Genomic DNA, 60,948 nt, shown 5'->3' on the forward strand with positions numbered 1-60,948 from the left:
ACGCAGGCAGAGGAACAGCAAAAAACAGGCTCCGTGCCACCTGGCTGCTGGACCTTTGCTGGGTTTCTTATGCAGATATTCCATATATTTCTTAAAAAGCACAGGAGAGGTAATCTTTTCTTAGCAAATAGTTTAAAAAGTCATAACATGGTTGTTCACAGTCTTCTTTTGTATGATATCCTGATGTAAAATTTTTAAATTATGGATTACAGCTTTTGAAGAAGGACTTTAGAAAATTTAGAAGGATTTGCTGAACTGCAGGGAACAATCTTAATAATGTCATGTTTATTTGTTTACGTTTTTTTTTTTTTTTTTTCTGCATTCACATAAGTTTAACACTGATTAAAAGCTTTATTGCAATAAAGTAAAATACACAACTTAAACACAGTAAAGGTAAAATACAATGTTTTACTGAGTGAGCAACAGCTCACTTCCTTTGGAACAAATGACCAAGAAGTATCTGTAATTTGCATCTGGAAATTTCTTTATACTCGTTAGAAAGAAACTAATTATTTTTTATAACAACAACAGCAACTGAATGCCTTTGTGGAGAGGCTGGAACAGGGAGCTGAACTGTTGAGTTGAACTTTTTTCTTCTTAGATATTTAGATATGCAGCAAATAATAACAGCTAATTTTCATTTTCCTGATGAAAGACTGCAATCAAAGACAATTAGGTCTGCTCAGACTAGACTGGAATGAAGAAGGGTCAGAGAAGCATGACAAGGATCTTCAAAGATGTTGAACAACTTTCCTATGGGAAACAACGAAGCAGACAAAACCTTTCAGAGTGGACATGGCCGAGGGCTGATATGGAAGTGGACTACAAACACTTAAGAAGGCTGGATAAGGTGAATAGGGAATTACTGTTTGCTGCTTTTTTGCAGACCAGAACCATGAGGCCTCAAATGAGGGATATAGGCTAACATCAAACAAGGAGGTCATTCTTTGCACCGCTCATAGTTGAACCGTGCAACCCGGTGCCACAAGATGTTGATGATAGAAGTCTACAGTACTTTGAGGGAAAGTGAACAAATGAAATACATCTCAATTGAGACAAATTATGAATGAAAGTACCTTTTGCAAGAGATTTTCCTGAGCCACAAACTGCTGGAAGCCAGGGAAATATTCTGCAGAGTTATATGCCACTGCTGGAGGTAGACTCCTGGGTGACATGAGTCCATAGTCTGGCTTGGCACAGTTCCTACATTTTTGTGGATGAAAATTGTTATTGGCAATAAGAACAGAATCTAGGTCTCCTCTACTGCCCTATGAATATCTAGTATGCTAAATGTGGAGCCTTGGTCACTATTCTGGCTCTTGAGTACTGAATTATGGCAATAGATGAATAACTTTCTTAAAGAATGTAGTTTGACTTACTGAAAAAAGACAGATTTTTAAATATCTTGCTCATGGGAGAACTTCAAGCATCTTACTAAGAAGACTTTAAGATAAATGCAACATTTCTTGACAACATCATTCCTAAATTGGAAAGAACTTTCAGTGATGGTGAATTAATAATATACGCTGCCAGAAAGGCACTCTAAGTACAAATTTGATAGAATAAATAGATTTCTTATGGCTTAATGCTCCAAAGTCACCACGTGATGAAATGTGTTTTTGTAAGAGCTGTATTAGAGCTGAAAATGTAGTTCTCATAAGATCATTTTATGTAGTTGCCTCATGAATATTAACTATTTTTTCAGCTACAAAAAGTAGTCTGGTCTCACTGGAGAAAACAGACATTGTAGTTTTATTTATCTTCAGAATGACTGAAAACATTCTTCCACTGATTTTGGTATCTTGACTAAGCTGATCATTTTAAAAATTAACCTCTTTTTCATAATGCTTTCAATACAATTATGGAATGCTTTTTTTATCAAGAAATCTATTGTGATGAGAAAGGCAATGTTCTGCTTTCACAGCAGATAAAAGCAAAACTTACGAAGGCATAAAACTTTCTGCTTTCAGCATTCTTAATCCATTGACAGCAAGAAGTATTCCGGGTTTCAGAAGCCTGGTCTAATGGTTGGTGACCCTGCACATAGCAGGGGAGTTAAAACGAGATGATCATTACGGTCCTTTTCAACCCAGGCCATTCTGTGATTCTATGATTCTGTGATTCCAGGACATCAAAAAGAAAAAAAAAAAAATAGGACAAAAATAGTATAGGATTACAGGAAGTACATAGATTCAGAAGGAGGACCATTAGATTAAATCAACTTTCTGAAGTTTGTGACTGAGGAAAGACATACAAAGGGAGGACTTTGGAGCTGAAAAAATGGTATAACTCCACAATGACTTCAAGTTTACTGACAGCAAGGCAAAATCAAGATGCAAACTAGGAACAGACCTCTCATTTGGAGATAAAACACAAGCAGAACTTTCTGCACAGGTGAAGACACCAGTCTCTGAAACACTGAAAACCAAGATGTTATGGCCTAGCAAAATGGAGTGCCAAATTACCCCCACCTTGCAGATTGAGTTGGGCTCCATCTAAACCAAAATGATACATTAAGTGCAGGGGAGTAATGCTCCACTCTGCTGCAGCACCTAAATGCAGAAAAGGCAGTGCAAAAGGCTGAATAGCAGTGTAGAGATGAGGACCAAAGGAGATGAAGTTGTAATGGTGGAGTCCATGTTATGTCAGAGCTAAGAATTGAGATCTTAAGAGTACACAAAATATATTAGTCTTTGATATCATGAGGGTAAACTACTGACATTTTCTCCCACTCTCTGCAGGATTTGAATTCATTTTTTCTGGTTTCTGATTTAGAAATTTCTTTCCTTCACAGCTGCCTTCAATATTTACTCTTCTTCTCTGCCACCTGATAGGTTTAATCTTTTCAAGATTTCTATGGTTATTCTAAAAGAATTCTATTTTTGTTCTATTTTCCAACCTATTTCTGCTGGAACAGTTTGTGTTTGTACATCTTCCAGCAGTTTTTACAGGCTGATCTTTCATATCCATAAATGAATCCAAAGAAATGCTCCACAGCATGAAAAAGGATGGTTGTTTGAAGTACCCAGTACTGAGCTGCTTTATCTTCCAATCTAGAAATATCATTCCATTTCCTCAGCAGTACTGTAATGGTCTTATATACCTTTATCATTTCAGAAATATCTGTCCTTTCCTATACACTTGTAAAAATATAAATTTCTATACACATTTTTTTCTGCATTTTTTGGTTTCAGAAACCAAGAACCTCTGCACTATAAATTTCATGAGCTCAGATGAAAATACAGCCTTTTAGAGACAGATCCTAGAACTGGAATTCAGGCATAAGAGGACATGCTCCTATATCAGCATCTTTGTAGTTCTCAGGTTCTCAGACTGCTGAATCCCTACTCTTTTTCTTGATGATGCTAGGATGCTAGGACTTCTCTATGTATTGCCCTGATAAGTTTTCCAGCAGGCTGAAATCAAAGCCAAAGCCCCACTTCAGCTTACTCAAAAAGTAAGACCGTTTATCAGCTACCTCCTGCAGTGCTGGTGGGAAGGCAGTGTCAGAAGAACTTCTGTTGAAGCATGTCCTTGATTTAGGGTTAGCCCAGGCTCAAAGTGTGCTGGGGCTCTGGCAGATTGCCTTGAAAGTCTGGTTTAGCTGACTGGCGGCACTGGAAGCCCCCTGATTTACTTAAGAATAATTGTTCCACAAATAATGGAGCATCATAATCATTCTTAAAAAAATCAGGAGGGTTTCGTGATAGTAAAAATTCTTAATATGCCATTTTTATCCTCTCATTGTAAGTTTACTTGGGAATATAGCTTACTAACCTTTAACCCACGCCTACTCCCTTCACATAATAATGGGTTCACATTAAGTAAATGCCAAAGAAAACTGACTTCTTGCATCGTTCTGATCAGATGATGATTTTTTTTTTATTCCTAAATTTACTTCCTAAGTTTTCTTTTACATTACTGTGTCTCTCTTTAATCTTCTCTCATGATAAAATAGTCTGTTCCCATCATTGCAGCTAAGCAAATCATCACGCCAATGACCTGTCCTTATTCTGCTAGTTCCTATCCCCTTGTTTTTTTCCCACACCAATCATAATAAGATAATAAATTTTGTCAGTAATAAAATAATCCCTGAGTGAAATACATAAGCAGTCTTTGTAGCAGGTGTGCTCTCATCCAGGTGAATCTCTTACCACTAAACTGGTACTGCTGCACTGGCACAGCTGCCCAGAGAAGCTGCAGATGTCTCATCCCTGTAGGCACTCAAGGCCAGGATGGTTGATGGGGCCCAGTGCAGTCTGATCCAGTGGGTGGCAGCCCTGCTCATAACAAGGAGTTGGAGCAAGACGGTCTTTATGGTCCCTCCCAACACAAGCCAGCCTATGATTCTGTGATTTGATGAACTGGAGAATTGTGCTCACTCATGCTGTCATCTATCACTACAATGTATAGCAAATCTTTATTAACTGGTTTACAAAAATGCATAGAGGATAAAACCTCTTAGAATAACTAGGAAATGGAATACCTGAGATTGAATGTTGTCAGTTTGAGGAGAACAAACGTTCCAGATCATTTGTTTGTTTGTCTTCCACAATTTCATTTTTAAAGGAAGGAATGGTAGATCCATCAGTTTACAAGAAACCCTGTAGGCAACTGTCAGCAGAAGTTAGACAGACAACAAATTCCAGCCTGGCATGTGTCACTTTACAGTCCCAAATCAGGTAACAAAATACCAAAGGACATGCATCTTTGATGCAACTCTAGTTTCTGCCTTTCATGGTTCTCACCTTGAGATGCTCATCTCTCCTAAGGTGTTGCATGATGTTGTCCAAGGGCTTGCTCAGGGGCACAGGTTCCTTGCCAAGAGCTACATGTCTTGGTGTTAGAGATTCCTAGGTAGGCATCGCATTGACCATATTTGGCTGTGAAAACAGGGCTTAACTTTTTACATTTTTATTAGTTTAATAAAATAGGTGCTTCTTACACTAAGATACTTCAGAATGACTGTAAGAACAGTCATTTTGCACATGTTGTACAGTGCAGCACTGCTCACTCTCTGTATTACTTCAAATTATTCAAAAATGGCAAATAGTATCAATTTATTCTCAAATTAATTCTAAACTATCCATGACATAAAAAACTCCTGGCATTAAAAAACTAATTTGTCAAGCACTAATCAAGCCTATTCTTTTTCCTCTGAACAGCATGTATTAAGATATGGAGCTTGTTGTATGATCCACTTTTGAACAAGGGACTTGCACAGAAGGCAGCTGTTTTTCCTCTCCTCTCCTCTCCTCTCCTCTCTTCTCCTCTCCTCTCCTCTCCTCTCCTCTCCTCTCCTCTCCTCTCCTCTCCTCTCCTCTCCTCTCCTCTCCTCTCCTCTCCTCTCCTCTCCTCTCCTCTCCTCTCCTCTCCTCTCCTCTCCTCTCCTCTCCTCTCCTCTCCTCTCCTCTCCTCTCCTCTCCTTTCTTTCTTTCTTTCTTTCTTCTTTTCTTATTTTTTCCTAGTGACTACTGATATTTTGACTCTCAATTTTGCTCTTCAATATCACCTCCTGGGGCAAACATAGAAGCTGTGGTCTGGGCTTTTCCTAATGCTAAATGGATGGAAGTTTCATGTTGATTTTACATCCCATCTTTCCTTCAGTGTGAAGAAACCAGGTTTACTATTGCTTCCAAAATAACAGGAAGAAACATGGATGTCAAAGAATTAAATGCTGGGGTTTTGGGGATATTTAGGAGGGCTACCAAAGGTCAAAGTAATGCTTGGGAACCTGCGTCAGTTAAGTCCCAGTCTCAGCCTTCTCTGCAGACTGTCCTTTCTGCTGCTCTCAGGAGAATGGGGCAGGTTTCAAAGAAGACTACATCAGGGCAATCTGATACCCCGCTGCGGGCTGTGTTATAACCTGGTGTCAGCCTTGCAGTGCCTCAGCCACCTGAAATGATTCCTTTCTGGATATTTCAGAAAATCCTTTTGAATGAAAGGTGCGATAGCCCCCCGAAATAAGATACCAGCATTATCGCTGATTGAAATGAAAATCATTGTGCTGTCAAGGTGTGTAGTTACCTGCATTATTACCTGAAGTTTTGGCTTTCCCATTTCATTTGTATGAATATCTTTGATCTCAGTTAATACCTTAATTTGGAGATCTAGACAGCTGTAGTACGTACAAGGGATACATACAAGGGACAGCATTGTTTCATTATGATGGGGGATTTCTCACCTGCTATTTCATCCTAGTTCAGTTAAATTAGGTGTTTGTATTTCATGAAACAGACAAAGCCCCAGCTTGGATCAAAAGAGCAAGGATGGGATAATTTCACCTACAGAATACTGCATTTAGCTCCAATTGCTCCAGTCAGTTGTTTTTGTTCCATTACCTCTTGGAATTAAATACTCATCCAAATAGATGCTGCAGGTGGCCACAAAATTAGTGAAAAATGGAAAAACATAAATTTCAGAGTTTTAGTTTGAATTTGTGCCCAAACCAGCAGCAAATGAAAGGCACCCTCTTATGACTACGTATTTCTGCATCCGAGATGATGACCGTATACATTCAAATTAAGCAGTGAACTGAGGGTCATATCACAGCAGTCAGCTCTGACTTGTTGCGAATAATGCAATACTTTTGCTGATGTCAGTGATGAAACCAGACTATCTCTGAGGAATAGTCAGTCCCTTAATGGTTGTTCAATCAAAATAAATTACTCCACTGAGGCTACTTATGAAAAGAGGCCATATTTGCAGGAGAGTTGTTGTATCCAGTTGCTCTAGGATCTGTTTTTATTTGTTAAAGCGGGGGAACTATCACATAATGGTCCTGTGCAGAAGAAGCTGGAGAGAAATGTTAAGGTCAGATGGTCAAATGCACAATTAGAAAATACCACTAAATGCAATTATGACTCTTTGTTAGGAAATAACTTTAATAATACTGTTATATCCACTGTTTCCACAGATCTGCATCTCACTCAGGGGACAGAGCAGCCATAAATACCAGGCAGACAGCTACAGAAAATGCTCTTTGGTACTCAGCATTCAGTGCACTGCTGTAGGCTCCATGCAGGAGTTTAAACTCCTCTCTGAAGAGGTTTATTGATTTCCTCATGGAAGTTTACTTCCACTTCTCACAAACTATAAATAATTTTTCACAACAAAACTTCAGAAAGTGAGAGAATCATTTATCTTCAGCTGGGGGAGCAGAAATTAAAGGAAAATATCTCACTGACTTAAGCCTGAGCTGATGCTTACAGTTCAATTTTCACCATAAAGAAGGTGACATTGCTTTCAACTGCAATTCACTTTGCAGATGAGGTTCCACAGTTTCATGAGAGCTTCTGTCAAAAGGGAGGATACCTTTGTAAAAAGCCTTTGGGAGAAAGCCTTGACAAGTACTACACAGCAAGTCTGTGCTGGAGGCAAGGACATCATCTAATTCCACAACACTCAACTGCTGCAGTTCCACATTTTACAATTCTGTATTCAGCTGCCTAAAACAAAAGACCATTTTTTCTTTCTCTATAGACTGCTCCACCATAAGTAGAGATCACAAGACAAAGACTCTTTCACTGCACATTTCTTAGTCTTCCTCAGAACTCGATCCATTCCTCACATTTTCCTGTGGGAAAAATAATTAATAAAGGGCTGTATAATAACAGAGACACTGAAGATTGAATTAAGGTTGTGCAGGGAATCTGAGCTTCAGTATGTTTCCACTTGCAAACATAATATTCTTTTAATGTGCTTTCTAGGCAGTAATTTCCTAAGCTTTCAAGAAAAGTCACTTAAACCCAAAACACTCTTTAATGTGGAATCACAAATTATGTCTACAGATCAGCTCCTTGCAGGAAGGATAAGAGCAGGCTCAGGGCTGGGAAAGCCCCGCCTGGGCTGCCCACATCACTGGCTGTTCTTCTGTAGCTCAGCTGAGGACACCAACACTGCTCAGAAAAGCCACCCTCAGGGCATCCGGGAGTGGATGGTCCCACCGTGTTCTTGGCTCACAGCACTTCTAATCCATCCACACTGGGTGAAAGGGGTTGGCTCCACTCTAAAACACATGGAACATCCAACTTCCCTTTTAGGGGCTCTCTGCAACCAGCTTTGTGTTGTGCTTCTGGGCAGAAACAGTTCTGAACTACCAGCAATGCCTCTGCTTTAAAAAAAGTATTCACTATTTTGTCTAGAATTTCTTGACATTCTTCCCAGGTTTTTTCCCTTGAAAGTTGTCCATTATTGCATAAATTATATCATATCTAAGGCCCCTAACGTCACTTTTTAACGTATCTTGACAATCCCAATACTACAATATACCACAACAATCCAGCAAACTCTACTAAACTATACAATCTATTGTGGAAGCAAGCAGATACAGAATTTACATCCACAAATGGAGTTGCACAGTGTGCTAACTGTGAGCACTGCAAAGCAGTATATTTCTTTTAGAGTTCGTTAATAGAGATTTTTATTCATATTTAACTGTTTTTAATGGTAAATAAACCATGAAAATGTAATAACTGCAGCAAACTGCCCACATTCTAGCTCCTATTACCCACTGCAATGCAAATTGTTCTACTCAGTGGAAAAACAATCTGCATGCAGCTAAAATAAGTAGCTCCACATAAATGTGGGGATCCAGTGCAGAGATTTTGCCATGAAGGAGCCAACAGAGAGCCCTGGAAAAGTCTTTCTACCTCTGGGGTCCAGGGAGCAAGAAATGGGCAGAGAGGATTTCAGAAGCATACATGCTTGTGTGCATGTGTGTGTGCAGTCTCTTCTGGAATCTGATTCATATAAACTGTGTCAATCTGATGTTCTAGAAATAAAGAATGCATCTCAAATTATATTATAGTAAGCATACTTCAGTGTACTTGTTAGAACATGGAACATTAGCAATGTGACACTTAGTATTTTCCTAGTTTCTCCTCCATACTCTTCTCTGGAAAGCAGCAATTCTTCTGGCTGAACACCTTGCTTCAGCGTGCTTCATGCCTACATGGGCCTCCCCACAGCCCTTTCCACATGCATACTTTTGATGAATTTGTCTGGCTCTGATTTTACCTCAGCATTCCGCAACAGCCACAAGATGGTCTTACATCAAGAACCTCAGCACAATAGCTGTTTTATTCTTTACTCTCTCATTAAAAATATGACAGTCTGGAAATCTCCTCTTTAATGCCTAGAAGCAATGTAAAGTCTAGAATCAAATTTCTTGTGATGTTTCTACCTCAGATGACAATTATGCTGATAATAAATTGAGCTGTGGATTGTTGTTTCACCTGCACAATTTGTCTGCCTGAAAACAAGAATGTTAGAAGGCACAGCAAACTGCTCATATCTTCCAATGGAGAACTTAAAAGGGACCACTAAATAGCAGTGGTTCAGAAGGCAGCTGAAGCCCTGACAGTAGAAATGCTAATCTGTTCTTTTCATGAATCCTTTCTCAGGATTATAACGCTGGAAGAAAATTGTATTAAAATGTAAAGATTGTATTTCACAAAGGAAAAATATTTGATATATCTTTAATATCCTTTCCTGCTGTTAGCTTAAGAGGCCACAGCATAAAACACAGTCAGCCCACACGGTAAGAGATTTACCTTTCACATCTGCATTGCTTTAATATATGGAGCAGGACAAAGAAACTTTCAAGGATGAAAAGTTTTCCCACTCACATGCATAGCACATTACCTGTGTGCTCAGCTAAGCCCTAAAAGCACTCAACAAACCTGTCCTTTGAAGATGACAAGTCACTTTACAATTCCTGAACACAATCAGCATCCAAAAGGCCCTGAGAGAAAAAGCAAGTTTCACCTGTAGGCCAGCTGCTTTGCTAGAACTAATCAGAAGATCACAGAATCAGCCTTCTGTGATCTTATTTTTCTTGTTTGTTAAGGTTTTTGTAGTATAAATTTGGGTAGGACAAGCTCTGGGTGCTGCCAGGTCTCTTCTTTCTTTGTCCAACACCCGCCACTGAGCCAAGATTGGAGACATCTCAAGGGTTGATGGGCTGAGCTTGGTAAGGAAATGAGGCAGTAGCTTTCTGAACCTCTGCCCTGCAGTACTGCTTTACGCAGCTCTTACCATACCAAAGACATGAGAAATGGATGCCAAGGAAGCAGAATAGCTGTCCACAGGCAGGGTAGGCATAGGTGGATGCTGAAGGAGAGTGGCAAGTTCTCTGTCTGGAAGAGTTAGTATTAAAAGGCTATATTTTTCACTTACTAGGATGTATGTTATTTGTTGCCTCCTAAAGGGAAGACACTTCTCAGTGTGTAAGAGAGAGGAAATGTTGAAGCTAAAACAAAGAACTCAGAATTAAATAAAAGAGTGTAAAATACCGTGCATTGTGTAGGGAGGAGAAGAGGGAGAAGGCTGTGATTAATTCCTTTTCCCCTATTTATTGGTTAAAAGTACTAAAAAGCAGCTATGGAAAACAATTTTTGTTACTTTCGAAAACAAGTGGCATGAAGTACAAACTTAGTGCCCATTTGAAACTAGGAATAAAATAATGATACTGAGGCTTTACTTATAGTGAGATAGACCAAAATCATGTTTTTTCTCCATTAGATTTTCTTCTATTTTAAACTACTCCTTTCATCACCATGGTCTCTGACAGCCCACACCCCTCTGTGCTATATATACCCTGTATTATCTCAACTGGCTCTTGTCAGTCAAGCTGACAAGGATCTGACCTGAAGTGTTTGAAGCCAACCACCACAGTGTCTCTAAGCACATTTCAGATGTGCATGGCAACTCACCCTGCCGTGACACTGCTGCAAAACTCTGATCTCATCATTTCTGGAGTAGGGACAAATACCCCCATAAATTGCAAGGCAATATCAGATCAAGTCCATTAGCATTTACTTTCCACAATACCCAGTGTTTCCAGCAGTTATCCCATCTTTTCAAGTCCTGTTAAGTACTGTTGATTCCATTACTCTTACCCCAGCTTATGACACAATTGCTGTTTCAGAAGCTGGCTTTCTTCTCTCAAGCAAAGACAATAGTGGGTCAGTACAAGCCAGATGCTAATCTGGCATATGTATGTAGAGAAATACTGAGTTAAATATGTCTATGCCAATTTACCTAAGCAAGATGTAATTCTCTAATTATCTTACTGACATTCTCTTTTCACATTCACTTTCCAGTACCACTCTGTTACAAGAGCTGCTTCCTTCTTAGGCCATCTCTCTCCTGGAATTCCTGCCTTTCCCAACATATCTCTGCAAAGGATCAATCTTGTCAATAGTTCCTTCTGACAGTGCAGTCACACCAGCCTCCCAAATCATCTTCTCATCACCATTCTCTTAGATCAGTCATAGAAAGCATGCACCCCAAATGTTTATTCTCCACTCACTCAGGTAATAGAGGACCTGAATTTGTATTGCCTGACCCACCACGAGATGTACTCACTCAGCCTGGGTGTAGCAACCTGAGTAAACAAGAGGTGCAGAACTCTCTGTTGTTGTGAGAGATTTTGATTTGAAATTAAATTGAAATGAAATTCCTTGGGAAAAGCAGATAGCTGAGAGCTAATTTTCAGTGACGTTCTAGAATATATTCTGGGAGAATAAGAAACTAATGGTCTACTTGAGGCATTGCTAAAGTACCTGAGTGTGTGCTTCTGTGAAAATGTTGTGAAACAGAAATCTACTCTTTGTTTTGGAAACACTGGTAGGAGATAAGCAGTGTCTGTATCAGGAGTCCTGCCAGGGCTAACAGCCCATGCAAGGTAGTAAATTCTACCCTGTTGTTTTCCAGTATTTTTTGGAATAACTCAGCTCAGCGATTTGGCAGCCATTTAGTGAACAAGCATTATTTGCAAGGTGTAAAAAAAGTTGCTTTTCAGAGAAAGCTATTGGAAATTCTGTGGTCTGTTGGCACCAGGTGCCATTGATGTTTTATGAGGGAGATAATGCTGTCAGGCACCATGCCACTGGAGGCCTCTCCACCCCAGCCAATGGCAGGGCAGTTGGAAGCACCGGGGTAGTCCCAGAACTGGACACTTCCTGGGAGAGAGCTGAGGCTGGGCTGGTCAAAAGGCCTGACAGTGAGACTGACTGAGCAGGACCCATGGCTGGGCAGGGCAGGGCTGTGGGGAGCTGGAACCCTGCTGCGGCCTGGCTGGGCTGGGCTGGCTGTAGAGGCTGACATGTTCTTACTCCTAGCACAAGATCCCCTTGTCTCTTTTCTGAAACACCTTTATCTCAGGAAAGCCATCATACTTTTTAGCTGCCCTCATGGAATGGCTGTCAGCCAGGCTAGGTATGCCAAGAAAGACGCTAGACAAAATGAAGAGAAATGCCTGACTTTACAAAGCATCAGATGAACTCTGGCAGGTTAGAGTGGAGGCAGGCTTCGTCTTCTTCATCATTTTTGCCTGCATGATGGAAGTGGTGCTTGCATCACCCCAATGGGATGCTGGTGGCGAGTCAGAGGTTGGTTTGTTGGCTGGTCTGTATCACAAGCACACAGTCCATGACTCTGCGTTGCTGCTGTTAAGTGATGGTTATTTCCTCCTTGGCTATGGCAATTTCAGCATATTATATCAGATCTTTAGATATAAATTTAGAATTAAAAAGCTGCACTCTTAACTGATACATTTAACCCCTAACTTACAGACCAAATATTTGATGACTGAGTGCTTAGCTTGATTTTCTATGAGATGTTGCCTCTTGAGTATTGGCTTTTCAGCAGTAGTTGTGTTATTATCAACACTCTCAAATTTCCTGCTTAGCATATGCACATCCTTGAGGAGTCTGAGTTCCCACCTTATCTCAGTTCTGCTGCTGTGTACGTAGAAAATGAACTAAATATCTCCTCATTTTCTCATCCCAAAACTTTTCTGGAGGAGGATTCACATGGACAGTCTTTCTGATATCTTACTGCTAGGACCTAAAGTACTAAGAGTGGGCCTATAGCTGTGCCAGTTGCATGTGGTACAATGATCTGGTGAATACAGCACATGGATTCCAAGTCTTTTCCATCTGGATCAGAACTTGACCTTTTGTCTCCCAAATTCAAATTTCAAGCAATTGTTTCTTACTTTTTGTACAAATGTCAAACTTGGTCATTCCCTTCATGTTCATGTAACTTGCATTGGCTGCAGTAGTGGTTCAGAGATTATGATATAATCTGGATTCAGTTTTCCACTTTGCACTAGGCAGAGTACAGACCCAAACCAAGATCATTCACATCCAAAGAGCATTTTAAAATATCGTAACACATCTTTCCCTCTTCAACATATTTCTCATGCCTTTCACTCAACTTCAGATTACTGGCAACTACAATGCACATTTTATGCAGCTATTTCATGATAGAGTAGATATTTAAGCTATATAATTATATAAACGTAAACTATATATTGTTAAAGAGGTGAAAAATGAGAGATCTGTCACAGGCATATACATTACAGGATAGAAGTAGTGGGTGCTTGAGTAATTATGATTTACTTGGAAAGAACTGACTTGGCTTTTAAGTTTTTAATTGCAGGAATGCTCTAAAAGATAGAATCTTTTTGTTTGCTTTCTTCAATCAATCATTTCTAAAGCTTATTAAAAACCTCACTATCCTAGCAGGTAAAAGCACTGGTGTAAAAGCTGAAAACACATTTCAACTGCTGTAATACAAGATTCTGACTTCCACCAAGAGGAATGAAGAAAATTCTGCTTGATGCTGTGAACAGGATTTCATCGATTCTGCTTCTTTGCAAACACGACATGCTCGATTAATGCCACATGAACAAGCTATTAGGTGCAACAGAAGCAGATGAAGATATTTGGAGTATTGAGGACCCTCCACCTTCAAAATGATTCAGTTTTTTTCACTTTGTACTTAATGTTGTCTAGGCTTCAAAATGGAACACACTCATGTGCAGGGTTTGAAGCTGCCCAAATTATCAACCTCTGTTTTTTACCCTTGTTCCTCTATCTGAATGTAAAGTGGGCCTGGTGTGCAGCTGAAGCTCACTTTTTGGCTTTTTTAAAAAGGAACCGATGTGCTGGAAGGCACGACTGGGTACTGAGAGAAAGGAAAGTGTTAATAGTTTCTCAGCTTGATTCCTTGAGCTTTTATAATGGGCAGAAATTGTTCAAGGGAATAGAAAGGAGTTTGTGCTCATCAGCTGGGTGTGATGGATCAGATCATCAGCTGACAGATGCCAACACTAAGAGAGGAGATAATAGGGTTGGATAAATGGATTGGGCCAATACTCACATATCTACCTGGCTTCTGAGCTGTTTTTATGATAAGAATGTAATTTTAATCCATCTCATTTTGGAAGATCTGAAAATTTGTATATTCTTATTGAGCATAATACCCATCAAATTCAAAGCAAATTAAAAGTTACAGGATTTCACAGCTTAAGAACATTTGCATTCTTTCCCATTCAAATGCTTGATCACCTATCACATCCGATGAAAAAATCAACTGGCTATTGAACTTAAAACCCCTTTTGTTAGAAACAGAGTCAGAGACCTGTGTTCATTAGTATTAGCAAAGTGCTTTGAGGCTTATCAGAAAAGGACGGTGGCAATAGAAGTACTTAGTAAGATGAGAGATCACCAAGACATCAATCTTTTCCTTAAACTCAGATCAGTACACAGTGATTATCTTCTTTTCCAAACGCAGGGACACAGCTGTATTACTTCTGTAGATTAGCCTTAAAAAGCTGAGTACTGCACTCATACAAAAGTCCTTAATTCAACAGTTCGTGTACGTAATCCTGCAAAAAGCTGGTGAGATTTAGAGAATGATTTAGCAATAAATGCCCACAGAAATAATCAGGATGTTTAGCATATAAGCACTCTAATAGCTAACCTGACTTTTCCCTACTAGAATTTTTATCTTAAAGGAATTTAACCCATCGACACACTTAATTAGCTCTTTCACATAAAGTTGCTGAAAGAATGATTTGCTTAAGAAGATTAGGTCTTTTAGTGTTCAATAGTAGCACTGACAAATGAGCCTAAATTGATTATAGAGGAACTCTGTTAGCACCATCTTCTGATCTTTTATTTTTAAATAGAATGCCTTCAGTCAAAAATGTTTTAATCTGACCTTTCACATCTTTCCAAATCAAGGATCAACTTTTAATGCTGTGTATTCAAATCTTGTTTGTGATGAGACAGTTTTCAAGGCTGTTTTGAGCTACGTGGAAGAAGACCACAGTAGTTTATGTAGAATTTCAATGCCAGTTTTTTTCTTCTGGTTGTAGTGACTGCACGCAACTTCTTGTCTGCACTTTAAAACATGAGTGATGACAACTCTTTTTGAACAGCACTGTAGCAAAATGATTCTGTAAGATTAAAAATAATTTTACAGAAGAATAATATTTTTAAGTGCAGGCGGAAGACAGAAGAGGTGATACTGAAAAGCAAAGATGGGAATGAAGCTGTCTTGGCTGGCTTGTGCCACGGAAATGGATTTTTCAGTCAGTTTGGATGCATACCAAAAAACTGAGGTGTAAAGTAAGCACTGTAATAGAGCAAGCATTCTAAGTTGCCCCCAGAGGCTCTGCAGCTATTGTTTGCATGACAATCTATTTTCCCATACTAAAGCTAAGGGTCAAATTTTGAATGACTTACACAGACTTACAGAATAATCCTCTTATTTAAAGCATATGAAATATCCAGGTTTGTCATTGCTACACAGTTTTATGCAAGCTTTGAAATCATGGGAGTTGTATTTCTATAAAAGTTGCATAAATAAATGGTTTATCAACCTTTGGAGATTTACTTTGCTTCACTGTTCCAACAACTGAAAGACTGATGCCGTAAACAAAATTCATGATATTAATTCTCTCAGTAAAAATGGGTAGAGTTTTCCATTCTACTTTTAAGTCATGCTGCCATCTACAGCTAGAATAGACACACCACTCTGCTTAGAATAGCAGGGTAATTGAGGCTGGAAGTGATCTCTGCCCTCTAAGGCAGGCAGGGCTGCATCTGAAATCAGACCAGTTTGCTCAGAGCTCTGTTAGGCTGTGGAAATCTCCTTGGTTGAAGACTGCACACACTGGTCCATTGCTCCCATTGTCTTTGTACAGAAAAATAGTATTTCCTTATAACCAGGCTGAACCTCTCATTTCAGTTTATGCCTGTTTATGTCTCCTTCTACCAAGCATCACTGTGAAGCTGGGTGCCATCTTCTTGCTAACTCCACACAGGTAGTGGGAGCTGTTGTTGGTTTCCCAACCCCACCCCAAACCTGTTTTCTCTCCAGGTTGAGAAAGCCCAGCTCCTTCAGCCTTTCCTCCAAGAACAAGTGCTCAGCCCCCATCTAGCTTGGGAGTTCTTCATTAAACTCATATTTTGTTGTGCTGGGGATAAAAGTTGAGCATAGGAATTAAATGTGATCTAACGTGCAGAAAAATTAGATCTTTCCTTTGACCTATTGGCTTTGTCCTTGCTAACAGAGTTCAGGAGATTGCTGGAGGTCTTTGCTGCCAGGATACATGGCTGACCCGTGCTCAGCTGATCACTGCCGTTTCCACATAGCTGCTGCACTCCAGCCTGGCCTGCTGCAGGGGTGCTTTCTTCCCAGGGGTAGCACTTTGCATTTCTCCTCTTTAACTCTCATAAGGTTCCTATTGGTACATTCTTCCAACATGTCTATGTCCCCCTAAAAGACAGACAGATTTCCCCAGTATTTCCCTTTGTTTCTTTATGTTGGTGTGAACTGCAAACTTGTTGAAGGTGAACTACATGCCCCATTCCAGGTCACTGACAAAGTCACTAAATAGCACAGACCCCCCAGGAGAGACCTCTAGGGTATTCACTCCAACTAGGACATGACCCATTAACCACTATTCTTCTAACCTCCTCCAATTGCTTTTTTGTTTTATCTCATTTGTAAACCCATCTAGAAAACACCTCTAAACTTTGCTACAAGAATAGTCTTGAAACGTCAAGGTAAATTACATTCTTTGTTCTTCCTTTGTCCACAGATGCACTCATTTTATCACAGTTAACATTTTAAATATAAAATAGAAAAGAATATAAAAGTTTTTATTTTTTTTTCCCAGAAGTGGTTCCATTAAAAAGTCTTTGTCACCATAAGACCTTACAGTAATAGGAATAGAGTCTCCTCCCTGTATACAATAAATCAGTGTTTGGTTTTTACTATGAACTCTTTTGCAATTATATTAATTACACACCTCATCTTACTGAGCTTACTTGAATAAGCACTATCTAGAAAGTTATGTACAACGTAGTCCTGGAATCATCAGCATTAATTTAAACTGTAGTATTCAAATGACTGACAGTGTGACAGGTAATCTGTTACTCTTGGTTCAGGACTTCTACCTTTAGCACTTGGTACGAGAATGCAATGAAAACAGAACAAATTCAGTGAATCTCAGTACAGCAGCTTCTTGGCTCCATTCCTGTAGGTTACAACTTGTGACATAATTGCTACTCACTGTCCCTGAATATTTAGTATCAATCAGCTTTTAAAAAGTGACTGTGAAATAAAAGATACGTCTGTTTGCTGCAAACATGTTTCCAGGACATAACTGCAAGCTGGTTTTCTGTGCAAGTGTGAAATTCATGCTTGCAGCCCACAGCTTCTTTAAGTTCTGTTAAACCTCTCTGACACGACACATAGCTTTGCATTTTTTACTCCAGATTTGCATTTAGGGTTTGGAATGTTTCTGGAACTGGGATTCTGGTGGTTTTCTTCCCCAGTCAGTATGAATCTCAATCTATTAATTTTTTCTGTTTCTGATTTGAAATTGTGATTTATTATTGTTATTATTATTATTATTATTTGCATTATACAAAAATATAACCATTGGTATAAAATTCATGCAGTCTTTCATTAACTGAAATCTTAAAAGTCACATTTCATTATTTCTCTGAGACAGACTGTTGCATAGCATGAAGGATCGAGGTCAAATGATATATGAAGAGACACTTTTGACTCATTCAGATGGTTGTCTTCAACTTTGCTTCCTTCTTCACTGCCTTCCAAAAAATAGGAAAGATTCTGAACATTTTTCAAGATGTGTCTGTAGCACCCAGGTATATTCAGCTGCAATGGAGGCACTCGGAATTTGCACATCTGCAGCTCATCCTTAGAAAGTCTTTCACAGTACCACTGCCCAACTTTATTACTTGGATACTTGATACTATGGCCCACCATTGGAAGAACAACCTTCAAAAAAATAAAATAAAATAAAGCTCAGTGATTTCCCTTTAAAAAATATGATTACAATTTTAAATGTGTTGGGGGCCTGAAATAGTTAAAAGGCAGCTACTTTTTCTAAAAACAACTGTGCAAGGCAGGTATCTTGGATGTAATTTAAGGGAAAGACAGAACAAAATAATAAATATGTCATGATTTCTAAAATGAACTAGAAGTACACTAACATGAATCACCTAGTTTGCTGGGAAAGGTACAGCAAAGAAGACATTAAGTTGCATATGTATGACTTCATGATGCTCTGAACGTTCAAAAATTATGTCAGTGACCCTTGAGCATTTTTCCCAGAAATAGACTAAAAAAAATTTTGAAATATTTACATTCAACTCCAAGAAAAGTGCTACCATACTGCAAATGACATTGTACTAACTTCCACTACAAAGTAAGCATTCTTCTCTTCTTGTTAAACTGCACTTTTCAGAGTGCAGTTTAATTCACACCTATTTTCTTCAGTATTCATTCTGGTAGGAAATGAGACTGCACCAGTTAATTTTATCATATTCTTTTAAAAACAAAACTTTTAATCAAATAGAAATCAACAACACAGAATTTTTCATACAGACTTACTTGATGTATAGAGTACTTGTTAGCTGACTCTTCCAGAGCAGTGACAACATGAACCTGACAACACATGTAAAGAGATGTTAAGAAAAACAAACTTTCTTGAAATAAAACAGAGATTATTATAGGAATCACAGACTGAACTCCTAAAATTTTAAAGGATTTTGATGTTATTTGACTACTGTAAAGGCAAATAATCTATTTCAATCTAAAAATATTACAGATGCTTAATATAAAGTGAGCTACAGTCTTGTGTTAACATCATCAAAAGAAAAAAAATGAATTGGAACGTATTACATTAAATAGGAATATACATTAAACTCAGTAACTTAGTACAATGCTTGGCAGCTCCGTTTTTCATACTTAGTTTATTAACATCTTTTCCCAAAAACATTATTGAAGAAAAATCACAATGGAAACAGTTACCCTTTTCAGGGACCGGAAATTGTTCAGTAACCTTTGAAGTACTCTTGCTTAGTATCTATAAGAATTTCCACTCAAGAAAGGAGATACATTTTACCTAAGCACAACTCCATTCATTTTCCAGTAAAACACTGCAAAATTCTATGCTTTACCTTATGATTAGGAGAAAGTTAAATGCCTCCACAGAAAGAATGGTAAGGTCTAACCTTGAGAACAACACTCAGATCTACACTGACTGATAACAGTAGCAACAGGATGAGGGAAAATGGTTTTAAACTGGAAAAGAGCAGATACAGACTAGATATTAGGAAGACATTCTTCACTGTTAGGGTGGTGAGACCCTGAGACAGACTGACCAGAGAAGTTGTTAATGCACCCTCTGTGGAAGCATACAAGGCCAGGCTGGGTGGGGCTTTGAGCAACCTGGTCTCAAGGGAGGTGTCCCTGCCTATAGCATGGGGTTGGAACTAGGTGATCTTAATGGGCTCTTACAACCCAAACCATTCTATGATTCTAGGAACATAGGTTCAGCCTGAAGGTTTTCCCCAGCAAGGTCCTAAGAAGAGCATCAGACACCATGCAGGCTAAGTTCTTACATCAACTTTGCCATTCTGTTTCTCCTCCTCCGTTGAATAAAACAAATGGTCAAAATAGACAAGAGCTATTAAAATACATCTAGAACATATATCTACTGGTGGTAATTCAAATTGAAATGCTCACTTTTTTCACCTTTGTCTCTAAGTATTTAAATGAACAAATCAAAATGAAAGCACTCGATTACTGTCTGACACCTTAATGTATTCAAGTAATTGAATACAGAAATATTAAGCAAATTTTTCTTTACAAGAACTACTTTGTAAAAACTCACCTTGTCATTCAGGGAAAGGCTTTCATCATTTTCTTCTGAGAAGACCAGATCACCCTCAACAACTTTGGAACCATAAGTCTTCAGCCTGTATGATGTTGCTTCATTCCATATTTGACTGCAATAAGCATGGATGTAGAATATGCGCATTGAATGAGGAATACTGAGCCATCCTTTAGTACAGCCTTCTTGATTTACACCGTAGCGATGTAAGGCACGTAACAGCATCTTCTCTCTCACTTTAAATTCTGGCAGCATTGTGAGTGTCCCCTTTGCATCTTCTGAGATAAACAAAAATAACCACATAAGTTATCATTGATTTTTCTAATACTTCCTGTCAGGAAAAGAAAAACACATTAAACAGATTAAATAGGTCAGAAGAAAAATGATGATAACCTCTTTATTTTCAGGTCTGAGCCTTAACCACAATGAAATTAAATTTAATCCTATTTGTACTATATTATGCAAAACATAAAAATTTAAACATTTACATATTTTTCCTACTTAATTTTTCTTCTAGAGAGTGATTATCTGAAGGAGCCATTGCACAGCCTTTTGCTTCTACAAAAAGGCACGCTGCTGTTTTCAGAGTCTGCACCGATGTCTTTCAATACACCATATAGCAATGTAAGGCACAGAATAATCATCTCATCTGTGCAAAGTATCTGTGCAAAGTATCTGTGCCTCTTCAAGCTATACACTATAGCTGTTCTACCAATGTACAAGGATACGCAGGCTAACTTGAAGAAGATTTCAAAAGATCAAGCATCTGAAGTCAAGAGCAACTCAAAATTTCTAGTTTTGGAGGGAAAGTTAATTTGAATGATGACAACAATGAATATGACAAAGAGCATTTTACTTAGCACACTGTGTCTTTGGTATGTTTTGTTGAATTCAGATAAAAAAACAAAAGACTGTGGATCATGGGAAAGCATGGAAGAAGATAAGTAATTAAAAAGACATAAAAGTCAGGCCCAAAGATGCAAAAAACAAGATATAAGATTAATATAGAAAATTCTGAAAATTAGATGCCCACCCATGTTAAGTGCTGAGTGCAAGTTAGGTGCCTCATTCTCCATACTTCCTTTTAAATTAGAGAGGAAAAATTATATTTCAAAAGAAAACAGACTGAAGCAGGCCAAAATTGCTTAAAAAAAAATGACTGCTATATTGGTTTCTGCTCCATCTTGCACTTGAAATACAGTAGTATTCCACTAGATTTGCACATCCAAGGCCTGACTTGGATCTTATTTTCAAAAATTAGATATGAAATTCTAATGAGTTCCTTGGAATAAGCTACAAGTGGTATAGAGGCAGCAAAATAAGAAGTGTCACTCTGTGCAGCAACACTTCATTCTCTCGTGGTACTACAATGAATAGAGTTATAGATAATTTAAGTGGCCTTACCAGTTTGAAGAAAGTATCTTTTGGCATTATTTACAGGGTCATCAGTATCTTCAGGTGTGAAGAATAATTTTACAGCTTTCACCTTTAAAAAACATAATTTACATTTATTGCATTTAAAAATAACCATTTCTCAACAAAACAGACAACAGTGCATACAAATCTGTGCCATAATTCTATACTGAGCTGGAAGATTCCTTCCTCTTCTTTTCCTCCAGCATGTAACACAGACACAGCACTTCCCACAGTCTCACACAGAGAGGCAACAATTGCTTTTATACTGATCTGACACTGCAACTGGGAAAACATTAAGCTAACCCCTGCTACTTGCAACCAGGAGAGAATCAATTTGCTGCCACAAAAATCAACTTGTGACTATCACTATTTATCTGTTTTATTAACATTTTGTTCTTGTCTTCCTCTGCGCTGGACTGTGCAAGCATATATTGGTACATTTTAAATACAAATAGTAGTTTCTGCATGTTTTAAATTCAAAAGTAACTGAGTTAAAACTGGATACTTACATCATTACTCTGCAGGAATTGATACGTGTGTGAACTGCTAATATTAACATGCAAAATGTCAGATTCTCCCTATATTTGCAGGATAAATTTTCCTGATTTCTCAGAATCAAAACAAGATTAGAGGAAGAGGATACTCAAGTATTCATCTGACTTTTAAGAGTTTGATTCTGTTTTAAATCTGAGCCAAACACCATGAAAAGTATATGACTCCTATCTTACAAATGATTACTTAAAGGAGTAAGGTCTCCTTAGCTTACAGGGAATAATTACTCAGAACTAAGATTTTGGGAAGGTAGCCAAGGAATTATGAAAAGGAGAAATCTCTGCTATACAGCGGATAAATTAGCATGGTATTGCAAAAGCAAATCCTTTCATGTGGTCCTATGTAGTATCTTGCCACATTTGTAAGAGTACAGACCTCCAGTGGGTTAAAGAGTTTATAGGTTAGGAAGCAAAAAGGACCCCAGATAAGCACTGTATAAATATAGCTTCATTTTAGTGTTCAACCTTTGTAAGAATGCAACCACTTCCTTGAGAAGAGGCATGGTGACAATCACGTTACAGACAGAAGAATCAATTCCTGAACAGCTTACAGCTACACCTGCTGATTAAAACAGATTTTTCTAACTCAGAAGGAAGGTTTTCATGCTTCTGTTGTCAAAACTGATTTGGCAATTACTTCCAGCACACATATGGGTTCATCTCACAAATGAAATTGCTCACTGGGAAGGTCAGCACTGAGCACCAGATATGGCAACTATAACATGAAATGAACTTGACAGTAAGTATTTAAATCACACAGTGAAAATACCATTTTTTCATTCAGTAGAGCCAATCCTATTTGATCTGTCTGAACATTTTGTCCTTGTCCGAACCGCTGAGGTCCATAATAATTCACAAAACCTTTTGCCTAGAATTAGAAAGAATGAATGTGTTAAAAACATCAAAATATTGGATACTATTAGTGAGTTTGAGCATGCAACACACAAAGTTCTGTATTTATATCCAAAATACACACACTGCTTTTTTTAAATTAGAAATAACAGACAACAAAATCTTAACTCCTGTTTCATTACAATATTTTAGCTGTTAAGTTAGAAACGTCTAAAAAGACAATCAAGACTTATCTTCTCTTCCTTTTTAAAAAAATAGATAAATGAAACAAGGAAATTTCTGTGTAATTATTATAAGCACTACTACAGTTCAAGTCAAAGTAATTGAGCTCTTTCTATGTGCCGAATTATAAAATCTCTACTGAAGCAAACGAAGCATAGCAGATGTAATGAACAGTAGCAGCTGTTGGATATTTTTTCCTTAAAATTCTCATCTTCTTTCTCATGAGATTGTTTGCATGATTATTAACATAGTAAAGAGCAAGAGTAAGCATTTCTGCTAACCAGGATTTTAAATCTCCTGATGAGTGGTAAGTCACATGAGGGCAGCAAAATCACCACCACGTGACCTCTACCCTTTTCTAAAACAAAAAGAATAATTAACAAATATCCATGGGGCAGAAAGTCAATTCAAATTATATAACCTTGTTTTGCATTCCCCTAGGACCAACATGCAATTTTATTTCCATGGAGGATGAAAAATCCTTATTTTGGATCAATACAGATGCCATTTCTGTCATTCATCATCTCATCTGAATAGGTTAACTCTAAGAAAGCAGGACACCAAAGGAATTTCTGTTCATTTTCCCAAACAGCAAAACAAAAAAAGGGAGATGCAGAAGACAGAAGAGCATTAAAGAACCACTTGGTTGTGTGTTCTTTTTTTTCAGTAGTAAAACTAATTTCCAAAATTTTCTACAGTACATATCATTTATTTTGTTTTTGCACACTAGATTGCTTTCATTGAAGTCTTTATTTCAGGATTAATCATCTTAATCTGCATAATAGTTATTGCTTAGAAAGAAAGGTTAAGAAAATTAGTGCCATAGAAAATGCCTAAACTTTTTTCTCTTTCATGATTTTCTTCTATACTTCTCAGTGATTGAAGAATGCCTGATGATGAGATTTTCTTCAGGGTGAGTCTACAGTCAAAATCCACTGAATTTCAAACAATCTTCTTTGTCTTCTAAAGACATTTCAGATGTATTTGTGTCATGGAAATAAACATATTTTTTTTCCCTGAAGCCAACTATGTATTTTGTTCACATGACCAGAAAAGGCAAAAAGTTGACATGTATATTTTTTTAAAAGTGCTGTAAAACACAGCACTTTGGTTGGCCTTAGATCTGTGCCACAATAGCCCATATATCAATACTCATTTACTACCAAACATCCCATTTGTCTTTCTGCACCATGTTAGGGATTGAGATCCATAACATAAAAAGGAATGCACACGTGGTCACCTTTCAGGAGGCAGCTTTGCAAAAATAGCAAAAAAAGTGTCACAAGGAAGGAAATATTGCTATTATTCTGCCATTACAACCCTGCTCTTTATTGCAGCCAAGTGGCTTTTTACCTCAATATTTTCCATTGCTTCAGATATTCTTTCTTTCAGATCTACGGGAGAATCATGACTGTGGTGTCTGAGATCTCTCACAACTATATCAAAGTGATTGCCTTTCAGCTGACCAAGTCTAAGATGCTGGTGTGCTGAATGTATGTTGTGTATTCTCATGCCCTTTTTTTCCAGTTTGCTTTCAATGTCTTTCAACCTGCATAAATAATTGGGAGAAAATATGAGCCACCTGCAATTAAAGCTATACAACTTGTAATAAAATGTCTTCTTTACATTTGCATTAGAATTAAAAAGATTTAATAGAGCTCAAAAGAGATTTAAAACAGAGAAAGTAAAGTCAAATTTAGAGATAGTGTAAAAATTTAGCTGCAGTCCATAAATATCTTCAGACTATTTGCTTCAGTTATGTTTTGTAGCTTGACAGGTATGGGAATTAAGCAATTCACTGAACATTCTCAAGGCACCCAAACTGAATTTTATTCTTTTTATTGAACAAAGAAGTTAGAAGTCCTAGAAATTTGCTTTTCATGAAAAGAGAACAGGAGATGAGAGAAGAAAAAGAGAGTAAGAGAGGAGAAAAAGAAAAAGGAAAAAGCAATGTCTGCCACTCTAGCAGTCTCCAAAACAATTTGCTCGCTCTTGTTAAATAAGTCTTAAAGAAACAAACTCAGAACACCAATTCTCTGAGTATGCTTGCACATGCTTGTAATTGGAAATGCAGCTGACGGCTCAAGTATTTGCCCTTTAAAGTATCCACTCAATCTCTCTGTTCTTATATATAAGAAAGTAATTAAATTGAAGGGAAACTTTCAGCTTACATTTTAAACAACACGTTAACACTGCAGTAAACCATTTTTCCTGATAAACCAGCAGCTTGGAAGCAACCATTTTGCTAATACTCTTGAACAAATGGCCTAGTTTGCAATGGAATTTACTGTTGATAGTTGTTTGAGTTAGTATTGAACCCTGAAAGCATAAATTCTACTTTCTTTTATTTGAAAGTTAAAGTTGAGGAAGAAATAAGTTGTGTTTTTTATACCAGCAATTTTTTTTACTGCAACTGCAGAACTTCAATACTTATTTTTTACCCACCGAGTTGGCAAAAAATGAGAATGTGTTATCAGCAAGATATCCAGAATGTATTTCCTATCCTCATGCATGCTGACATCTTCTTTGCTTAGTCTCATGTTTCTGTGATGCACAATATAATAGAAGTTGATATTCAACACTCAAAATAAGCATCTGTCCAAAGTATAACTGCAGTTATTTACTTTAAAGGTATTTTTGCTTGTTTGTTTTTAATCTCTGTAAGGTGGTTATGTTGTTGCCTGTGAACCACAAGATAAAACTGTTGGTTCTGTATAGGTTTCCTCTCTCTTCCAGATAGTGGGTGAATTTAAATTAAGAAGTGGGTCACGTGATCAAGAATTGGAAGGATAGATAATACTGTATATTCATAGTATGACAAGAAAATTTTTCTTAAATTTCCACTGGGGGACTTCAATGCTACACTCTATATACCCTGAAGCCACAAAACATTAAAGCCATTGCCACTGTGGTCTAAGATGGGAGGAGGGAAAGTCAAAGCATTAGGAACTTTGCAGCAGCTTGCACTCTGCTGGTACTTAACAGCAAATTAGAATAGTCCTACCCTGATTGTCAGTACCTCTCAGGAGTAACCTTCTTCACAACCATCAGTTGGTACGTAATGGCCTTCTTATCTTTGATGCCGGTGTAACTGAAGTCTGAGGGAAGAACTCCAAGTTCAGCAGCCAAGAAGCTGATTGCTTCCAGTGTTTCTAGATTTTCTTTCTGAAGGGTGAAAGCTGAAACAATCATCTCAGAATTATTAGAAATTTGCACTTCTAAATCATACAGGTGCTCTGCCATAGCAGATTGCAGGTTCTTCCTTTCAAACCATAACAGCATGACAATTGCAGAGACAACTCCCACTCCACAGAACTAAAGGAAACAGGACATTTTCAGTATTGAAAGAAAAGAATAAAGGCACAATAAACAAAAGTGAGAACAATAAAAACCCCGATGCTGGCTTTCATAGTACCTGATCAAATGCAATGCAATTCCAGTAACCTGACTTTGTGCTAGCAACACCATTAAGAAATGAGATCATAAATTAAATCTGAACTCGCTAAGCTGCCCACATCTTCTTAAATCCACATACTGGACCACACTGAGCATTCTAAAATGATTCTGATGGTCAGTATTACTGCAGAACACCACAGCACCTCACACTTCCACTAAAAATGTAATGTTTACCTGTATAAACATCTTCTTTTATCTGGAAGCCATCAGCAGACCTCTTTCTGGAGCAACTTTTCCCTCTAAACCTCACCATTATTGACATACTTGGCTTACAATTGACATCTGCCACAGTGAAAGACTTTGTTTCTAAAATTTTCCCAAATTTTTTATTGATGAAGTGGTGAACTATTTTTCTGTGCTCCTTATTTCCATCAGGCTCAAAAGAAAAGGTGGAATTTTCTAGCTTGGCATCTAAAAATTTAAAGAAATCGCTTGTTTCCTTTTCAGTCACTAGCTGACAGAGTTCTCTGTAGTCAGCGTTCCCTTTCACAACCATTTCGTTGTCTTTTGTCACAGTGACCAAGAAGGGGAATCTCTGCCTGATGGCGCCGTGCAAATCGGCCCGATCTCTCTTATCCACCACGGCTCCCAGAGAGAACTCCCCGGCGCCGGCATCACAACCCCTTTCCGAGTCCCACGCTTCCTTCAGATCACAAGCAAATTTAGTAAGCCTTTCGCTCGCGGGCTTTCCCAAAAGGGAATCCAACAGAGCGGCTGCCTCCGGGCCGGATTTCCAGCCCGCAGCACGCCGGCTCCGCTCAGGGTACGTCACGGGGTCACGGCTGGCCGGCACCGCCGCGCCCTCAGCCCCGGCGCTGGCTGTGGCGGAGGCAGCGGGCGGTCGCCCTGCCGGCGGGTTGGGCTGCGGCGGGCTGAGGTCCCGGGGCGGCGCGGGGCGCTGCGGCAGCTCCAGTTCCCGCACCACGAAGTCAGCGGGCGCCTTCTTGATTGTCCCGCGGAAGCCGGTGTGATCGGTCACGTAACTGAGGGAGCGCAGCATGACTCCCCTGCCCGCCGCTGCGAGAGGAGAAAAAATTAATAACAATACTAATAAAAATTAAAAAAAAAAAAAAGAGGGAAAACAGAAAACAGAGGGAAATCATCCCCCTACCGCCGACTGCAGGCAGAGCCGCCCCGGCTCCCAGAGCGGCCGCCAGGGGGCGCCGCTGGTACCGACCCCCCGGCCACCGCTACCTCGTCCAGGAGAGGGGGAACGGCGAACAGTTCCCCCCCCCCCAACCTCGCCTGCCGGCCGTGGCGCGCTGCGGGAGGGCGGGTCCTCCTCGCTGCAGGAAGCGGGAGGCGGTGCGGCGGAGGTTGCGTCACGGCTTCGGAACAGCCTCGGCGGGGAGATCGAGTTCCGGCTACGTAGCCGGGGCTCTGCCCCGTCCGTCGGCGGTTCCTGGTCCCGCCATGAGCCAGCCGGTCACCGCCGCCACCTACGTCCGCAGCCTGCGCTACGGGCTGCTGAGGCAGCTGGCCGACTTCCTCGACCCGCAGGAGGGCTGGAAGCGGCTGGCCGCGGCCATCACCGACCCGGCTGGAGAGAGCAGATACAGCCAGGCGCACATCAGGTCTGGCGTGGCCGTCCCGTGACGTAACCGCGTTCACCGCCGCTGGACGGGCATCCCTGTGTCTGACGTGTGTGCCTGCGGCGGCCCGTGCACAGCAGCGCTCGGAACGTGCCTCACACAGTGCTTCCCGACGGAACTCTGTGCCTCGTAGTTCCTCTCTAGTTTGCTTTTGACACAATTAAGACTTGTCGTGCCAGGCTGAGAGAGCTGGGGCTGTTCAGCCTGGAGAGGGGCAGGCTGCGGGGAAAGCTGAGCTCAGGCAGCCTGTCGGTGTCTGAAGGGGCTGTGAGAAAGGAGGGCACTGACTCTTCAAGGGGTCTGTGGTGATAGGACACGGGGAAATGGTGTCAGACTTAAAGAGGGGAGATTTAGGTTGGATACGAGGAAGAAGTCTTTTGCACTAACAGTTGACAGGCACTGGAACAGGGGCCCAGAGATGTAGTGGATGCCCCATCCTTGGAGCATTTGGTGTCAGGCTGGGTGTGGTGCTGAGCAGCCTGACCTGGCTGTGGGTGTCCCTGTTCAGGGCAGGGCGGTTGGAATGGATGGCCTTTAAGAATCCATTCCAACTCAAACGGTTCTATGAGAGCCACAGAGAACTGACTGAGGAAATCGGAATAAGCCCCACAGAGTATTTGCTCTGGACAAACGTAGAATGTGTATTTTTACCCAAGTTTGCATTTCTTTGGTGTCATTTTGTGTATGGGGGGTTGTACTTGCGCTTTCATAAGGTCTGTATGTAGCAGTACTTCTCTTGTACTGCTGAAGTACAGTTCATTACATGGTGAATTTTGTGTCTTTTTATTTACCATTAATTACACTCCTTTCTTGGTGGTTCTCCCTGTTACTTTTCTTTTCAAAGTTAGCTTTAATTTTTCTTTTTAAGGAGATTTGAAGCATTTGCGCAAATGGGAAAGAGTCCCACGTTTGAATTGCTTTATGACTGGGGAACAACAAACTGTACGGTTGGTGACCTTGTGGATCTGCTGATTAGGAACCAGTTTCTGGCACCAGCAAGTCTTTTGCTTCCAGGTAACTGTTACCCGTATACATTCTGTGCTGTGTTCCCATGTCTGTATGATGCTAGTGACCTTCACAGTAACTGGATGATCAGAAAGGATTAGATGAAAATAACCAAAAGAGGATATATTTTACATTATTTACAGTAAGAGTTTTATGGAAGTGGGCTAGAATTCTCCAAGTTGAAATAAAAGCCCTGCAGTTTACATGCGGTGGAAGAATATAACCTTAGTAAATACTGGCATAATGTTATTTATGTTTTCTGATTTCTAATCTGGTTAACACTTTTTCTAAATTCCATTTTCAGAAGCTGTTGGGATGGCACAGGAAGTTACATTACCTCTTTCTTCACAGGAAACTTTGCCTGTACATGAGAAACAACAGCCTATACAGGAAAAAGAAGTGACATCTGTAAAGCCTGTTTTGTCTCAGAATACAGAGAAGCAACCTTCAGTCCCTCCATGTTTAAGTCAAGAAAACAGCAGCACACAATCTAGTAACACAGGTAGGTGCTTAGTTTGTTAAAATGAGTTAGTGTTTTTTGCTGATCTGACCTTCACCTGTGTGAAATAAGTCCTAGGAATGCAATGGAATGCTTTTTGCTTTTCGATCTTGTTCTCTCTGACTGTGAATGCAAATAAGACACCAGAAAATGAGATATTATGTAGCCACACTAGTGCCACAGTGTGAGGTTCAGCAACCCGAAGTGTAGAGTCCTGCACTAGGGGATGAATAACCACATGCGTCTGTACAGGTTAGGGGCTGCCCTGCTGGAAAGGAGCTCTGCAGAGATGGACCAGCATGTTCTGATGGACAGCAGGTTGGCCATGAGCCAGCAGTGTACCCTTGTGGCCAAGAAGGCCAATGGTATCCTGGGGCGTGTTACAAAGAGAGTGGCCAGCAGGTCGAGGGAGATGATCCTCCCTCTCTACTCTGCCCTGGTAAGGCCACATCTAGAACACTGTGTCCAGTTCTGGGCTCCCTAGTTCAAGAAAGACAGGGAACTTCTAGAGATAGTCTAGCAAAGGGCCACAAAGATGATGAGGGACCTGAAGTGTCTCCCTTATGAGGAAAGGCTGAGATGCCTGTTCAGCCTGGAGAAGACTAAGAAGGGATCTTATCAATCCTTCTAAGTATCTAATGGGCAACTCTTGCATGTGTGGAACTGGGCTCTTTTTGGCTGTGTATGGTGACAGAAAAGGGGCAGTGGGCACAAATAGGAACACAAGAAGTTCCATCTGAACATGGGGAAAAACCGGGGAGAGGTTGTGGAGTCTCCTTCTCAGGAGTTGTTCAATACCCAGGAGAGCATCCAGATGAGCAGTCTACTGTAGGGAACCTGCTTTAGCAGAGGGTTGGACTAGATGAACTCCAGAGGTCCCTTCCAACCCCTATAGTACTGTGCTTCAGTGAAATTTTTATCTGTTTTGTTCTATAGGTAATTCCGTTGCCTTCTTTCAGTACTGATTTTGTAGACTGTTTTGCACCTTGTGCTTTGAATTTGGATCTTAGTTATCAGAAATGACTAAGAAGTTTGGAAAAAAGTTGACTGAAGAAAGTAATCTAGTATATAATTGGTCCACTGCTTTCTGCATTTCAACTTTTGTTGCCAGAAACGTGGTGGTTATATATTTACATCTGACACAGTGTGTGGCTTTCTCTGTGATCTGCTTCATGTTTAGTTTATTTTACCTGTATTATGAGCATTAATTAAAAAAAACCCACAGAAGGCTGCAACACACCATCGGAGAACAAAGTTACGCATAGCTGATTACATGTATGTATTTGCATTTTTTTTAATGGTATCTTCATCATCTCTGACAACAGGGTTCCATTCTGTCAAGATTTGTGTTGTAGCAAGTAGAGGATCTATTTAATATGCTTGTTATTTGAGTGAAAATGTGGTTCTGTGCTAAATGTCAATTGTGTCTTCTAGATTTCCACAATTTTTGCTTTCACGACTTGGAAAGTGTTACAAATAATTTTGATGAACGACCAGAATCAGCTGGAGGAAATAAGCTGGGGGAAGGTGGCTTTGGCATTGTGTTCAAAGGCTACATCAATGGCAGAAATGTGGCTGTCAAGAAGCTTGCTGCTGTGAGTTGTCCTCAACATTTTTCCAACTAATAACTTTGTTATTGATAGTATAGACTTGATCATCTATGAAGAGTTGAGTAATACATTTCCAGAAAGTATCACCATGTTAAATATAAGTTGGGTTCAGAGTACTGTTGTGTAGTTCTGTGGGTGGTGTGAGCTGTCACAGTGACCAGAGGTGAAATTTTTATAGTTCTTGCAGTGGCTCAGACAGTCCTTGGGAAGAGCAGGGTGCTCCCTTCGTTCCCCTCTTCCCCCTGCACACAGGAAGGGCAGAAGAGGTTTCTCTTCTAATTTCTGTGGCACAGTGCATTGGGAGATTGACACACAAAATAAACTAAATAAGTATTACCATATAATTTTAGTCTTTGTAACAGATGTTTTCTGTGAATAACATATGTTATAACTAGTGATAGGAAACTGCAGTGAAATAAAATACACAAACATGGGCTGGATATAAAATGAATTGATAGCAGCCCTGAGGAGAAGGGTTCTGGTTGAACCTCAGCATAAACTGCCAATCTGTGCTCACAGCCTGGAGAGCCAACTGTATCCTGGGCTACATCATAAGAAGAGTAACTAGAAGGGTAAGGTACATGATTGTATTCCTCCACTCTGCTTCTGTGAGCCCCACCTACAATGCTGCATCCAGGTCTGGGCTGTCCAGCAATAGAACATGGATCTGTTGGAGTGGGTCTAGAGGAGGCCACAGAGATGATCAGAATCAGAGAGATGGAGCCTATGAAGACAGGCTGAGGGAGCTGGCCTTGTTCAGCTTGGAGAAGAGAAGGCTTTGAGGATATTATATAGCAACCTTCCTGTACCTGAAGAGGGCATATAGGAAAGCTGAAGAGGGACTTTTTACATGTGCGTGTAGTGACAGGACGAGGGTAGGTTTAGATCAGATATTCAGAATAAATTCTTTGCTGTGAGGGAGGTGAGGCATTGGTGCAGGCTGCCCAGGGAGCCTTTGGGTGCCCCATCCCTGGAGGTGGTCAAGGCCAGTTGGATGGGACCCTGGGCAGCCTAGTCTGGTGGGTGGCAGCCCTGCCCAGGCAGGGGGTTGGAATGAGATGGTCTTAAGGGTCTAACCCAAGCCCTGCTATGGTAACTTGGTGACTGCTGAAACTGAAACTGTATTAGTTACTCCAATAATATAATGTTACATGATACAAAAAACTAAAGACCATGTTCTGATACTTTTTTTGAACTGAACTCAAAGACAAAAAAAAAAAAATCTAGTAAACAGTTAAGCAGTTGTAATGTGTAACTAACTAAAAAAAAAAGCTTACATATTAATCTTTTTGTGAGCAATCATGCATTTTAATACATCCAGCAATATTGATGTCAAGTACTCTCTTTGTAGGTGGTTGATGTTAGTGCACAGGATTTGAAACAGCAATTTGATCAAGAAATAGAAATTATGGCAAAGTAAGTACAGGACCATAAATGTCACTCTAACATTTTCAGACAATCTAAGTTGGCAGATAACACCTTAGTATGGTCCCTATTTTTTGTTTTATCAGTGTAACTTAAATTTTCAGCTTAAGTGAGAATGTTTCACACATATCACAAGCAGTTTACATTTAAGTACTGCTGCAGAAACATGGCTGGTACCTGTGTGTGAGAAGGCTGGAGTGTGGGATTGGGGATCACAAATGTTAGGAGATTTGCAGAGCATCTCTGAATAGAATTGTTTTGCTTTAGGTGTAAACATGAAAATCTAGTAGAATTGCTTGGTTTCTCAAGTGATGGTGCTCAGCCCTGTTTGGTGTATGAATACATGCCCAATGGTTCGCTGCTTGACAGACTTGCTTGTCTGGTAAGTAAAATCTTTTTAAGTGGAGCTATTTTTGAAATATCTTTGGAACTGTAGTGGCTAAGCAGTATTCTGCTACTGCTGTGTTCTGGAAGTAAGACTTATATGATAATGCTTAGTCTTCCAGTAACATGGCATATAGATGTTTTTGGCCCAGTGTCGCTTAGTCAAAGCAGAGTAGCAATATAATGTAATATGCCAGTATCCTGAAGTCCGTGCTGTGCTGTAGATTTGCTACGAGCGGAGGGTGCTGCAGTATTGTTCCTACATCTGACATTGACTTGTTCTCTGCTTGTTCCTAGATTTTGTGTTGTAAAATTGCCCTTTGCTCACTGCCCTTGTGATAATAGCTGTAACGTGATGTTCATAGTCTGCATATCTCTTTTGGAAGTGCTTAAAGAAACAGGGTGTACTTTTTAAAATTAATATTTTGTGTAGATACAGTGCTTTCATCTGATTTAATCAAATGACGTATCTTGTGGCCCTGGCCTTTAATAAGGAATCAGTGACTTTGTTTGGTGGAGGGAAGTTGCCACTTGTTAGAGTGATGCAAACAGTATGCTGGATGTAACCTGCTAGCTGAATGTCCACATCAGTTTGTGTTAGTCTGTGAAAGCTAACCTGTAGAAATTACTGTCCTCAATAGGGGTGTGATGTTCATCCATCCACTTGCTTACCATTAGCAGTAAGTGAGCTGGAAAGAATAGTGGTAACTGAAAGCTAAAGTAGAAAACAAAGGTACAAAGGGGACAAATTTACAATATAAATTCAGAGTCTTCATCTGGTAAGGTAAAATGCATGATGAATGTGTATACTGACTATGTTCTTGCTGATAAAGCAGGAGTCACAGTGAATTTGCTAACTCCTGCTTATGTCATCTGCTTCTTGTCTGGGCTTTGAGGAGCAGGCGAGAGAGGCAGCAGGATGCTATGACAGGATTAAGAAGTGCTGATAGAAAGCACTATGTGTGGGTAGGTGCAGGTAGTTCTTTGCAGCGCAGCTTATCTTTTATTGTCAGAATTAAATGTAAACTGTTTTGTACCAGGTGAATTAATCTAATGCAAAATGTGGGGAAGAGAACTAAAGGTGACAAATGGCTATATCTCAGCAAATGTAAATTGAGAGATCTATACCATCCATCTTTTTAAAAGTAATTACTTGAAAGCCATAAAATGTAGCACGTAATTGTTCTGGATTGTTTTTTTTTTTTATTTTGTGTTATTAGAAAAAATATACTTTGGATTTTCACATTTATGCTTTCCTTTCTCTGTTCTTATTCAAGGATGGCACTCCACCAATTTCTTGGAATACAAGGTGTGAAATTGCTCAAGGTACTGCGAGTGGCATCAACTTTTTGCATGACAATAATCATATTCACAGAGACATTAAAAGGTAAAAGCTACTGACACTCATTGGGTGCTTTTTTTGTTGTTGTACCCTTTTAAAGTCTGCTAGAGAAAAGAGACTGAAAGATTTACTTGCTTTACTCAGGGACACAATCCTTTCTGCAAGTGCTATCCATCACCATAATCTTGTCTGTGCCACAAGGACATGACTATACAGGCTTCTAAAGATAATTATGAGTCTGTTGTAATCTGTCACTTTCAAATGTTATCTGAGCACTGCAAAGGGGCGTAGGAGTTCTGTTCTTTTGCAATTGCTGCTAACAAAAAAGCTGCTGTCACAGAACATTTTTGAATTGGGAATTTTTCAGATTAAAACCCACTGTATTTTTTTTTCCTAGAGTATTTCTGAGTGCCTCCTTTATTTTCTTCTATTTAATATGAAGACATTAAAATGACTTAAATCAGGTTTATGAAGCTTAAGGACCCTTCAGGTTGATTTATGTCCACTTATTTGTTACAGCAAGTTTGATGTTTTGGTTGTTGGGTTTTTTTTGTTTGTTTGTTTTGGTTTTTTTGCTATGACAAAGCAGTCAAAATGTTTCAAGAAAATGCCTAGACAGATACCCCACTTCTTTTGTAGGTTGACAAGGAGCAACCGATGGGTTGGGTGTCATGGATGAATGTTTCAGTGGCTTTCTGGCTTCTGACACCTCTGCTAAATGTAGGCTGTATAGGTTTTGTGAACTTCCATTCTGTGAGGAAGTAGTTTTTGCTTCAGCTCACCCATAAAAGGTACTTGCTGCTTTGACAACTCATGTTTCTTCTTTCTTTCCTGCTTAAGCATCAGGACATGCACAGTGCTTGGAAGGGACGCGTTTTCTCACCTTATGCTGCTCTACTTTTCTAACTGCTGTGAGTTGATTGTATTACAGGATGGAATTTGACTTTGTTTTTCTTTTGCTTTGATTCCATTTTGCAACTTCTTGCATTTTCACTGTTCAGATTTTCTGTAAGACCAGTAAAAAGCTGGAGATAAAAACACAGAGCATAGATTGTTCCAGCATTAAGCAGTATTGTTTCTCTTTCAGGAGAAAACAAGTATTGATAATCATTTGACACTGGAATTTGTAACAGTTGACATTTTATTAGATAATAGGTATAAACCATTAAAGCCAGCTTTTATTAGTTCTGAGTAGAGGTTAAGAATTCCAGCCTGCTCTGGTACTGAATTTTGCTGTGTTTTTCTTTTGTGTTTTGTTGGGGTTATCTGTTATTTCTAGAAACGTTCAGAATAGCAGTTTGCATTTGGTTACTAAAGAGTTGTTAGTCTGTATTAAAACCCACTTACTGTTTTGGAAAACTCTTTTCATTTTTCTCCCCTCTTCACCAGTGCAAATATCTTATTAACTGAGACGTATGTGCCCAAAATTTCGGACTTTGGACTTGCAAGAGCATCAGTAACGTTCACACGAACCATCATGACAGATAGAGTTGTGGGAACAGCAGCCTATATGGCACCTGAAGCTCTGCGAGGAGAAATAACTCCTAAATCTGATATCTTCAGCTTTGGGGTAGTAAGTAGAATGAGGGGAGCTGTATGTGATTGTATTTTTCTATTGATTGATTTAATATTGGTGGAAGTGTACAAAATCAAGAGTATTTGAAATTAAACAATCCACTTTGATCTATTATTTCTCCTTCTCCCTGTGCATGTGCACTTAAATAGTGTTTCTACTCTTTGAGTGGTTTAGAAGTGTTCAAATATATTGATTAAAATGTTGCACCTGCTGATCACAGAATCACAGAATCACAGAATTGCCAGGGTTGGAAGGGACCTCAAGGATCATGAATCTCCAACCCCCCTGCCACATGCAGGGCCACCACCATTCCACCTAATGCTAGACCAGACTGCCCAGGGCCCCATCCAATCTGGCTTTGAACACCTCCAGGGACGGGGCATCCACAACCTCCCTGGGCAGCCTGTTCCAGTACCTCACCACTCTCTCCGTAAAGAATTTCCCCCTGACATCCAACCTATATCTCCCTTCCCTCAGCTTAAAACCATTTCCACTTGTCCTGCTGTCAAATGATGCTTGCTGTGCTTATCTTAAAGTGTGAATTTGTGTGTGGAAGACCAGAGAATTTGTGTGTGGAAGACCAGAGAAAAATAACATTTCAAGTTCTAGCTAGCTTAAATGAACATAAAACATTTCTACTTCTTGCATAGTATTTCACACAAAGGTGATTGGATTGTTTTCTTTAAGATTTTCAAAGTGAGTTTCGTCACCAAATGGATGGTGTCAGTGTGGGGTTTGACTCAAAGCTGAGTACAGTGAATATCCAGTCAGAAAAACCCAAACAACTGTTTGCTGTCTGGGAGAAAAATGAATCCGTTCCCTTCTTTGCGGCATTTGGTTTCATAGGGATGTAGGCCAAATTCTGTATCTGAGTATCTGGGAAATTCTTCCATCTTGTTTAGAGGCACCACAGTGTAGGGTGTGGAAAAGTGCCAAACATCACTGCTTATAGCAGATGATGAGAAGAAGGCTAGGAACATCAAAAACAATCAGTTGTGTAGTGGGCTGTGCAATGGGACAGGTACTGATCCTGTGAGTGTTTGTGTGAAAGGCTGAGGATCATGTTCCTCTTTTCAAACAGTTTCTACGTTGAGGATTAATGTATTCTTCTCTTCTGATTTTTTTTTTTTTTTCTTCTTCTAGGTCTTACTAGAAGTAATAACAGGTCTGCCGCCAGTAGATGAAAACCGGGAACCACAGTTACTGGTATTTTTATTTTTCTGCTTTCTTCCTCCCTTCAGGATTATTTCATGTAAAATAGTCATCAGTTAACAGGTAGTGAGACAAGCAAATTACATCTCTTGATGAATAGTTAAGTAAATTGCTTTTGTATCAGTCTTTGTTTTAGAAGTTAAGCATTTTCTCTTAGCTGGTAGGAAAGTGTCCAGTCCCCATGGTCTTCCAATCTGTATTATATTTCTCTTTTTTCTGATACTGTTTCTTGTTGCAATGCTATTTTGCTTTACCAGCATACTCTTGTTTTACCAGATACTCTGATAGTTCCTCTTTCACCAGAATATTTTAAAGTATTCATCTCAGTTGATTCTTTATGCTTCTTACTAGTCTTGTATCATTTTTCATCCTCTCCAACTTTCCTAGTTATTTGCAAATACCTTGGTTTTTGGCCTTGGGGAAATTGGGAATGTAAGGGCTGTTTTGGGATGTTTTGCTTTTAATGTTCAATTAGAAATTCAGCGTGCTAATTTGGAAACTGTATCTCTGAGCTTACTCTTTCCAATCAAAAATTTTATAAACTTTCTCTTAATTTAGCCTTTCATTTAGTTTAAATTTCAAGTTACTTAATCCAGGATTTTCCATATAGAGACTTAGTTGTTTACTAAGTGTGAAATAGCACTGAGTTTTGGTTTGGTTTTGTTCCACACCATTTGATAGCTGATCACCCTCTTACACATACACAGCTTTAGGAATACCTGTGTGCTATTAATAGAGTACTTTCTCTAAGCTGTATCTTCTGGAGTGGCCTAATATTTATCCTCCTAAACCGTGATGACCTTGGAGAACCCAAATCTTTATCAGATACAATCCTTGAGCTTTTTTCTTCTTTCCTTATCTTCTTTTTAAAAGCAGGCTTTTTTTTTTTTCACAAGATAGACCTTATACTCCATTTTAGATTCTGATTTGATTGGTACCTGTTTATTCTAATGTCCTTTTGGGAGCACAAGGAGTGGGTAGTGTGAGACAATATGGCATCCCTAACTTCAAAAACAAGTTTTTATTACACGCTTGTAAATTGTTTTGGTAGATACTGATGAATAATTATGCTACCCAACCGTTGTTGTTATTCTTTGTCTAGAAAAGTGATTGAGAAAAATGAAGAACACTGAAAAGCAGGTTGTGAAAGTGTTCGTGTGGAATTTATGATCTTCAGATGCTAACAGTATTCTCTGCTCATTGGTTCCAACTCTTGTAGTTAAGTATCAAGGATGAAATTGAGGATGAGGAGGCGACAATAGAGGATTATGTCGATGTAAAGATGAGTGACTGGGATGCAGCTTCAGTTCATAAAATGTATTCACTTGCTGATCAGTGTCTGAATGAGAAAAAAAACAGGAGGCCAAATATTCAGATGGTATGTAGCTGTCAGATTGAAGGCTTATTTTTAGCCATTGGTGTTTGTAGTTATGGTGTCAGTTACTTGTACTTCTCGCTGTTCTCTTGCAGGTCCACCAGTATTTACAAGAGATAAAAACGTGACATGCATTTCTGATGCACCTGTTGTCTAAATGGAGTGCAGACCAGGAGCACGTAGAGAATTATATCAGCACTTACTGTGACATTATCAGCCTTTCTGCTTTTCAGAACTTTCTGGTCCACATATAAGACATGCAGGTGGCTTGACACCATGCTATTTTTTAATTTTTTTTTTCTTTTTGTTAACTGGGCATCTTTTCATGCATCTATAGCCACAGGACCCTCAACATGAGAAAGCTTTTTTTTCTTTTCTTTTGATATAAACAAACGAACTGCTTTGCTGATACAGCCTTTACATAGGTTTTTAAACACATTTCTGTATTACCATCTCTTTGACTTCTCCTTGCCACATATCAAGTATCTTCAGCAAAGCAATGTGAGAGTAACAAGGTGGATGTTTTTTCTGCAATTTCTTTTCTTGAGAAGGCCTACTTGACCTTTCTTTACTGAACACAAAAACGTTTAGTAGATGTAAATGGCACTTATGTTATCTTGTTGGCAGAAGGCAATAACAGTACCCACATTTAAACAAACTTAGCATTTTAGCTTGAGAGTTCATATTAGTGTGAACGAACTGGTAACACCCGTGAATGTGACTATTTTTTAGAAAGCCTTCTCAGGATTTATTTCATTCAAATAAGTGCTGCAGAACATCTGTTAAGTTTTGAGTTTTGCAGGCAGGGCAATTACATCACAGTGCAAATGCAGAAATGTGTGGCTTTCTTCTGGTGAGCTCTGCTGGTGAACCATTTAATCATTGTTCATAGGAAGACATACAGTTACTTCTTATTTTATGTGTCAGGAGAAAAGTCCATGTGAGATATTGCAAATATTGATGGTTTATTTTGTTAAAGGAGTCAATAAGTTAGGACTAATTCTGCATTCTCCTTAATCAAATCACTAAGCTCTTACTTACGTGTATGTATATTAATGAAGTATAAAAATACACAAACTTACTGCAGAAAGCTTTCTGTGTTTTGAGGTTTTTGTTTGGGTGGTTTTTGTTTGGGTGGCTTTATTTAAAGATTGACATATCAAAGCAGACTCAAAATTGAATGAAGTGAATAAGATTCCAGATACTTTGGACCAGCAGACTACTGCTCACCTACTCAGTGAAAGAGGTTATTTTCACATAACATATTTTCTGGACCTCAAATGCTGGAAGGGGGAAAAAAAAGCTGCTAGAAATGAGAATAAAATCTGTTTAAGTAATTCTTTTAAACAACTCTTCTTGCTGTTACTTGAAGGTTTCTTACTAGATTTTTTTTCTGCTTCTTACTGCTGTAGGGCTAGAATACATCCATGTTGTTGCCTATATATATATATGTATATGAAGGGCAACAGTTCTCTCCTTGGCTACAGCCAGAGATGCTAGGAAGTGTGCTGTGGGTCAGAGGGGTCTGCACAGCCACAAGTGGTTGGGATGTGAGTCTGTAGTGGCTGCTAAGGGATAGGTGACTGTGACAGACAGTATGTAGGCAGTGCTACTTCAGTGGAGCATTATGGTTTTGTAGGTTGCAGCTCATTAACTTTTTGAGAAAGATTCAAGGTCTTCATTGCTTGTTACACCTCTATCTGATTTTCTCTCTTCTTTGTCCAGTTTCCTTTTGAGCCTACACACTTTTCATCAGCCACTGTATTTCTTATTTGTATGGAAATGTGAAGAATCGTCTCATCTTTGTATTTGGGATGCTCAGCTGAGTTGCAGGGGATGAACTACAAATAAGTCTGTGATATTCATGCTCACACAGTACTGAGCTTCCTCTCCTCTGTGTTCCTGGTAGAAAAGTAGCTGGGTTGTTTTTTGGTTTTTTTTTTTTTTTTTGTATTACCTTTGCATTAAAAGTAGCGTCTCGATTCCTAGTTCAAAGCATCCAAAACCTTCCTTCTCTCACCACCAAATAGCCACATCGTGCACCTCCCCATGGGGATATGTTAAAAGAAAAGCTAAAACACTGAATGTTCTCTGAGGGCAATAGAAAGACGAGAAGCAAACTAATTTTTCTCAATTTAGAGGAAAAAAAACATTAAGGAAACATCATCATCTGAACAGTTTAATTATACTGCCGCGTGCTGAGCAGTTAACAGTGGATAGAACTTTTAGATTACTGATCAGCTTCAGTGTTTTAAAAGTACTGAACTTTCTGAAGCAGCATGAAAACCCTCAGGAGCTGAGTGTGCTTAGATCCTGCTGTGGAGGGCTCCAATCTGCTTCCATAAAGCACCAGGAAAGTAGCTGTCTGACTGTATGTCATCAGTCTCCAACAGCAAGAGTCAGGAATTTTGTTTGCCCACCTCCCCTTCTTACCTACTTTTTCCTACTGCTTTTAATGCTGCAGGGCCTCCTGTTCCTTACACATCATGATGTTCAACTATAGATCTTTGTTAAAGACAAAACGTAAAATGATTCAGACAACATCAACTAAAGCATCAATCTTTATTTATAAAGTAGATTACAAAATAGATAATTTCAACATCTGAAGGTGTTTTTCATTGAATACACAGACACAGTAAATCAAAAGTTTCCTTTATCAGTGTGTTTATCCGTGTGATAGAGCAATTATTACTTTGATTAGTTTTACAAACTCCTGACAGGAGGTTTATTAGATCAATTTCTCCCTACTTGGCAACATAAACATTTCAAAAATAATTACTTGTCATGTTAATTAGCAGCTATTAAATAGCTTGTGAGTTAAGTGCAAGCAGCTGCATTGCTTTGGGGCATTTATGAAGGCCAACAACAATTCTGAATGGACGCTTTCAATTATGAAATGACCAGAGACAGTTTACAGAGTAACTTTTCTTAATGCCCTCACTTTGTGCTGGCCCTGACTATTCTTTAACAATAGTAGTGTTATGTGAGGCAACTATACGGATGTAAACATGATAGATCTTTCTTACAGAAAGATCAGATGCTTATTGCTTTGTCAGGAGAATAGCTACAAGGGGCCAGGAGAGGCAGCTGGCAGTGCAAGACTTTATATAATGCAAAGAGAACTGTTAGCAGGCTTTCTCTTTTATGGAAAAAGGAGAGGGGAATGCACTCAGGACATTACTCTTTGCTGGCTGGCTGTACAATCACATTAAATATTTTAAAGTCAAGTAGAATAACTTATTGTCTGCTTTGGGTTTAACTGTACAGCAGCTTGTTATAAACTCATTCATATAATCACTTAACCAGCTCTGGCCATCCTCCAGATTAAGCTTTCTACTTCCCACCCTCACTTACCTAGGGCAGAATTAAGGGATGAAAAAAAACAACCCCACAACCTGCATATGACCATATCAGACCAAACTGTTCCTTATTCAAAATATTTCATATTAAAAAGCTGAACTTCTTTACTGGCTCAAATGAGGGTAAAAATGTATGTGCGCTCGTTATGGCTGAGATGCAGACAGGACTATTAGATTCAAACAAAAAGCCCTCTCAAACTCATTTTTAACTGCTACAATCAAATATTTACCTTAAAAAAAAAAAAAAATGGTGCTGATAGGATTCAGATTTCAACTAAAAATAAATGTAGCTACAGTGTGCAAGCTGCATACACATTAACAATGTTTAAAAACAATAATGCTTGTATGACACATAGTACACAAGAAGAAAAATTCCTCAGACCTGCTCCTTGCCCTAAAGGGAAAGGCAAGAGGCAGAAAAAGACGACAGCAGCTGAGGGTAGGAGATGAGCTGAGGATCATCAGGCGCTACTGAATTGGGCTGATGTAGTGTATAAGATTAAATGAAAAAAGCTGAGGTGTCAGATCTTTACTGCATATAGAAAAAAAAAAAAAAAAAACACCGTAAAACCAGCAACTATTGCAACCTTCATATTACATAGTGCAATTTCAAACGTCAGTAACAAGTTAGTATCACCTAATGACGTAATAGTGTGAGATAAAAACTGTTTTCATCAGGAACTAGTAGTGTTTAAGCCTTATTTCCTTACAGAACTATTCTAAGATCTACCTTCCATCAGGTAAACAAATGATTCAGATATCTAAGTGTACAGCCAATACCTATATGCAGTGATCCAAGACTTGCAACTCCCATTAGTATTAAAAAATAATCAAAAATACAAAGCTCAATACAGGACACTAAGAAGCAAGATGTTATGTTCCCCACCAGGGAACACAATCTATCCTTTAGAACTTGCCTTATTACACAATTTTAAAACATTTAAGGTCATCCAATATTTGATTTCTACATCTCTCTCTTCTTCAACCTCCTTGTTAAAATCATCTATTTTTTCCTCTTCCTAGTAAGCAGATGACTCATGCTTCACTGGAGTTCAGAATATTCTGGCTGATATCAGTGTTTAGATGAGAAGCAGAAAAAATAGACAAATTCCACAAAGTGCTACCCAAGTGCCAGGCAAAGTCCTACTTGGATTTTGTTTAAGATTTAATTTACTATTAAAGTTCAAACTTTAGGAATATTTAGTTTTACAATACCCCAAAAGTTCAAGTTGCAGTTGATAATGCAATGACACAAGGATCTCAATAATAAGTCACCATTACGAAGCAAGTCTATTTCCATTTTTACTGAATTTGCAGTTTTAGATCCAAGTGCACAGAAAATCAATGATTTGGAAGAAACTTTAAGCTTACTGCTTTGAAAGCAGTTCCATAATTTACTGAGTATAGTGACCGCATATTTTATCACGTCAGACTTGGTCATTCAGTAATATATAAGGCTGATGAGTGGTATCTAAGTCTGGAAAAGCTGAAGTGGTTTTATGTCAGATTTCTTTAAGAGACAAGCCCACCAAATTAGTTGTAAATTTGAAATGACAATGCTTTTGCACAGGAAAAAATAAAAATAAGCTATTCCTGAACAAGCATTTGCATAAACTAATAGATAATGGATTTTAATCTTTCTAGTATAAAAACCCAAACCCAACAATCCATCACCTCAAAAAACAGAAGAAAACATTCTGTTGCATTACTGTCTATAAAAGTTACCAGGAAAAATAAAGATTTATCTGGGACAACGACAGCTTCAACTCTTCATACAAGTGAAATCTTGCAGATTTCGTAGGCTACTCATACAAATACAGGTTCATTATCTACACATACAGCTGCTACTTACCCACAGAAAATGTGGGCTTAATAGTCTTGTCTATGAAGTTTATGATCACGTGTATTGCTATTAAATAATGGATTCTAATTTAAAACAAAAGAGTACTAGCTTAGTATTCTACCTTTAAAATAATTAACTCTTCCAGGCGTTGTAAGATATGGTCAACAGATATAATTGTGTAACAACACAGGAAGTACTGAGTTCAGAAGAGGGGAAAGTAGAAAGAATATTTTTTACATTTTTTTCTTTAGCATCTATAAATGGAATGGTTTCAGTTCATTGGCAAAAGTCAGGATTTCATTTTTTTCTTACTGTAAAACCCTATAATTAATGCAAACAACAGTTTCTAGTCACTGGGTGTTTCAGTCTCTGCTGGGCCTCTGATGAGTCTTCGTATTCCTCTCTTCCCTGCAGGACCTTTTGGTTTAGCAAAACTTTGCTTATGTGCATGTTGTTTTGGATGAACCTCTTCATAAAGAAAGTCAGCAGTTAACTCATCACCATTATCTATTTCAATCTGAAAAAAAAAAAAGTTATATTCATCTTAAAGATGTATTTAATAAAATGCAGAAATTTTGCTGAAGCTCTAAATGCTATATTAAAACCAATATGTGCAATAATATTCAGAGTCCAGCATGAGATGTTCTCTACCTTGTGCCTAAGCACCTCACCTCCTCTTGGATAGCTTTTTTTTATACTCTTACCAGTATTAAGTGTATTTTGATTTAATTAGCTCTTCCTTCAATAAAAGCAGAAATACATACACCAAGTAACTTCTCCTGCCCCAAGCTTTAGCATAGTGTACATAATAATAACTAAGAGTACGCATCCCATGTAAAAGCAAGTGCTTATTAGTCCTTTGATAGAAATTTCCTTTATAATAAAAGAGAACAGCATGTGATCTTTCAGAACTGTGATTTCCTTTATTTCTTCTCCCCTCAAAAGCAAAAACTTTTAATTGTTCCAATGCGATCTCCACACTTTCAGATTTTTTTTTCCACTATAAAGTGCATTAAAAAATTAATCTTGTAAAAGCAATATGCATATATGTTGTTGTCTCTTGAAAACAAAAGGGAGAAGTATAAACAACTCACACAATTAGTGGAGTACTGCAACTCAGCAAGTATTCAAGCCAGAGAAAAGCTAAAACAAATTTAATTAACAACGAGTCTGGGATTTTTGTTTGTTTTGTTTTAAATGGCAGAATGTAAACCTGAAAGAAAACACTGTTTTGAAGCCAAGGCCCAGTTTTTAATTACACAAATTCAGAGTTCAGACAAATGCTTTGGCACTGCGCTGTGAGTATTCAGCACTTCATGGCCCCCTAACTATAGCACTTGCCAGCCACTGTATTGCCGTTGCAAGTACATGCCTCAAAAAGAGGTCTACAGGAATTTCAAGCACCACGTGGTATATTTGTCTCATTCTAACAAAGAAATTTCTGAGGAATGATATATAAAACCATGCAGCAATGGTATCTACTCAAGCTACATCATCACAGTAAAAAGTTCTTTCATGTAGACACAATAATCAGAAACCGAGCCTCAAAATTATTCTAAACTTAGAGCAGAAGTGTTAATATTTCACAGATGGACCATTACTGTGGTCTCTGGAAGTGAGAAGCCACTTGTTCTTTATGCACAGTAGTATAATCTTTGCAATGTGGAAAGATCAGCATTCTCCTAAGTCCTTAATTACCCCATCAAGGGCTCCTAAGAGGCAGTTTAAGTTCCAGAACTGCTGCTTCCTTTTTCTTTCATTTTGAAAATCATTACGTAACCTTGGCTTTAAAGGAATTCAGAGTTCAGCAATAACATGCTGTGATCCAAAGAACGACAGGCCTTTTAGTAAGAAATCTTGTTACTTCTGAATAGTCCTTCAGAGTACTTTCAAACACCCTCTTGCACAAGAACAGGTTTACTAAAACAATGTAGAAATTACGAAGCTTAGTTAATAAGTATTTCTTGTTCAGGACAAGCTCCTGAATAGGTCTTTAATAGCCATACAGCACCTTTCATTGTTTACAGGAAGTGGTGGCAGAAATAATTATGGTTAGATATTAAAAAGGGAATTGAGGGATGGAGTATTCCCAGTGTACTTACCTTTCGAATTATTTGCATCCACAACTGTCTTTCTACAATTTCTAGAAGTGGACTTTTGCAACTAGAGTATAGCATTCGCTCTCGTATACTACAGGTATACCCTGGCATGGAGTAAATGAAAACTGAAAAAAAAAAAAAAAAAGAAGAAGAAAAAAAATAAACCTTATCAAAACCTGTATCATAGAATCATTTACAGCAGAAAGACATTGCAAATCAATTCTGTAGTATGAAAGATAAAACACCCAGAACATGGTTTTGTGCATTTTACTTCAGTGTTTCATTTCTAAAAGGAAGTATCTTTATTTTTTCACATGAATACTGATCTATGTGTGTTCATAATCAAAAGGAATAGTTCACTACTTTCTAAATGTAAAGACTCTTCAGAAATCAGTTTGGCAACCAAATGACTTTGAAATTTATGACTACAATGAGAGGTCAGACACTCAAAGCTATCTACTTTTATGATGCGTCTTTCTCTGCCTCAAGGTTACTGAAGTATTTGGAACAAACCAGTAACATTTCATATTGGGAAATTTTCCCATACCTATGGATTCCAAATAGTCTCCTTCGTGAGTATGCTTATACAGGAAAAAGTGGTAACGTGCAGCATCCTTTGGAATTCTTTTTGGCAAGTCCTTAAGTTCAGTATGAAGTGTGTTGGCCAGAATAATAGTTTCATTTTTCATATCAATTTGCTGTTAATAAAGAAAAATTGCATACAGTTAATACACAGAAAACAAATCAGAGAATATGACAGGGTAGAAAAAAAGATTTAAAGTACGGAATGGTAACTTATCAGTATATGGCATCAACACACATTGTTTAGTGTGCAAGTAATCTATTTAGAACCTATTATTAAAAATAATCTGAAGTATCTTATACTTGCCAGTTGCACGTAATTGAGTTGCTTATTTCTCAATTTCTCCAGAGCCTGAATAGCTTCTTTAGCAATAGGGAATGCTACTCCTTGCAGAGTTTGATGCTTAGTATCTACACCAACATCCGTTTGTACCTGGAAGACAAGCCAATGAAAATATGAACAGAAACCTTTGCAGTCATTCATTTGGTTTCTGAGAATGCGTTGCATATGGTTAGACACAGAGCTGTCAGCAGCTATTCCAAGAATATGCTACGCCGAACCATCAATCCCCTTATACAAACAACTTGTTGGTTGTTTTTTTTTTAACTAACAGGTCACATTTGCTTGCTTACCTGAAAACAGTTTCATATATGAAGCAGCAGGACCCATGGAATCACAAGAGAGAAAACTGCTTAAGTGTCAGGGAAGCTCTAGCTAAACTCTAGTACAAACATAGAATAAGCCAGGAGGAAAGAGTCTGATTTTCCTGTGCTGCACTGTACTTTTGAACTGACAGTGTTGTTCCTGAACTTTATCGTGATATATCTTATATAAGAATATGAAAATGTGATTGTAGTAAGCCAACTTTCTGGAAGGAATGGAGAAAAAAATGTGTCTTAGAGAGACTGATCTTCTTGAAGGAAAAAAAGGAAGCATCTTCTCTCCCTCCCTTCCACTTCAGCATCCTCCTTCAAAAAGCCTATACCAAAAAGAAAGCAAACAGATAAACAAGCAGAGCTTCGATTTTTGACTTCTAGGAGGTTTAACATAGAGTGGAAAAATCTATGGTAACTGCAAGCTAGACAGTCGCTCATAATCTAGTTATCTTAGACACATAAACTATTTGAGATAAAAGGGCAGTTGTTTTAAAGACACTTCTCAAGAATTTATGTGGCATATCTTAATATTCACACACAATTTCTCTGAAAATGTGCTCTGGCCTCCAGTGTTGCCAAGCATCATCTTTCTGTGCGAGTCTTAGCTTTTGAATGTACTGACTTCCTTTTATAATTTTACAAACACATGTAACATTGGTGATGAGGCAGTTAAGAAAACAGAAAAGCATACAAAATAGAAAGCGTGGGTTTTAGATCTACCAACTGAAAGATGTTCAGATAGTAAAATATTCAAAAATGATGAAAATAATGAAAAACAAAGACACTTGGGGCAATACTAAATTGTAGTTTATGTTTTAAAGAACAGCTTATCAGCATCAGGGAAGGAGAATGTGAAATCAGGTAGGCAGAAGAGCTTACTTTTGTATTAAGTTTAGTAAATTTAATAACACAATCGTATGACAAATATTTGCAAAATATATCTGCATAAAAATCTGACTAATAAATGTTATGAAATTGGCATCACAGAACAAAATGTAGTAAAAGCATTAAAAACCAGAAAAGCCAGCTATGAAGTCTGGAGACAGGAAGAAAATAACCCAGCATAACACTAGATTTAGGAGAAGGAACCAATCTACTTGTCCATACCATAACATATGTAAGTCCACTAAAGCTAAACAAAAGATCCAAGTCACTTAAAAATACCTAATCATACCATAAGATTTGTTAGTGATGGCTGCCGAGGGGGTAATCAAGTGGCAGATGAAATTTGATGTGAGTACATGTAAAACATTATATGCAGGAGGAAAAATACCTTTCTTCTACCTCCATGGTGATGAGGTTGAGCTAGCTACTTCCATTCAGGAACATGACCATTCAGGTCACACAAAATATTTATCTGAAAACGTCAGCTCTGTGGTTACTTTTGGCAAAAATCAATCAAGCAAAGAAGGCATCATCCACCAACAAATGAAATGTTAGAAGTTGTTAAGAGTACAGAATACATCATTACACAGTTCAGCTATCAGTAACATGCCTGTATCTTGAATACCACATGCAGTTCTGGTTTCTCCATCCTTCCTTTTCATAAATTTTATAGAAGAACTGGTAAAACTGCAGGGAAAAGCAGAAGGATCAGAAGTGTGCCATGCCTACTTCAAGAGAAGTACGCAGGTGAGGACTCTTCAGTCCAGAAGAGAGAACTGGTAAGGAATGCAGAGGTCTTGTGGATATAGAAGAGAGTGAGGGAAAAAAAAGTGAGGAATGGCTTTTCTCTGCCTTCCCCATGCTATCTGTAAGGGTATAAGCTCATAGATAGCAGACAGCAGTTCTTTACATAGTACTTTGCCAAGCTGTAATAACACTGCTATAGGATCTGTGGACAACAAAACTTTATGTGGATTTAGAACAATGACAGGACTATGTATGATGGATGGAAAAAAAAATTAAAAGCAATTATACAGTAAAACATCATGTCTTAATTTGGAAGAGTCCTATCTGCAAAGGCTGAGGCAACGAGAGAATTGCAGGGGTTGGAAGGGACCACAAGAGATCATCAAGTCCAACCCCCAAAGAATATTCAAAAGAATTATCATGCCCTCCTTATCTTGCTCTTAGACCCTTCCCAGATTCCTGCTGTTGTTCACCTAGTGTCTTGGCAGCAGTAAGGTAAACTTTTGATCTGATTCATTCAAATATTTCTTAGGTAATTATGAAAGAACATAAAATGTAGAAAACTCGATTGTTTATTTTTAATAATAGAATCATAGAATTGCTCAGCTTGGAAAAGACCTTCAAGACTGTCCAACCTCAGCCTGACCATATACCCAAACAACCCTCTGCTAAATCATGTCCCTGAGCACCACATCCAAACAGTTTTTAAACACATTCACATTCCCTTAACATCAGAAAGCTTTTTGTTTGTGGAAGCTAAAGCGTGAAAGTTAATGAAATACTGCTCCACTGAGCCTAACTACAGGTTTCATACTGGCAGAAATAACAAAGATACAAATGACACAATTTAACATACTTCAAGATGTTCCAAATGAAACCAAAAAGGCAGCAACATACAGTTAATGCATCCCTGAGAAGTACTGCTATTGCTGCTGAATCATAGGATCAGTATGGTTGGAAAACACCACTGAGATCATAATCTAGTCCAACCATCAACCTGAAGTTTCATTACAGAACATGAACTATTAGTCCGTGTGAACTGGCTGTGACACAACATGCACATAGGGCATAAAAGACAGCACGAATATCAGAAGTAAGTGATCATTGATACCATGGAAGTTTTACATTCTTTAATGTTTTTGTTTGCTTTGTTGTTGTTGTTTTTTCCTAAAGCTAATCAACTAAAATGAAGTGTTCGGTAATGATGGGCACATTTCCACATTGAATAAATCAAAAATACATATGGAAAACAAAATGAAGGCACCAGTCACAGAAATAAATGTTAAAAAAAAAAACAACAACATTGTTACAGCAAAAGCATACTAGGGAGTAAAAACTTTGGGGAATATAAAGAGCTGTGTTTAACATGATAGGTTGCTGGCATCCAGCTGGAAAAACATGCCTCATTTCAAACGTGAACAATGGCTGTAAAATAAGGCTGAAGAACTCATAAGATCAACACAAGATCTATTAAGACATGTCTGAATGCAAACAGAGATTAAACGATGGAAAAATTTGAGAAAAGAATCCTCTGAAACATTTCAGTCATTGGCTAAACAGCAATTTATCATCACATTACTTGTTTAAAGGCACATGCTAATAGTCTTTCCATAAAGCATTTGTGGGAAAAGCAAATGGATAATTTTAAAAGAAATTGTTAGTCCTTTTGGATTTCTGTTTTTACTTCTATTGAACTTTGTCTTATTTCTTCTCAGTCTTAAAGTAAAGTGAACTGGTTCTGGAAGCACTAGATAATGGCTGCTGAAATATTCTTCGGAATTACTCACTGCAACGGTTGCTATTTTGTATTTTCTCTACAGTTTCTGCCCCATGTGAAATGTGGGCTACCAGAGAATAGTTGAGGCTGATCTCTCGAAGTCCCCTCGTCCAACCCCCAGCCCAAGGGGGACCACCCAGAGCAGGGTACCCATACCCACAGTCCAGGTGGCTTGAAGATCTCCAAAGAGGGGACTGTGCAGTCTCTCAGGGCAACCTGTGCCAATGGTTGGTAACCCTCACACTGAAGCACATCCACTGATATTAAAAGCATGTTAGGCAGCAGGCCTCCGACAAAGACACTGGTCCTTGCAAACTCAGCAAGATCACACTGCTCTGTCTCCAGCCATCAGCATCCTGCTATCCCACCTCACTGAGGGAGACATTTATATTCTCATCTGCTCAAAACTTACTGAAGCTTTCGATTTTCTGTTCTGCCTTTTTTACTCTAGAAAAGCCTCTGCCTACAGTACTTCAGGTACTCTGCATCCAATGGCCCAACCATGCTGAAAGTTGCTGTAGGTACCTCATTAATCTTAATTTGTCGAAGTTCCTCTTCTGCTGCAGTCAGAGGTGCCGGGGCGGACTGTGATATCAAATATTTTTTATATCCGTTCAGTGAAACATCATCCTGAAAGCACAGTATCAATATTCATCATTTTTCAGAACTGAAGTATTTTTTCTAACACAGTTCATGCAGTAGTTATTTCCCATACATTTACATTCATTTTATTCAAACAGAAGACTGCAAGTGTATGTGCATTTGCAAGCTCAACTTGGCATCCTGAACAGCAGGATTCCCTGGGCTGCTCTTACGCCCAACTGTACAGTGGGCAGCATTTCCACAGTCAGCCCATAATTACCTTGCCAATTCAAAAATAAGTCTTTATGAAAAGAGAGGTACATATGAAGTTATTCAGCCCTCTTCATGTAAGCACCTTAGAACTATCTTATCATACCTGAACACTCAACTATTAACATTTTCATTGACAAATCGGTAGCTACTAAAATTCTTATTCCATAAATTAAGATGGCAGCCATGGACTTGAGTCCACGTTCACAGTCAAATTTTAAAGAACAGACAGCTTCATACCCTTGGTTTAAGATAAAAATGTTTGCTTTCAATTGCTAAAGTCTCACTAATAGCTGTTGTAGCCCATCTGATTCAGACCCATACATCCACAATGGCTTTTGTAAACAACTGGCCTGAAAGTTTTAACAGTAACAGCTTTTTAAGGATTCATAAACATGCAGTGAGATTAAAAGGCTGTACTGTTAGTCATGGATGATTTAGTTTTAATACCCATTTGAAGGAAGGACATCTTCATCTTAAATTGTTAAATATAATTACTTTTTCAAATTAGAGTTATTACATCTTAATGTTTGAATAACACACAAAATTTTCAACCCCCTATTTCCTTCATCAAAAAGAGCAACATCACCACAAATTAATACCAGTAAAATCATCTAATATAATTAGTAGTCCTTAGAACATACCTCTACTGTTCCAAATACTTCATCCTTAATATGACCACCTCCAAATTCTTTCTTAAGTGTTGCTCGGGTTGCTGCATACAACATCTTTTGACGAACCTGATATATCATAAAACAGTGTTGGTTTTTTGTTTATTTCTTTCTTCTATTTAGCGTACACAGCTCAGGTGTACAACAGCATTTTGGGGTACCAAGTCCATAAACAGCCTTCTTGAACAAATATTTTAAGACTTGAAAGTGTAGTTTGAAACTGCATTTCTTAATAACGAATGAAATCACAGAATGAGTTCTGGAGTGCGATACTAATATATGCTATTAAATTCTCAAGTGCAGAATAAGACATTTTACTATGCATTATTATTAAACTAATTCCAAAGCCAAACTGCAGGTTTAATTAGAGTATGAGCTTTAAAAATATAATAATAATTTAAAAAAAAAAAACAAACAACACAAAACAGAGCAGAACACAATCCTTACTACTTCTGTTTAGGAAAAAATAAGCACAACAGCTTACATCATTTGTCACCAGTCTGTCTATTGTAATGTGATACATCACGGAAAGAGCAGACTGCAAATAACCCATTATTATTTCTGATTTGGTAATTTACCTACAGAATGGAAAAATGAAATTTTCTAGAGCAGAAGACCTAATGATGCTTGCTTCCTATCAATTTGCATCCAGCATACATATTCCTCTCCCTGCAGTCCCATTTTCCCCAGCTTATTTCACCACTGTGCCATCCTCATCAGAATACCCTCATCTTTTCCACTCGATTTCTTCCATGCACTCCGGCTCTTGGTATCCCACTGTTTCCTAAGTGCTACTCAAAGTAGTGCAGGAACCTGGGAATAGATTTACTTTGCTCTCCCCTATCTCACATTCCCTGAACCTGGAGCTAACACCCTACTTTTTCCCAGAAACTGATAAAGCTGACTTCCCTTTCCTCCCATGCTCTCTAAGAAAGAAGACATTCTCAGGTGGGTCACAGACCCACAAATGCCAACTGGTCTGCCAGCAAACCAAACAGAATAAGCAGCTTGAGCTCAAACTATAATCTGTCTATGATAACACCAATGGGGATTTCTGTCCTATGTTCTTCTGTTATTTCCATGAACACTGAAGAAAGATAGACAAATAAAAAGCATGATAATGTGTGCTTTTCCGCTGACCAAGCTAGAAATAAGTTGGACACTCCATCTAGACTCACAATCAGCTTCAAGGAAGATGTCTCTACAGTTTCCTTGGCAGAAAGTGTGATGAAGGCTGGGGAATGCTTCATTCCCCAAATCCTTCTCATCTAGGATTTGGATCAAACAATACTGTTGAAAAAATGTTATAAATGTATGTCCTTTGCATCTCCCCTATAAAGACAGGCTGAGGGATCTGGGCTTGTTCAGCCTGGAGAAGAGAAGGCTGCGGGGTGACCTCATTGCAGCCTTCCACTATCTAAAGGGAGCCTACAAACAGGAAGGGACTCAGCTCTTCTACAAGGGTAGATAATGACAGGACAAGGGGAAATGGTTTTAAGTTGCAGGAGAGAAGATTTACGTTGAATATCAGGGGGAAGTTTTTTGCTATGAGAGTGGTGAGGTGCTGGAACAGGCTGCCCAGAGAGGTTGTGCATGCCCCGTCCCTGGAGGTGTTCAAGGCCAGGTTAGATGGGCAGCCTGATCTAGTATAAGATAAGGAAGTTGGTGGCCCTGCCTGTGGCAAGGGGGTTGGAACCTGATGATCCTTCAAGTCCCTTCCAACCCAAGCCATTCTATGATTCTATGACTACTACTTACAGGAGAGTGATCAGGTGACCATGCAATAAAGATCCATTCATATCCTTGAGCATTCTGAGAATCTAATCTGTACAAAATGTAACACGGTTGCTTGTCTTCAAGAAGAGGAAGAACAAAAGGATCATAATCCTTTTCCCATGATCCAAGTGGCCGCCTAGAGGATCCCAGAACAAGTTGCTCTAAAACCAATAACCAAAACCGCAGGTTAGCAATTATATAGTTGACAGTGTTTTTCAAAATTAGTCATTACTAGTAATTAATCAAATGCTTCCTTCTCTGTAACCGTGCCCACAAGAATGGAAATCAATGTGATAGCAGGTGAGTTCCTGCAAAAGCCGTGTATGCATAAATCCTAGCTTACTTTAACCAACACACAATTAGTTGAGAAGCAGTGCGCTGGCTGTCATCAAGTTCTCTGATCTGAAGAGGTAAGACTGATATCAGTTTAGCATAATGTGTACAGAGAAGAAATAAAAACTGCCCTTTGCTAGTTCATTTATTTTTAAAACGAAAAAATATGTAGAAATAAGATGAGAGTAGGTTTTTAAAAATTAAAATTCAAATTACTGATTACTGACACACTCCAAAGTTTGTACTCATTGTAAGGAGACAGTTTCTCAGTTGCATAGTGAAAAGAGTTTGGAATGAACATGCTTGCAGTAATCACTTTAATTTCACTATGTAAGTAGATAAACCCCTTTCTAATACAGCTTCATAACTGCAGTCTCTTTAAATTACTGAAGTTGTTTATTATGTATAATTGGCTTAAGTCCGTAAAGAATACTTCAGATGAGATTTAATTATATGAACCACTGTAGCAACAAGATTTCTCTCTTACATATAAATCACATTTCAGCTTCCAAAGAAAAATATTACTCAGTATCTTTCAAAACATTTACCAACTTTCAAATATTAGACCCCACAGCCAAAGGAGAAACACCTTGTTTATACCGTGTTCCCACAGCAGTTTAAGGGCCCATAGCAGTTGGTATGCATAGTATCTTTTGAGAGTCTTGGACCTGACCTTTAATACTTCAGACAGAAGTACAACAGTCTCTACTGCAGAATGTTTCAGAAACGGCACTCTCCCACAGCAGTTTTCCAAGGAACAGCTCAGAGAGAGTGTGTATTTGGCACTTCTCTGCATTACATGCAAAGCTGAAGCTGTACACATAGATAACCAGGACATCCAGAACATACTTGGCAATTCTTAGCTCTAGGTGGCTTTATAGTGACTTGAATTTAATAAAGAAACAAACACAAAAAATAAACACAGCAACTGTATTGCTCAGCAGCAAACCTGTTCCCTTATTCACTCAAATTAGTAGAACTTCATTTGAGTGTTATCTACTCATTAAGGGCAATTGCTGAAAGCTCCTGCAGACATATGAGGCAACCGTTTTGCTTCCAGCATTCTGAGAGCATTAGAAGTTTCTTTTTGAACTATGGAAAATAGAATTAAGCTGGTCTCTACTTCCACAAACAGACAAATTGTGTATACATATGTACACACACAAGCACATAGAGAAAAAAGTTTAAGATAAAAATGGGAGACACTCCCTACTTATGACCTTCATTTTGTACTAAGAAGTATCATGTACACACAAGCACATTGTTTTAACTTTCCTAATAAAAAAATATAGGCCAAGACTTAGTAACCTGTGCTGCTGAGACTTGCAGTGATATGACTACAATATTACTGTTGCTTCCTTGAGAAAAGCAGGGAAAAACTTAAGCAAACACAAAGAATGTAACAGCAGCTTGCTTACCTAACAATAAATGTATGTATGTATGTATGTGTGTGCATTACACATACACTTTTCTCCAACTAACAGGTTTTTCAGTGTACTGTAAATGAATGAACTTTGGGAAGAAGAAAAAAAAAAAGAGGTAACGAGGTGGGCATTTCATGTACTTCTGAAAGAAGCAACGGGTCTTGGGAGAATATAAAATGACATTCGGAAGAAAAATCCCAATTCAGTAATACCATACTGAAATCTTAGCATCACCAAGACTCAAATTCTACCTTCAGGATATGAAAGACCTTGATAACATTAAGGTTCGAAGTGTTCTTGTTTTTTTAAATAATTCTATACGAAAATCACTAAAATAGTTAGGGAAATATCCAAAAGAATCAGGGAAAAATAGTAAAACTTGACTAACCATTGTCAATGACTATTTTCAAAATCCTGTATTTTCCATTTCTGGCTCCAACAAAGATGTCTTTAACATTTTCACTCGCTGAAAAAGAGAAAATAAAAGTAAGCAAATTAACACATTCTTCTAAGAACAAAGAGTACTCAGGAAGGTAAAAACGACACTGGAAAAGCATACACCTGGCACACCACTATGATGCTGGACTGAAAAAGGAACACAGAAGTGGTCAAATGCTGTTCCAGCCACAGGCATGCCACAAAAAGATCACAGACAACATTATAAACATCTGCAAAACAGCCCTGCTCACTTGCAATACCATATCATTTTCAACATTTCAAATTAAAGGTGACATCACATCATCACTCTCAGGTTTCACATTTCGCACAGTAACGCAATACAAATACAATGCATCTCAAATTACAGGAGCTTCATGAAGTCTGAAAGTTTGCAGTAAGCCTGCAGACACAAACTTGATGCCTGCCAGGAAAATGTTAGAGCCTGTCTGCAAAAATCACCTGCCTTTCCTAAGAATGCCTCTCTGAAGGGTACCAAGGAAAGCTGACACTCTTTGTTCATCTTCTCTGTCAGGTTATGACCTTGCAAGCATTTTGATGACATTTTTCAATCCCTGACTCATCACAATAGGGCAAATTAAATGAATTCACAAAAAGTAGCTAAAAATATTTTCAAATTTCTATAACTCACATTGATATTACAAGTATGACAGACCCCTACTGTAAGCACAAGGAAGAACTGTGCTCGAGTCCTGCAGACATTATTCTAATTTCAGCTGCTTTGCTAAATAATCCGTGTGCAGATCAGTTTAATTATACCCCTGGCAGGGGGCTGTCCTGCATTTACTGAAGAACACTCGCTGCAAGCTGGTTCTTTAAGTAATCCCACAGCACAGAGGACAGCACCCGCAAAACAAACAGCAAACCAGGAAACAAAGAAGAAGGATTATTTACAGTCACATTGAGGCCGAAGGAACAGATGGCTTCTGGCTGTATTCCTGCCCATATTCAAAACATGTAAAACTCAGGTCCATGAAAGCAAAGGGCAGGTCCATTCTGGAATTCCAAAATGGGCCAGGGGATGCAAGCAAAGCGTTGGCATTTACACAAACAGAACTGCGTTGGGTTTCCAGTCCAAGCCATCCTTCATCTCAGTTAGCACCTTCCCACTCAGCAGTGCAGGCGCTCTGTACTCAGCTTTTCCAACCATCTCTGCGTTTCCTCACGCTTCCATCCAGCACACAAACATCACACCACTTTCCTGACTTCCCAATTTCCCCGGAAATGGTTGTCCTCTTCAGGTCTACAATCCCTTCTCTTATACTCTTGTATCAAGTCTGCACACCAAAACAACACTGAGACACAGCAGTCCTTTGCACTGACACTAGAACCATAACAGCTCCTGGAGTCATTTTCTGAGACAAGATGTTAGTGATCGAGAGACAGTCTCACTATGTGTGAGATACACTTCTTTTCCCCATACAGAGGTCAGAAAATTCACAACAGAGGAATATCGTGTTCTATTGAAACTTCCTGCAAAGACCTCAATTACAATTTGGTATACAGAATCTCACTGGCCAACTTGCAGTTTAATTTCTTTTCTAAAAAACATCATGATGATAAACATGTCAATTCTCTCCATATACATCACTGCTTCTGAAGTTATATCTCAGTAGTGGAAATGCTTCATTGTACACTTGGGAAGAAGCACATGGGATATGTCTTAGTTCTACATACCCTGGTTTATCCAGCTGTTTCTCTGCTGTACTTAGGCGCTTTTCAAAAGATGCAACATAGAAAGCTAAGACAGACAAGCTGACATGCATGAGGTCTGCTCTTTAAGTAATGCCTCTTATTTTATTATGTCAGCCCATGACATCAGAGGTGGATGTTGGTGGTGTGGCAGTAGATGCTGGACCATCCCACCAGTATTCCATTCCATGCTGTTGCTGTGTGACAGATGGCAGCAGAGGGGCAGCCTGACACAATGGTGTCTGACACAGAAGCGTGTATGAAGTAAAAGCATGCAATTGAATTCCTCCATGCAGAAAAAATTGCACCCACTGACATTCATCAATGCTTGCTGAACATTTATGGAGACCAATCAGTGGATGTGAGCACACTGAGGCAGTGGGTGGTGCACTTCAGCAGTGACAACAGCTACAGGGGTCAACTCTGCTGGTGCAGATTTTTATGAGCATGGCATGCAGGCTCGTGTTCATCAGTGGCCAAAATGCAGAGCTAATGGTGGGGACTATGTTGAAAAGTAGTTTTGTAGCTGAGAGTTCTGCTTTATCAAGTAGTGTTACTGTGCTCTTTTATCTGTTCCAGTTTGCACGGAAATAGGAGGCATTACTTTTGAGCAACTGACATGCGACCTTCCTCAATGAGCAAATTTGCATTAAGTAAACTCTTTGGTATTTGGACAGTCCCTTTATAAAAACTGGTTACAGTATTCAAAGGACTGTGTAAAACAGCCTATAAACGTACACGCGTATCAGCGACTTACATTTACTCTGCTGCACTTTCAAAGTGATTTATCTGTAACACGGAACATTAAAATGCAATGAGAACTTATTTCAAAAATACACTTTTGAAATAATTTGGAAGAGTTGAACATAGTCTTGTGGATCTCCCCACAGCTCAGTGCACCCTGCGACTATTTATATTTGCTGCTTTGTTTGAAAGCCCCGTCCTTTTAACATTCGCCTGGTACACATCACTGTCCCCATTACTTCATTTCTGTTTCCAGAAAAGAGCACTCCATGCTGCCAAATCTTGTGATTGTTTATGAGTGACAGTAGCCTGTTTGTTGCTAATGCCAGCAACAGCACAACAAACGCCAGCCCTCTTCCAACTGCATAAGCTTTGTTACAAATGAGACCCTGGATAAGCGGGCTGCATCCCAGCCTGCCAAGGCAGAATCAGGGCAGGAAAGCAGCCGGGCTCACTGCAGCTCTCTTCAGAGGACAAAAGGCTCTCAAAGAAATGAGAGAGAACAGAAGAGGCTTAGCCATTCTTGGTCATGGTAAGCAACAGGGTGTTCTTGCCTTCCCTCTTGGTGCGGCTGGAGGGAGGAGCACAAGAGAATTAAGAGCCACCAGAACAGTATTCCCAAACGTGGAGAAACACTGCTTGAGGTGCACCCCACCCTGGGATGGGACAATCAACTTAAAACAAGTGGCCATACCAAGCTGGCACTGGGGGGGAAGGAAGAAAAGAGAGGTGACGGGCTGCGGAACAAACGTATCCAGCAGCCAAACAGGGGTTGGAAGAGCAGTTAAAGCAGCCGAGGCCAGGACAAAAGTCACCTGCAACCATAAACGCGGGGGAGCAGACAAAGTACACCACATTAGTCACTGAGGCTGCAGATAGCAAATAATAAAACCGCAAACCCCATAATCCCGCAGCTGCATTATCCCCGCTTAGCAGTGCTGTGATGCTGCGAGGCCGATAATCCCGAGAAATAGCACGTCGCCGTCTTCCAATTGCTGCTCACATTCTCCAAGGCCCGGACGCGCTGAGGAAAAAAGGGTTCTCCTGTACTTTTTCCCCATCGCAGGGGCTCGCCGTGTTCCCTCCGCCCCAGCTCCGGCTCTCTCAAGGTCCTCCTCCAGCGCTGCGGTTCCTCAGTGAGCGGGGCAGCCGGGCGCTGCCGCAGCGCTGCGGCGATGCCCCGCGGGGCTGGAGGTCCCCGTCCGGCCGCCGGAGGACACCTGTGCCCAGGGCACACCTTAGCGTCACGCCGGGCGTTCTGCGGGAAATCCCTTCCAGCCGCACGCAGCCCGAACCCCGCTGCCCCGGGGCCGCCAGGCGCGGCCAGACGCGGAACCGCCGCCCGCGGGGCTCCGACCCGCCGTGCGGCAGCTCCCGCTTCGCTGCGTTGCGGGCGTAACCCCGGGAGAAAGGGCTAGCTGGGAGCGAACAAAGAAGCGGCTAGCGGGGGAGAACGACGCTGCGGAACGGGGACGCGTAACGACGCGGGAAGCGGCCCGGACGGAAGGAAGGAGGGCAGTACCTTGGATGCCGGTCTGGTGGGACATGTCGCACCGCCGCGCCGGCGCCGCCAGCCACGCTGTGCCCGGGGCAGTGCGCCGCGACCCGGCCCGGCCCGGCCGCGCACACGTGACACGCCGCCGCCACTCAGCGGCCGCGGGGAGGGAGCGCGGCGCCTTCCGGGCCCCGCCGGGCCGGGCCGCCCCACAGCCCCACGGCGGGCGGGGTGCTGCTGCCCCCTAGAGCAGAGCCCGCCGAGATGCTCGGCCCGGCAGGGTCGTCTCGCCGCCTTCCCCAAGAGAGTGGGGCTGCGCGCGGCCGTCTGTAGGCTGGAATACGGAAAAATGGCCGAGGGGAGTTTGGATGGTCTCTAGGCACCTGTCACGGAGATGGCTCTCTTGCCTGAGGCAAGGAGGGACGTTACACGCTCTGTGTTGAACATGTATTCTACGTTAACCTGTCAGCAGTAAAGTGCCTGGAAGGAAAATGAGGGAACGCAGCCCAGAACCACAGCTTTCACCTCAAACCCCTGCTCCTGACAAGGGAGGCTTTATCCATTGATTTTTCATGATTTCATTGAATCACAGAACCACGGGATATCCTGAGTTGGAAGGGACCTGTAGGCATCAAGTCCCAACTCCTGGCTCCACACAGCTACACCCAAAATCCAGACTTATGTCTGAGAGCATTGCCCAGATTCTTCTTGAACCCCCGCAGCTTGGGGCTGTGCCATGAGCAGCCTGCTCCAGGGCCCCACCTCCCTCTGGTGAAGAACCTTTTCCTAACACCCAGCCTGACCCTCTCCTGACACAACTCCATGCTATTCCCTTGGGTCCTATTTGCTAGTTGGTGGCACAGCTTCAAGGAAAAGATTTCCTCTATTTCAACCATGGGTCTGGTAGTTGAGATGCTTGTCTGCGTTGCCGAGGTATGAATCCAGGCAGAGAAAGGCTGTGTACATTTCTCAGTGAGTAGCTGATCCACACCTTTTACCTCTCCTGTTGAAGGCTCCTCAAACTACTA

The 60,948-nt window shown here is 39.5% G+C and overlaps 3 protein-coding genes across 6 annotated transcripts; 1 reads left to right on the forward strand and 2 right to left on the reverse strand.

Moving 5' to 3' along the window:
- Nucleotides 1-16,961: 16,961 nt before the first annotated feature.
- Nucleotides 16,962-27,908, reverse strand: PUS7L (pseudouridine synthase 7 like). Of its 2 annotated transcripts, none has more exons than XM_090137861.1 (9): nucleotides 27,703-27,908; nucleotides 26,683-27,525; nucleotides 26,072-26,231; nucleotides 24,406-24,601; nucleotides 22,748-22,846; nucleotides 21,416-21,497; nucleotides 20,012-20,289; nucleotides 18,727-18,780; nucleotides 16,962-18,111 (listed from the first exon to the last, which is right to left on the reverse strand). In XM_090137861.1, the coding sequence occupies exons 2-9, from the start codon at nucleotides 27,506-27,508 to the stop codon at nucleotides 17,788-17,790; spliced, it is 2,019 nt and encodes a 672-aa protein (XP_089993987.1). In that variant the 5' UTR covers nucleotides 27,509-27,525; nucleotides 27,703-27,908; the 3' UTR covers nucleotides 16,962-17,787. The 2 variants fall into 2 exon arrangements, with proteins under 2 accessions (XP_089993987.1, XP_031445425.2); XM_031589565.2 differs by having other exon boundaries at nucleotides 27,620-27,824.
- Nucleotides 27,909-27,921: 13 nt separating this feature from the next.
- On the forward strand, nucleotides 27,922-39,865 carry IRAK4 (interleukin 1 receptor associated kinase 4). Of its 2 annotated transcripts, XM_031589566.2 has the most exons (11): nucleotides 27,922-28,082; nucleotides 28,969-29,114; nucleotides 29,410-29,607; nucleotides 31,039-31,199; nucleotides 32,566-32,630; nucleotides 32,907-33,021; nucleotides 34,301-34,410; nucleotides 35,755-35,938; nucleotides 37,085-37,147; nucleotides 38,373-38,531; nucleotides 38,624-39,865. In XM_031589566.2, exons 1-11 carry the CDS (start codon nucleotides 27,922-27,924, stop codon nucleotides 38,654-38,656), a joined length of 1,395 nt encoding a protein of 464 aa, XP_031445426.1. In that variant the 3' UTR covers nucleotides 38,657-39,865. The 2 variants fall into 2 exon arrangements, with proteins under 2 accessions (XP_031445426.1, XP_089994006.1); XM_090137880.1 differs by lacking the exon at nucleotides 38,624-39,865 and having other exon boundaries at nucleotides 38,256-38,512.
- A 1,206-nt stretch (nucleotides 39,866-41,071) lies between these two features.
- On the reverse strand, nucleotides 41,072-60,073 carry TWF1 (twinfilin actin binding protein 1). Of its 2 annotated transcripts, none has more exons than XM_031589564.2 (9): nucleotides 59,948-60,073; nucleotides 55,922-55,999; nucleotides 53,759-53,937; nucleotides 51,974-52,069; nucleotides 51,003-51,107; nucleotides 46,719-46,844; nucleotides 46,377-46,527; nucleotides 45,833-45,954; nucleotides 41,072-44,247 (listed from the first exon to the last, which is right to left on the reverse strand). In XM_031589564.2, the coding sequence occupies exons 1-9, from the start codon at nucleotides 59,970-59,972 to the stop codon at nucleotides 44,077-44,079; spliced, it is 1,053 nt and encodes a 350-aa protein (XP_031445424.1). In that variant the 5' UTR covers nucleotides 59,973-60,073; the 3' UTR covers nucleotides 41,072-44,076. The 2 variants fall into 2 exon arrangements, with proteins under 2 accessions (XP_031445424.1, XP_089994023.1); XM_090137897.1 differs by having other exon boundaries at nucleotides 50,979-51,107.
- Between the last annotated feature and the right edge of the window lie 875 nt (nucleotides 60,074-60,948).

Source organism: Phasianus colchicus, chromosome 1 (genome assembly GCF_987193195.1).
Source record: "Phasianus colchicus chromosome 1, bPhaCol1.hap1.1, whole genome shotgun sequence".
Taxonomy (NCBI): domain Eukaryota; kingdom Metazoa; phylum Chordata; class Aves; order Galliformes; family Phasianidae; genus Phasianus; species Phasianus colchicus.

Excerpts from the sequence above, each read along its gene's own strand:
- PUS7L (XM_090137861.1), bottom strand. The coding sequence starts at position 27,508 with ATGCTGCGCTCCCTCAGTTACGTGACCGATCACACCGGCTTCCGCGGG. Across the intron at positions 22,847-24,405 it reads AAGCAATGGAAAATATTGAG|GCAAAAGGTTTTGTGAATTA; the intron begins GTAAAAAGCCAC and ends TTCTAATTCTAG. Across the intron at positions 18,781-20,011 it reads GCCTTTCCCTGAATGACAAG|GTTCATGTTGTCACTGCTCT; the intron begins GTGAGTTTTTAC and ends ATGTGTTGTCAG.
- IRAK4 (XM_031589566.2), top strand. The coding sequence starts at position 27,922 with ATGAGCCAGCCGGTCACCGCCGCCACCTACGTCCGCAGCCTGCGCTAC. Across the intron at positions 29,608-31,038 it reads CACACAATCTAGTAACACAG|ATTTCCACAATTTTTGCTTT; the intron begins GTAGGTGCTTAG and ends TGTGTCTTCTAG. Across the intron at positions 32,631-32,906 it reads GAAATAGAAATTATGGCAAA|GTGTAAACATGAAAATCTAG; the intron begins GTAAGTACAGGA and ends GTTTTGCTTTAG.
- TWF1 (XM_090137897.1), bottom strand. The coding sequence starts at position 59,972 with ATGTCCCACCAGACCGGCATCCAAG. Across the intron at positions 46,845-50,978 it reads CTACAGCAACTTTCAGCATG|GTACAAACGGATGTTGGTGT; the intron begins GTTGGGCCATTG and ends CTTGTCTTCCAG. Across the intron at positions 46,528-46,718 it reads AACTCAATTACGTGCAACTG|CAAATTGATATGAAAAATGA; the intron begins GCAAGTATAAGA and ends CTTTATTAACAG.